Raw genomic sequence first — 70,517 nt, forward strand, 5'->3', positions numbered from 1 at the left:
CAGGAGAATCATTTGAACCCAGGAGGTGGAAGTTTCAGTGAACCGAGATCACGTCACTGTACTCCAGCCTGGGTGACAGCGAGACTCTGTCTCAAAAAAAAAAAAAAAAAAAAAAAAGTTGAAAAAAATTAGCCAGGAGTGTCAGCTCCTAGGGAGGCCAAGGCAGGAGCATTGTTTAAGCCTGAGAGGTTGAGGTTGCTGTGAGCTGTGACTGCACCACTGTACTTTATCCTGGGCAATAGAGAAAGACCCTGTTTCAAAAAGAAAGAAAGAAATGATGGAAATGGGGACAGATGGCAATGTTAAATAGAGTGGTCAGGGTTGGCCTCATAAGTGAAAATTGAGCAAAAGTTTGAAGCAGGTGATGGAGCTGGCCAAGGTGCTGAGGGAAGAGCACTGTAGGCTGAATCAACAGGATAAAGGCATTGGGAGGAAACTCCCTGGTGTGTCTGAGGCTCTGGAAGGAGGCCAGTGGAGCAAACAGATAGAGGGAGAGAAGTAGGGGAGGAGCCAGGGAGTTGCTGGGCTGGGATCAGTACAGATCGTGTAAGCCCTGGGAGGCCATTGCTGGGGCTTTGGCTTTTACTCTGACTAAAATGGGAACTGTGGGGTGATTCTGAGCAGAGAGGCAACATGATCTGTCTCCTGATTTAAAAGCACCCCCTGGCTGCTGAGTTGAGAAAGACTGTGGGAAGATTTGGGTAGAAGCACAGGGGCCAAGCTGTGGCAACATCCAGGTGGGAGATGATAGTGGTCCTGACCAGGGTCATGGTGGTGGTGAGAGATGGTCAGAGCCCGGATACATGTTGAAGTCAGTCAATAGGATTTCCTGACAGACTGGATGTGAACTGCGAGAGAAGGTGGGAGTCAAGCTTGAGTTTGATTCTAATTGAATTATTAATTAAAAAAAACACTACTACCTTTCTCAGTCCTACTAAGTAAAGGATGCAAGATTAAAGAAGTCTCAAGTCAGGCCAGATGCAGTGTCTCACACCTATAGTTCCAACAGCTTGAGAGGCAGAGATGGGAGTACGTTTTAAGGCCGTGAGTTTGAGAGCAGCCTGGGCAACATAGCAAGACCTCCTCTCTACAAAAATAAAAGAAATTTAATAAAATAAAATAAATATAGCTGGGCATGGTGGTGTGCACCTATAGCCTCAGTTACTCAGGAGGCCGAGGTAGGCAGATCTCTTGAAGCTAGGAGTTTGAGGCCAGCTTGGGCAATATAGCAAGACTTCTCTCTTTACAAAAATGAAAAAAATAGTGTGACATGGTGTTACTTGCCTGTATTCCCAGGTACTGGGGCAGCTGAGGCAGGAGCATCTCTGGAGCCCAGTTGGTGAAGGCTGTAGTGAGCTATGATTATACCACTGCACTCCAGCCTGGGTGACAGACTGGGACCCTGTCTCAAAATACAAATACAAATGAAATGAAATCTGAGGTCAGACCAGTCCCTTCTAGGCTATGCAGTCCTTACAACCGCATAGCCGTGTGATCGGGTTTGTGTGGCTGTGGATGAGGAGACCTCTTTCCAGTTGTTGTTGGCTATATAATCAGTTTATTTTTAAATATAGTAATCAAATACGTTTCCTCATACTTGATCATCTCAGATATGTGTGGGTTTTGAAATTCTCCTTGAAAGAAATTGTAACACCTTATTGGCTCCATCATTCCATAATTTTTTTATCTGATCAGTTTTTTAAAAGATCAGAATTGATATTAGACCACCAAATCAGTTTTGATTAATGAGAAAATGAAATTGCATTGTTTGCACTTTATCCAAGATTGGTGTCATATTGGCTAAATCAAATCAAAACACAAAATTAGAACTTTTTTATCATGAAACTATGTCATTCTTGAAGAAGATGCCATTTTTTTTTTTTTTGACAGAGTCTTGCTTTTGTCACCCAGGCTGGAGTGCAATGGCATGATTTTGGCTCACCGCAACCTCCTCCTGCTGGACTCAACCAGTTCTCCTGCCTCAGGCTCCCAAGTAGCTGGGATTACAGCCACGTGTTACCACACCCAGCTAATTTTTGTATTTTTAGTAGAGACACGGTTTCACCATGTTGGCCAGGCTGGTCTCGAACTCTTGACCTCAGGTGAACTGCCTGCCTAGGCCTCCCAAAGTGTAGGGATTACAGGCATGAGCCACCATGCCCGGCCTCCATTTCTTTTTTGTAGTCTTTAGTAAACAGCTGCTATCATTGCAGACTTGCTATTCAGACACTTAGGAATTTTTCACTAGGAGGCATGTAAAGAAAGACCATGAGCATTTGTAATGAATTTAGCATTCATTCTTTGACTGCATGGCTATCCCCAGAGCTGTAACTTTACTAATGAATTTTTTAGAAGCTGATAAGCTAGCAACTGAGCCTAACCAGCCACTCACCCTCATTATTCAGTGCCCTTTTATTCTTGTCTATTTCTCCACCAACTTGGCTACACTCACAAAGTGGTAAAAACTTGCATTTCTTTTCTTTCCTTTTTAGAGACAGAGTCTTGCTCTGTTACCCAGGCTGCAGTACAGTGACATGATCATGGGTCACTGTAGCTTCAAACTCCTGGGCTCAAGCAATCCTCCCATGTCAGTCTCCCGGGTAGCTGGGACTACAGACATGTGCCACCATGCCCAGCTAATTTTTTTATTTTTTTATCATAGAGACGGGATCTTGCTAGGTTGCTCAGACTGGGCTCAAACTTCTGACCTCAAGTGATCCTCCTGTCTCAGCCTCCCAAAGAGCTGGGATTACAGGCAGGCATGACTACCTGTGCCCAGCCCCTTATTATTATTATTTAAAATAATAGCTTTATTAAAATATAATTCACATACCATTCACTTTATTTATTGAAATCTGCAATTCAGTAGGTTTTAGAGTATTCCCAGAGCTGTACATTGATCACCACAGTCACTTTTAGAAACTTTCATTACTCTATAGAGAAATCCGCACCCCTTAGCCACTGCCTCCTACTCCCCCCACCTGCCTTGGCCACCAGCCTTAGGCAACCATTGATCCATTTTTTTGTCACTGTAGATTTGCCTAACCTGGACAAATAGAATTGTATAATGTGTGGTCTTTTGTGGCTTTTTTTTCCCTCTTAGCACAATGTTTTCAAAGTTCCTTTATGTCATAGTGTGTATCAATATTTCATTACTTCTATGGCTGAATAATATTCTGTGGTAGAGACACACTGCATTTTGTTTATCTGTTCATCAGTTGGTGGACATTTGGGTTTTTTCCATATGTTGGCCATTATGAATAATGGTGCTATGAAGATTGCTGTACAAGTTTTTGTGTGGACATATATTTTTATTTCTCTGGGATATATGCCTAGGAGTGAAATTGTTGCCTCATACGACGACTGTACATTTAGCATTTTGAGACACTGCCAGACTGTTTTCTAAAGTGGCTACACCAATTGGGTGCAATGGCTCACAGCTGTAATCCTAGCTACTCAGGAGGCTCAGTTGTGAGGATGGCTTGAGCCCATGAGTTCAAGACAAGCCTGGGCAAGATAGTGAGACCCTGTCTTGATTTTTTAAAAAATCCAGTTAAAATGACAAGAAAAGAAATACCCAAGCAAAGTGGTTACATGATTTTATGTTCCCACCAGTAATGTATGTGGGTTCCAATTCCTCCACATCTTCACTGACATTTTTTTTTTCTAGACAGGGGCTTGCTCTGTCTCTCAGGCTGCAGCACAGTAATGCCATCACAGTTCACTATAGCCTTGACCTCCCAGGCACAAGTGATTCCCTCATGTCAGCCTCCTGAGTAGCTGGGAATTATAGGTGCATGCCACCATGCCTGACTAATTTTTATATTTTTTTGTAGTAATGGGGTTTGACTATGTTGATTAGGCTGGTCTCGTACTCCTGGCCTCAAGTGATCTGCCCACGTCAGCCTCCCAAAGTTCTGGAATTACAGGCTGAGCCACTGTGCCTGGCCTTCACCAACATTTGTTATTATCTTTTTTTTTCTTTATACCTTAAAGCAGTGTAAGAACAAGTATCTTCAATTATTCTAAACAAAAATTATAATCCCAGGGCATTGGGAGGGTGAGATAGGAAGATCTCTTGATGCCGGGGTTTTTTTTTGTTTTGTTTTGTTTGTTTGTTTGTTTGTATTTTTCTTTTTTTGAGACAGAGTCTCACTGTCGCCCAGGGTGGAGTGCGGTGGTGCGACCTCGGCTCACTGCAGCCTCCACCTCCCAGGTTCAAGTGATTCTTCTGCCTCAGCCTCCTAAGTAGCTGAGATTACAGGCACATGCCACTACTGCCCAGCTAATTTTTGTACTTTTAGTACAGATGGAGTTTCACCATGTTGGTCAGGCTGGTTTCTAACTCCTGACCTCAGGTGATCTGCCTGCCTTGGCCTCCCAAAGTGCTGGGATTACAGGCATGAGCCCTCATGCCCAGCCTGATTCCAGGAGTTTTAGACCAGCCTTGGCAACCTAGCAAGATCTCATCTCTGCAGAATATTTAAAAATTAGCCAGATGTGGTGGTGTGGTGGTGCCTGCCTTATAGTCTCTCTCTTTTTTTTTTTTTTTTACTGTTTGAGAAACTGTCTGTTTCTGTCACACAGGCTGGAGTGCAGTGGTGTGGTCATGGCTCACTGCAGTCTGAAACTGCTGGGATCCAGTGATCAGTCCTCCCACCTCATCCTACCAAGTAGTGGGGACCACAGGTGCATGCTACCTGGGTCTCGCTATGTTGCCCAGACTGATCTTGAGCTCCTGGCCTCAAGCGATCCTCTCACCTTGGCCTCCCAAAGTGCAAGGATTACACGTATGAGCCACCATGCCTGACCCCTACCCTGCCTATTGAGAACCAAAAGAAGGATCCAAATTTTCCTTAGCTCAACTCGAGCCATTTCCCGATTGCTTCATCAGCAAGGAGCTGGTTATTGGGCTGTCCAGGCCTCCCAAACTGCACAGAAATGAGGTGAGGGAGTTTTTCTGCTGCTCCACTCTGTGAGGAGTTGGAGGATGATGTTTACTTGTTTGCAGAGAGAGATGCATTGTAGGCACCTTAGGATGGAGGGGACCCTGATTCCAATGTCCTTTTTTTTCTTTGGAAACAGGACCTTGCTGTGTCACTCAGGCTGGAGTTCAGTGGTCCTATCACAGCTCATTGTAGCCTCAAACTCCCAGGCTCAAGCGATCCTACCACTTCAACCTTCCCAGTAGCTGGGACTACAGGTAAGCACCATGGCACACAGTGATTATTATTATTATTTTTTTTTAGTAGAGATGGGGCCTCTCACTATCTTGCCAGGGCTGGCCTTGAACTTCTGCACGCAAGGGAATTTCCTGGCTTGGCCTCCCAAAGTATTGGTATTACAGGGATAAGCCATTGTGCCCACCATCTCTGGTTCTTAACTTTCTGCCTCCCTCTTCCACATTTAAAGAACACTTGTAATTACATGGGCTCTTCTAGATACTCCAGGATAATATTATTTTAAGGTCAGCTGATTAGCAACATTAATTTCATCTGCACTCTTAATTCCCCCTTCCTATGTATTTGTGCAGTGTAACACAGGACATGAGCAATTGGTGGGGTGGGGGGGTCATAACTTTGTCCACCACAGTAACTTTTTTGTGCCAGGTACTCAGCTAAGCCCTGGTGAATTAAGCATGAATAATACATACTCGCTAATCTCCATCCATTCATGGGAGGAGCATTTCACCTCCCATGCTCCTGAGAATCTGGAGAGTCAAGGAAGGCTTCCAGGAGGAGGTGATGCCAAAGCGGACAAGTGACAGGAGCCAAAGCTAGCCAGGAAGAGAGTAGAGGTTTAAGGGGAAGTGTACTCTTTAAGCAGAGGGCATCACCTACTTCAGAGACTCCCAGAGGGGAAAGAGTGTGGATTCAGGATTCAGCTCCTTATGAGAATCTAATTCCTGATTCAGGGGGCAGATGAGACTCAGTTGGACTCCACAGCAGGTAAAATGGAGAGGGGCAAGCAGTGAGGCAGCTTTGCAAGGCAGGGCAGAGCAGGGGCTTTTAAGGAGTTTGGACTTAATCCCCGAGACAAGGAGAAGTGATGTAAATGGGGGAGTAATGTGATGAGATTAATGGATTAGAGACATGGCTCAGGCTGCTGTGTGGAGAAGGCACCACGGGGAGCAGATGGCTCAGTGGGTGTGCAGGAGACCTAAAGCAGGGGACACACTGAGTTTAGGGAGAGGTTTTTAAAATAGAAGAAGTTTGAGTAATTTAGATGATGGTGGGAAGGAGCTAAAAGAGGGGGATAGGTTAAAGATACAGGGAAATGGGAGGAAGAACTGACAAGTGAGGTTCCAGAGAGGGCCGGAGAAGAGGAGATTCCCATAGGGGGATTAGCACTTTCTTTTCTTTTCATTTTCTTTCTAAGACAGGGTCTCTTGTCGTCCAGGCTGGAGTGCAGTGGCAGGATCTTGGCTTACTGTAGCCTAGACTTCCCAGGCTCAAGGGACCCTCCCACCCTAGACTCCCAAGTAGCTGGAACTACAGGTGTGTACCACTACCACACCTGGCTAATTTTTCTCTTTTCTTGGTAGACACAGGGTCTCATTATGTTTGTCAGACTGGTCTCCAACACCTGGCCTCAAGTGATCCTCCTGCCTAGGCTTCCCAAATTGCTGGGATTACAGGCTTGAGTCACCATGCCTGGCCTCTGCTAGTTCTGTATTCTGTAGAGTTGTCTTTAATTTGTGCTAGTGTGTCCCTCATTATGCTGATCCTCTGTTAAAATTAATATTTTTTGTTTTGAGATGGAGTGTAGCTCTTATTGCCCAGGCTGAAGTGCAATGGCACGATCTTGGCTCACCGCAACATCCGCCTGCCGGGTTCAAGCGATTTTCCTGCCTCAGCCTCCCAAGTAGCTGGGATTTACAGGTATGTGCCATCACACCTGGCTAATTTTATATTTTTAGTAGAAACGGGGTTTCTCCATGTTGGTCAGGCTGGTCTCAAACTCCTGACCTCAGGTGATCCACCTGCCTCTACCTCCCAAACTGCTGGGATTACAGACATGAGCCACTGCACCTGGCCAAAATTAATACTTCTTATATTAAATTTACATATATTGTTTTTCTTCTTCTTTTTTTTTTTTTTTTTTAATACCGGGTCTCATGCTATCACCCAGGCTGGAGTGCAGTGGCACAATCTCTGCTCACTGCAACCTCCACCTGCCAGGCTTAAGCAGTTCTCCTGCCTCAGCCTCCTGAGTAGGTGGGATTACAGATATATGCCACCACACCTGGCTAGTTTTTGTGTTTTTTGTAGAGATGGGGTTTCACCATGTTTCCCAGGCTGGTCTCAAACTCCTGAGCTCAAAGCGATCCACCGGCCTTGCCCTCCCAAAATGCTGGGATTATAGGTGTGAGCCACTTTGCTCATTCTAGTTTAAACTTTTGAGTGGTTTGTGTCTCCTGGTTGGACTCCTACAAATACAGAATTGATGATAGGAAGGATTCCAGGAGATAGACGCACACAGATGGGATTTGGGCATAGGTTTGGTTATCCAAGGAGCAGTGCTCAGCTCCTTTCCAATGGGACATGGCATGCTGGTGATTTCCAGGAAGTGACCTCACAATGACTCAAGCTACCACTTACTGTTGATTGTGATGAAATGCCAGCTGAGCCATAGGCCCTGCGAGCTTAGGAGTGCTACACTTGACCACTGTGGCAGTAAATATGACTCTGAAGAAGGGCATGGGATGGATCCTTTCAGATGCACTTTAGCAGGGGTCTCCAACCACAGGGCCACAGAGCCGGAGGTGAACAGTAGGCGAGTGAGGGAAAACTTCATCTGTATTTCTAGCCGTCCCATCACTTGCATGACCACCTAAGCATGATGTCCTGTCACATCAGCAGCAGCATTAGATTCTCCTAGGAGCACGAACCCTGTTATGTGCATGTGAGGGATCTAGGTTTCGTGCTCCTTATGAGAATCTAATGCCTGATGATCTAATGCCTGGGGTGACTGTCTCCCATCACCCCAGATGGACAGTCTAGTTGCAGGAAAACAAGCTCAGCGATCCCACTGATTCTACATTTTAGTGAGTTGTAGAATTATTTCATTATATATTACAATGTAATAATAATAGAAATAAAGTGCGCAATATACGTAATGCACTTGAATCATCCTGAAATCATTTCCTTCACCCCAGGTCTTTGGAAAAATTGTCTTCCACACATTCACTCTGTTATTTTTTGGTAGAGACAGGGCCTTAATATGTTTTCCAGGCTGATATCAAACTGCTGGCCTCGAGTAATATACCTCTCTCAGCCTCCCAAAGTGTTGAGATTACAGGCAGAAGCCACCACGCTCAACCAAGACTGAGTTTTTTAAACCAAATAAAAATTAAATGAGATTACCTGAGCCCAGGTGGTCAAGGCTGCAGTGAGCCCTGATTGCAGCACTGCACTCCAACCTAGGTGACAGAATGAGATTCTGTCTCAAAAAATAAAATAAAATAAAATACAAATTAATCCTTTATGACATTCCCAGTAAGTTTCCCTCCTAAGTGTTCCCCAAAAGGCTATGGATTTAGTTAAAGTTTCACATACCATTTAAAACATTTAAGAACTTATGTCTGTCTGTGTCACCGTTCTATTTCAAAAGAATGTCTTTTTGTCACTTCCAGCTGGATCTACCATGAAAGACTTCAGAGTCCAGGAAGAGAGACTGACTGGGCAACATGTTATTCAGGTACAAAAAGACTTGGAATATAACTCAAAAATGATCAAATAATAGTTCATGCATCAAGTGCAACGGGAAGCTCTTCTGGAGGGTGAGAGAAGCTTCCAGTTAAGGTGACTTTTGAAGCCAAGTCCTGAAAGATGAGGAAGAGTTGTATGAGAATGGGGTGGGAAGGGGGAGGTGGAGGGGAATGGGCTGGGGTGGGATGGAGTGAGCTACCCAGGCAGGGAAACCAGCACTGTAACGACCTGAACAATGAAGATGGCACATTTTTTTTTTCAGGAAGTGGTGAATTAAGTGTGGCAGGAATACTTTGTAGCGACAGTAATTTGCTTGTATGGAATTTTGCCTGAGAGACCTCACTACAGTTTCTAATCTTTTGATGTTATCATCCATCCCTGTCCTTGTCAAATAGTTTGGAATAGGTATGATGATCACAATAACACCAAGCATAATATCTCATTAATTCTCACAAAATGACAGGTAGGTGCCACAGTTATCCTCATTTTATGAATGAAGTGATGAAGACTTAGGGATAACAAATGATTTGCCCAAGCTCACCTGGATATTAAGACTGAGTCAAATGTTGGGTCTGGTCTGACTTTAATGTTTGCTTTGTTCATGAGCACCATGTATTGCCTCTCCTATGCAGTTAAGCAGGTAGACAGGTCAAAGAAAAGCCTGTGTTTGTCTCTGCTCATGCACTTTTGACTGAACGTGTGTGTGGAGTTTGTATACCAAGTTTTCCAGTGTTCTGGATATTAACTGGGTATCCCACAATTTTATTCTGACACTACGTGGAGTTAGCACAGACTCCACAGGTTAGGGGCTTAGTCCCACAAGACTATCCTCACTTCAGATGCCAGTGGCAAGTCCTAGGTTGTCACCTGTACTTTTGTCCAACCTGTTACAAATCAGGGTTTCCAATGACCCTCTCCTTGGGTTTAATGATTTGCTAGAATGGTTTACAGAACTCAGAAAAACAGTTTATTTTCTTTTTTCTGAGAAACAGGTTCTCATTTTGTTGCACAGGCTGGTGCGCAATGGTGCAGTCATAGCTCATTGCAGCATCAACTGCCTGGTCTCCAGTGGTCCTCCCACCTCAGCCTCCGTAGTAGCTGAGACTACATGCTTGCACCACCACATCTGGCTAATTTCTTTTATTTTTTTTTGTAGAGATGGGGTCTTGTTGTGTTGCCCAGGCTGGCCACAAATTCCTGGGCTCAAGTGATCCTCCCACCTCAGCCTCTTAAAGTGCTGGGATTACAGATGTGAGCCACCGTATCTGGCCAGTTCATTTCCTATTACTGGTTCATTGTAAAGGATACATCTCAGAAACAGCCAATGAAAGAGACGTACTTTCTGGATGCGGTGGCTCATGTCTGTAATTCCAGCACTTTGGGAGGCTGAGGTGGGAGGATTACTTAAACTCAGGAGTTTGAGATCAGCCTGGGCAACATGGTGAAAACCCATCTCTACAAAAAAATTAGAAAAATAAAAATAAATAACCGGGTGCAGTGTTGTGCATCTATTATTCCAGCTACTAGGGAAGGTGAGCCGAGAGGATGCCTTGAGCTGGGGACTGGGGAGGCTTAGGTTGCTGTGAGCTGAGATTGTGCCACTGCACTCCAGCCTGGACAAAAGAGCCAGACCCTGTCTCAAAAGAAAAGAAAGATACCCAGGGCAAGGTAAGTTAGGAGGGGCACAGAGCTCCCATGTCCTCTGTTGAACATGCCACCTTGCCAACATCTCCTGTGTTCAGCAACCCCAGAAGCTCTGCAAACCCCATTCAGGGTGTTTATGGAGGCTTTATTATGCAAGCATGATTGGTAAAATCTTTGGCCGTTGGTGATTAAGTCAATCTTCAGCCCCTCTTCCTCCTGGAGTTCAGTGCATGAGGCTGAAAGTTCCAAGCCTCTAATCATGTGATTGCCCCCAAAGTTCTTAGAGGCTCTTGTGTTAGAAACCTGGGACCAAGACTAAATATTAAAAACAAAATATGCTCCTATCATGTCTATCACTGAGGTCTTTGTAAGAGCTTTGGAAGCTCTGTGCCAGGAACCAGGGACAGAGATTAAATATGTATTTATTTTCTTTTTTTGAGACAGAATCTCCCCGTGTCATCCAGACTGGAATGCAGTAATGTGATCATAGCTCACTATAGCTCTGACCTCCTGAGATCAAGCCATTCTCCCTCCTCAGCCTCCCAAGTAGCTGGGACTACACATGCATGTCACCCACACCCAGCTCGTTTTCATAGAGATGAGATTTAGTTATGTCACCCAGGCCGATCTCAAACTCCTGGGCTAAACTGATCATCTCACCTCAGCCTCTCAAGTAGCTGGGACTACAGGTGCACACCACCATGTCCGGCTAATATTTATTTTAATTTTTTTCTAGAGGTGGGATCTCACTATGTTGTTCAGGCTACTTTCAAATTTTGGGCTTCAAGTGTTTCTCCTGCCTTGATCTCCCAGTGTTGGGATTATGGGTGGGAGCCACCATGCCCAGCAATCACAAGGATCTTTATGAAAGAAAGAGGGTAGGACAGTTAGAATTGGAGCAGGAGATGTGGTGATGGAAGCAGAGATCAGAGAGGGAGATTTGAAGATGCTTCACTTCTAGCTTTGAAGACGGAGTCAAGGGCCATGATCCAAGGAATGTCGGTGGCTTCTAGAAGCGGGAAAAGCTAAAGGAACACTTTAGAGTCTCCAGAAGGAATGCAGCCCTGCTGACACCTTGACTTTAGCCTTAATAGACCTATTTTGGGCTTCTGGGCCCCAGAACTGTAAGACGGTAGATTTGTGGTGTTTTAAGCCACTAAATGTAAGAAATTGCAAACTGTTGCAGCAGGAAGAAGAACATGAAGCCAGTCATGGTGGCTAATGCCAGCAATCCCAGCACTTCAGGAATTTAGACAGGAGGATCACATGAGGCCAGGAATTCAAGACCAACCTGGGCAACATGGTGAGACCTTGTCTCTATGAAAAATAAAACAGTTGGCTGGGCACAGTGGCTCATGCCTGAAATTTCAGCACTTTGGGAGGCCGAGGTGGGTGAGTCACCTGAGGTCAGGAGTTCGAGACCAGCCTGGCCAACATTGCAAAACCTTGTCTCTACTAGAAATACAAAAATTAGCCAGGCATGGTGGCAAGCACCTGTAATCCCCACTACTTGGGAGGCTGAGGCAGGAGAATCACTTGAATCCAGGAGGTGGAAGTTGCAGTAAGCTGGGATTGCACCATTGCACTCCAGCCTGGGCAAGAAGAGTAAAACTCCATCTCAAAATTTAAAAAAAAATAAAATAGGTCTGGCAGCCAAGATGGCCGAATACGAACAGCTCCGGTCTACATCTCCCAGCATGAGTGACGCAGAAGACAGGTGATTTCTGCATTTCCATCTGAGGTACCAGGTTCATCTCACTAGGGAATGCCAGACAGTGGGTGCAGGACAGTGGGTGCAGTGCACCGTGCGCGAGCCAAAGCAGGGCAAGGCATTGCCTCACTCAGGAAGCACAAGGGGTCAGGGAGTCCCCTTTCCTAGTCAAAGAAAGGGATGACAGACTGCACCTGGAAAATCAGGTCACTTCCACCCTAATACTGCACTGATGGGCTTAAAAAACGGCGCACCAGGAGATTATATCCCGTACATGGCTTGGAGGGTCCTATGCCCACGGAGTCTCGCTGACTGCTAGCACAGCAGTCTGAGATCAAACTGCAAGGCGGCAGCGAGGCTGGGGGAGGGGCGCCCGCCATTGCCCAGGCTCGCTTAGGTAAACAAAGCAGCTGGGAAACTGGAAGTGGGTGGAGCCCACCACAGCTCAAGGAGGCCTGCCTGCCTCTGTAGGCTCCACCTCTGGGGGCAGGGCACAGACAAACAAAATGACAGCAGTAACCTCTGCAGACTTAAATGTCCCTGTCTGACAGCTTTGAAGAGAGCAGTGCTTCTCCCAGCACGCAGCTGGAGATCTGAGAACAGGCAGACTGCCTCCTCAAGTGGGTCCCTGACCCCTGACCCCCGAGCAGCCTAACTGGGAGGCACCCCCCAGTAGGGGCAGACTGACACCTCACACAGCCGGGTACTCCTCTGAGACAAAACTTCCAGAGGAACGATCAGACAGCAGCATTCGCGGTTCACAAAAATCCACTGTTCTGCAGCCACCGCTGCTGATACCCAGGCAAACAGGGTCTGGAGTGGACCTCTAGCAACCTCCAACAGACCTGCAACTGAGGGTCCTGTCTGTTAGAAGGAAAACTAACAAACAGAAAGGACATCCACACCAAAAACCCATCTGTACATCACCATCATCAAAGACCAAAAGTAGATAAAACCACAAAGATGGGGAAAAAACAGAGCAGAAAAACTGGAAACTCTAAAAAGCAGAGCACATCTCCTCCTCCAAAGGAACGCAGTTCCTCACCAGCAATGGAACAAAGCTGGTTGGAGAATGACTTTGACGAGTTGAGAGAAGAAGGCTTCAGATGATCAAACTACTCTGAGCTACAGAAGGAAATTCAAACCAAAGGCAAAGAAGTTAAAAACTTTGAAAAAAGTTTAGAAGAATGTATAACTAGAATAACCAATACAGAGAAGTGCTTAAAGGAGCTGATGGAGCTGAAAGCCAAGGCTCGAGAACTACGTGAAGAATGCAGAAGCTTTAGGAGCCGATGCGATCAATTGGAAGAAAGGGTATCAGTGATGGAAGATGAAATGAATGAAATGAAGCGAGAAGGGAAGTGTAGAGAAAAAAGAATAAAAAGAAATGAACAAAGCCTCCAAGAAATATAGGACTACGTGAAAAGACCAAATCTACGTCTGATTGGTGTACCTGAAAGTGACGGGGAGAATGGAACCAAGTTGGAAAACACTCTGCAGCATATTATCCAGGAGAACTTCCCCAATCTAGCAAGGCAGGCCAACATTCAGATTCAGGAAATACAGAGAACGCCACAAAGATACTCCTCAAGAAGAGCAACTCCAAGACACATAATTGTCAGATTCACCAAAGTTGAAATGAAGGAAAAAATGTTAATGGCAGCTAGAGAGAAAGGTCGGGTTACCCACAAAGGGAAGCCCATCGACTAACAGTGGATCTCTCGGCAGAAACTCTACAAACCAGAAGAGAGTGGGGGCCAATATTCAACATTCTTAAAGAAAAGAATTTTCAACCCAGAATTTCATATCCAGCCAAACTAAGCTTCATAAGTGAAGGAGAAACAAAATCCTTTACAGACAAGCAAATGCTGAGAGATTTTGTCACCACCAGGCCTGCCCTAAAAGAGCTCCTGAAGGAAGCACTAAACATGGAAAGGAACAACCAGTACCAGCTACTGCAAAATCATGCCAAATTGTAAAGACCATCGAGGCTAGGAAGAAACTGCATCAACTAACGAGCAAAATAACCAGCTAACATCATAATGACAGGATCAAATTCACACATAACAATATTTACTTTAAATGTAAATGGACTAAATGCTCCAATTAAAAGACACAGACTAGCAAATTGCATAGTCAAGACCCATCAGTGAGCTGTATTCAGGAAACCCATTTCACGTGCAGAGACACACATAGGCTCAAAATAAAAGGATGGAGGAAGATCTACCAAGCAAATGGAAAACAAACAAAAAAAAAGGCAGGGTTGCAATCCTAGTCTCTGATAAAACAGACTTTAAACCAACAAAGATCAAAAGAGACAAAGAAGGCCATTACATAATGGTAAAGGGATCAATTCAACGAGAAGAGCTAACTAGCCTAAATGTATATGCACCCGATACAAGAGCACCCAGATTCATAAAGCAAGTCCTGAGAGACCTACAAAGAGACTTAGACTCCCACACAACAATAATGGGAGATTTTAACACCCCACTGTCAACATTAGACAGATCAACGAGACAGAAAGTTAACAAGGATACCCAGGAATTGAACTCAGCTCTGCACCAAGCGGACCTAATAGACATCTACAGAACTCTCCACTCCAAATCAACAGAATATACATTTTTTTCAGCACCACACCACATCTATTCCAAAATTGACCACATAGTTAGAAGTAAAGTTCTCCTCAGCAAATGTAAAAGAACATAAATTATAACAAACTGCCTCTCAGACCACAGTGCAATCAAACTAGAACTCAGGATTAAGAAACTCACTCAAAACCGCTCAACTACATGGAAACTGAACAACCTGCTCCTGAATGACTACTGGGTACATAACAAAATGAAGGCAGAAATAAAGATGTTCTTTGAAACCAACGAGAACAAAGACACAACATACCAGAATCTCTGGGACACATTCAAAGCAGTGTGCAGAGGGAAATTTATAGCACTAAATGCCCACAACAGAAAGCAGGAAAGATCCAAAATTGAAACCCTAACATCACAATTAAAAGAACTAGAAAAGCAAGAGCAAACACATTCAAAAGCCAGCAGAAGGCAATAAATAACTAAAATCAGAGCAGCACTGAAGGAAATAGAGACACAAAAAACCCTTCAAAAAATTAATGAATCCAGGAGGTGGTTTTTTGAAAGGATCAACAAAATTGATAGACTGCTAGCAAGACTAATAAAGAAGAAAAGAGAGAAGAATCAAATAGATGCAATAAAAAATGATAAAGGGGATATCACCACCAATCCCACAGAAATACAAACTACCATCAGAGAATACTACAAACACCTCTATGCAAATAAACTAGAAAATCTAGAAGAAATGGATAAATTCCTCAACACATACACCCTCCCAAGACGAAACCAGGAAGAAGTTGAATCTCTGAATAGACCAATAACAGGCTCTGAAATTGTGGCAATAATCAATAGCTTACCAACCAAAAAGTCCAGGACCAGATGGATTCACAGCTGAATTCTACCAGAGGTACAAGCAGGAACTGGTACCATTCCTTCTGAAACTATTCCAATCAATAGAAAGAGGGAATCCTCCCTAACTCATTTTCTGAGGCCAGCATCATCCTGATACCAAAGCCGGGCAGAGACACAACCAAAAAAGAGAATTTTAGACCAATATCCTTGATGAACATTGATGCAAAAATCCTCAAGAAAATACTGGCAGACTGAATCCGGCAACACATCAAAAAGCTTATCCACCATGATCAAGTGGGCTTCATCCCTGGGATGCAAGGCTGGTTCAGTATACACAAATCAATAAATGTAATCCAGCATATAAACAGAACCAAAGACAAAAACCACATGATTATCTCAATAGATGCAGAAAAGGCCTTTGACAAAATTCAACAACGCTTTATGCTAAAAACTCTCAATAAATTAGATATTGATGGGACGTATCTCAAAATAGTAAGAGCTATCTATGACAAACCCACAGCCAATACCATACTGAATGGGCAAAAACTGGAAGCATTCCCTTTGAAAACTGGCACAAGACAGGGATGCCCTCTCTCACCACTCCTATTCAACATAGTGTTGGAAGTTCTGGCCAGGGCAATTAGGCAGGAGAAGGAAATAAAGGGTATTCAATTAGGAAAAGAGGAAGTCAAATTGTCCCTGTTTACAGGCGACATGATTGTATATCTAGAAAACCCCATTGTTTCAGCCCAAAATCTCCTTAAGCTGATAAGCAACTTCAGCAAAGTCTCAGGATACAAAATCAATGTACAAAAATCACAAGCATTCTTATACACCAATAACAGAGAAACAGAGCCAAATCATGAGTGAACTCCCTTTCACAATTGCTTCAAAGAGGATAAAATACCTAGGAATCCAACTTACAAGGGATGTGAAGGACCTTTCAAGGAGAACTACAAACCACTGCTCAAGGAAATAAAAGAGGATACAAAGAAATGGAAGAACATTCCATGTTCATGGGTAGAAAGAATCAATATCATGAAAATGGCCATACTGCCCAAGGTAATTTATAGATTCAATGCCATCCCCATCAAGCTACCAGTGACTTTCTTCACAGAATTGGAAAAAACTACTTGAAAGTTCATATGGAACCAAAAAAGAGCCCGCATCGCCAAGTCAATCCTAAGCCAAAAGAACAAAGCTGGAGGCATCACACTACCTGACTTCAAACTATACTACAAGGCTACAGTAACCAAAACAGCATGGTACTGGTACCAAAACAGAGAGAGAGATCAATGGAACAGAACAGAGCCCTCAGAAATAACACCACATATCTACAACTATCTGATATTTGACAAACCTGAGAAAAACAAGCAATGGCGAAAGGATTCCCTATTTAATAAATGGTGCTGGGAAAACTGGCTAGCCATATGTAGAAAGCTGAAACTGGATCCCTTCCTTACACCTTATACACAAATTAATTCAAGATGGATTAAAGACTTAAACATTAGACCTAAAACCATAAAAACCCTAGAAGAAAACCTAGGCATTACCATTCAGGACATAGGCATGGGCAAGGACTTCATGTCTAAAACACCAAAAGCAATGGCAACAAAAGACAAAATTGACAAATGGGATCTAATTAAACTAAAGAGCTTCTGCACAGCAAAAGAAACTACCATCAGAGTGAACAGGCAACCTAGAAAATGGGAGAAAATTTTCGTAACCTACTCATCTGACAAAGGGCTAATACCCAGAATCTACAATGAACTCAAATTTACAAGAAAAAAACAACCCCATCAAAAAGTGGGCAAAGGACATGAACAGACACTTCTCAAAAGAAGACATTTATGCAGCCAAAAAAACACATGAAAAAATGCTCACCATCACTGGCCATCAGAGAAATGCAAATCAAAACCACAATGAGATACCATCTCATACCAGTTAGAATGGCAATCATTAAAAAGTCAGGAAACAACAGGTGCTGGAGAGGATGTGGAGAAATACGAACACTTTTACACTGTTGGTGGGACTGTAAACTAGTTCAACCATTGTGGAAGTCAGTGTGATGATTCCTCAGGGATCTAGAACTAGAAATACCATTTGACCCAGCCATCCCATTACTGGGTATATACCCAAAGGACTATAAATCATGCTGCTATAAAGACACATGCACATGTATGTTTATTGCAGCACTATTCACAATAGCAAAGACTTGGAACCAACCCAAATGTCCAACAATGATAGACTGGATTAAGAAAATGTGGCACATATACACCATGGAATACTATGCAGCCATAAAAAATGATGAGTTCATGTCCTTTGTAGGGACGTGGATGAAACTGGAAATCATCATTCTCAGTAAACTATTGCAAGGACAGAAAACCAAACACTGCATATTCTCACTCACAGGTGGGAATTGAACAATGAGAACACATGGACACAGGAAGGGGAACATCACACTCTGGGGACTGTTGTGGGGTGGGGGGAGGGTGGAGGGATAGCATTAGGAGATATACCTAATGCTAAATGACAAGTTAATGGGTGTAGCACACCAGCATGGCACATGTATACATATGTAACTAACGTGCACATTGTGCACATGTACCCTAAAACTGAAAGTATAATAATAAAATAAAATATATAAAAAAAATAAGTAAAATAAAATAAATAATTAAAAAAATGAGCCAGGGATGATAGCATATACCTGTAGTCGCTGCTACTAGGGAGGCTGAAGTGGGAGGACTGCTTGAGCCTGTGAATTTGAGGTTACAGTGAGCTGTGATTGCACCACTGCACTCCAGCCTTGGTGACAGAGTGAGATCTTGTGAAAGAGAGACCGAAAGAGAGAAGAAACAGAAAAAGAAAGAAAAAAGAGAAAAAAGACATGAGCATGGTGGGCATGGGGACAGATGGCAATGTTAAATAGAATGGTCAGGGGTGTCCTCCTAAGTGAAAATGAGCAAAGACTTGAAGGAGGGGAAGGAGTTGGCCAAGGGGCTGAGGGAAGAGGATTATAGGCAGAAAAACAGGATAAAGTGTCTGAGGTGTGTCTGAGGCTCTGGAAGGAGGCCAGTGGAGCAGAAAGATAGAAGGAATTAGGGGAAGGGATCAGTACATATCACATAAGCCCTGGGAGGTTATTGCTGGGGCTTGGGCTTTGGCTTTTACTCTGACTGAGATGGGAACTGTGGGAGGGTTCTGAGCAGAGAGGCGACATGATCTGTCTCCTGATTTGAAAGCATTCTCTGGCTGCTCATTTTAGAAAGGCTGTGGGAAGATTTGGGTAGAAGCATGGGGGCCAAGCTGTGGCAACATCCAGGCAGGAGATGTTAGTGGTCTTGACCAGGGTCGTGGTGGTGAGAGATGGTCAGAGGAGAGAAGTAGGGGAGGAGGCCAGGGAGTTGCTGGGTGGGAGTCCAGTACGTGGTGAAGACAGTCAACAGGATTTCCTGACAGACTGGATGTGGGGTGTGAGAGAAGGCAGGGGTCAAGGTTGAGTTTGATTCTCACTGAATTATTAAGTAATTTTAAAAAAACACTACTGCCTTTCTCAATCCTACCAAGTATGGGATGCTAGATTAAAGAAATCTCTTCATTTTCAGTGCAGTGGCTCATGCCTGTAGTCCCAGCTGTTTGGGAAGCAGAGATGGGAGTATCTTTTAAGGACAGGAGTTCAAGACCAGTGTGGGCAACATAGCAAGACCTCCTCTCTACAAAAATGTTTTTCAAAATTTAATAAAATAAATGTAGGTAGACATGGTGATGTATACTTGTAGTCCCAGCTACTCAGGAGGCTGAGGTGGGCAGATCTCTTGAGGTCAGGAGTTTGAGGCCAGCTTGGGCAATATAGCAAGACCCCTCACTCTACAAAAAATTTAAAAAATAGCCAGGTATGGTGGCACTCAACTGTAGTACCAGCTACTGGGGAGCTGAGACAGAAAGATGGCTTGAGCCCAGGAGATTGTGGCTGCAGTGAGCTCTAAGTACACAACTGCACTCCAGTTTAGGTGACAGAGCACGACCTGTCTCACAGTACAAATAGAAATACAAATAAAATAATCTCAAGTTAGAGCCTTTTGTCTCTGCAGCCCTTGCAACCCCGGAGCTGTGCAGTGGGGTTTGTCTCTGGGAATGAGGAGACCCCTGCCCAGTGTTGTTGCCTGACTAATCAGTGTTTTTAAAAATGTATTAATTGGGGTGGGTGCAGTGGCTCATGCCTGTAATCCCGGCACTTTGGGAGACCCAAGGGGATGGATCACCTGAGGTCAAGAGTTCGAGACCAGCCTGGCCAACATGGTGAAACCCCGTTTCTACTAAAAAAAACACAAAAATTAGCCGGGCATGGTGGTGGGCACCTGCCCAGCTACTTGAGAGGCAGAGGCAGGAGAATCACTTGAGCCTGGGGGCGGAGGTTGCAGTGAGCCGAGATTGCGCCACTTCACTCCAGCCTGGGCGAAAGAGCGAGACTCCATCTCCAAAAAAAAAAAGTATTAACATGTAATGATTTTATTATTAATATGTAATGTATATTAAATATTTTTAAAAACTTGAATTATATCAACATGTAATGGTTTTATTAATATGTGATAATATTTTTAAAACTTAGTCATTTTCTAATTTTAATATATTTATGTAAAAAAAAGTCTTAAGAGATCTTCAATAAAGTTAAAAAATGTAAAAGGATGCTAGACCCCGAAAGATTGAGAACTTCTAGTTTAGAAATATTCCAAGTAAGCCACATACAACTTGCTACTTAATCTATTTTCTTTCTTTCTTTTTTCTTTTAGGAGATGGGGTCTCACCCTGTCACCCAGGCTGGAGTACAGTGGTGCCATCACAGCTCGCTGCAGCTTTGAACTCCTGGGCTAAGGATCCTCCTGCCTCAGCCTCCTGAGTAGCTGGGACTGTAGGTATACATGATGACACCTGGCTAATTTTTAAATTGTTTTGTAGACATGGGGTCTCACTTTATTGGCCAGGCTGTTGTCAAACTCCTGGCCTCAGGTGACCCTTCTACCCCTGCCTCCCATCCTAGAGGTATGAGCCACGACAACAAGCACTTGTTCAATTTTCTAAAAAAATAAAAAATGTCTAAAGGCTGTGGGATGATGGCAGGAAAAGCAGAAAAACAGAAAAGTTCAAATAACTTACTCACACATATTCTTTTGACAGCAAGAAGAACTTTTAGTATATATGTTCCTTACAAAAAAACAAAAGGCAAATAAACTGTTGTATAAGAACTTCAACACACACTGTACAATATTCCCACTTTGCTGACATCAGTTATGGAAATTCTTCGTGGTTTACTTGACTATCGCTATCAGTATTTTGCTTCTCTGATCATTTTTATCAACGTCCTCATCGGTTAACTGCTCTCCAAGGTATATCGTATTGTGACATACTGCTGCTGCACAAACATGGCCAGCGTCTTCTTATTAAACATACACAATGCTTCCCTAATTTCTTTTTTTTACCATCTATCTCTGTGTTTTGCATTTTTCTTACCTTTATTGTCAGAGACTCGAAAAAGTCCGTTGTACTGATTTATCACAATTTGCTTCATTTATTTTTTGCTTATATGGAATTTTACCCAACAGATCTCATTAGAATTTCTAACCTGTTTTTTTCCCCCCCCCCCAAGACAAGGTCTTGCTCGGTTGTCCAGGCTGGAGTGTGGTGGTGCTATCACAGCTGTCTGCAGTCTCAACCTCCCAGGCTCAAGCAATCCTCCCACCTCAACCTCCCAAGTTGCTGAGACTATAGGTGCTTGCCTCTATGCCCAACTCATATTTGGACTTTTTCTATATGTGGGTTCCAGAGGGATGACTGCGAAACGTGAGTATGCATGGATTTTGGTATATGCAGAGATAGGTGGCTGGAACTAATTATCTCTGTATACCAAGGGACAACTGTATGTGGTTTTACAATTATGCTGTGGGACACATATTGTTCCATAGCCTTTAAAATAATAATTTGTAATGACAAATAATTTTTAATAGAGTGGAATAATAATATTGATAAAAGTAGCAACTGGCCAAGTGTGGTGGCTCACACCATTAATCACAATACTTTGGGAGGCTGAGGCAGGAGGATGGCTTGAGGTCAAGAGTTTGAGACAGGTCTCGGAAAGAAAGGGAGTCACCATCTCTACAGAAAAATACATGAATTAGCCTAGTGTGGTGATGTGTTCCTGTAGTCCCAGCTACTTGGGAGGCTGAGGTGGGAAGATCACTTGAGCCCAGGGAAGCTGAGACTGCAGTGAGTCATGATCAGGCCTCTGCACTCCAGTCTGGGTGACAGAGTGACACCCTGTCTCAAAAAAGTAGCAGCTAACATGAAGTGACCTTTTACCAGGTGCCTATAAATATTATAGTTTAATTTCTTATAACTGTTTATTCCATTTAACTACTCTGTCTTCAATTACTCCTAGATTTTCACTGTGTTTCTATGGTTGACCTTTTGTTTAGATTGAAATGTCTCCCCAAGGTATTTCCAGAAGTAAGATTACTGTGAGTAATGGTGAATGGACATTCTCATTGCCCTTGATGTAAACTGACAAGGTTTTGGGTGCCTCCCAGCTATAATCCCAGCCCTTTGGAGGCTAAGGACGATTGCTTGAGGCCAAGAGTTGGAGGAGGCAGTAAGGTGAGACCCTGTCTCTATTATTTTTAAAAATTGCCAAGCTTTACCCTGGAAGGCTATGTACTACTTAAACACCCCTCATAGTATAAGAAAGTGTCCATTTCACTGCACCTCTGCCAGCACAGGGTATTATAATTTAATAAGTTTTTTTCATTATTTTAAATAGATAAAAGACCTCATGTTACTTTGTCACATTTTAACATCTTTCCTTAGCTTATTAGCTCTATTTCTTTTTTGTCTGTAAATGGTTGTTGTTGTTTTGTTCTTTGAGACAGGGTCTTGCTCTGTCACCCAGGCTTGATGACTGTAATGGCATAATCATGACTCACTGCAGCCTTGACCTCCCATGCTCAAACTACCCTCCCATGTCAGCTTCCCAAGTAGCTGGGACTGCAAGTGTGCACCAGCACTCCCAGCTAATTTTTTTCTTTTTTTGGTTAGAGACAGGGTCTTGCTGTGCTGTCCAGGCCGGTCTCTAGCTCCTGGCCTCAAGCAATCCTCCTGCGTTGGCTTCTGAAATCGCTAGAATTTCAGGCATGAGCCATGATGTCTGGCCTGTGCTAGTCTTTTATTTTCCAGAGTTCTCTTTACTTTGTGCTAGCCAATCTCTCATTATGCTGTTCCCCTGTTATAATGAATAATTCTCTGTGTTAAATTTTACCACTTTAAACCTTTGAGTGGTTTATGTCTCCTGATTGGACTCTGACTAATATGCTAGGAAGGGTCCCAGGAGATAAACCCACACAGATGGGATTTGGGCATAGGTTTGGTTATCCAAGGGGCAGTGCTGAGCTCCTTGCCAATGGGAAATGGAATGCTGGTGATTTCCAGGAAGTGACCTCACAATGACTCAAGCTACCACTTACTGTTGATTGTGATGAAATGCCAGCTGAGGCACATGCCTTGGGAGTTAAGTGGTTGCTGCACTTGACCACTATGAAGACTGCTGTGGGAAGGGTCCTTTTGGATGCACTTGAGCAGGGGTCCCCAACCCCTGAGCCATGGAGCTGTAAGGAGCCACACAGCAGGAGGTGAGTGGTGTTGAGTGAGGGAAGCTTCATCTGTATGTACAGCCACTCCCCTTTGCTCACATTCCTGCCTGAGCTCCTCCTCCTCTCAGATCAGCAGCAGCATTAGATTCTCATAGGAGCTCACACCCTATTTGTGAACCGTGCATGTGAGGGATCTAGGTTGCTCTGTCCCTATGAGAATCTAATGCCTGATGATCTGTCACTTTCTCCCATCACACTGAGAGGATGGGACCATCTAGTCACAGGAAAACAGGCTTAACACGGCCACTGATTCTACATTATGGTGAATTCTATAATTTCATTATATCTTACAACATAATAGGGGAAATAAAGTACCTAATAAATGTAATGTGCTTGACTCTTTTGGCCCAGCTCCTGCCTCCCAGCAGCCTCTTCAGGCCCAGAACTTTCTCCACTCAGCCTCTACAGACCAAGCTCATGACTCACAATGGCCTATTTAGGCCCATACCATACCTCACGACAGAGGAGACAGTAGTCTCCGCAGATGAGGCTACTGCCTCACAACAGCCTCCACAGGCGCAGCTCCATTGTTACAATGGCCTCTTTAGACCCAGCTCCTGCCTCCCAGCCTTCTCTCCAGGCCCTGAACTTTCTCAAGTCGACCTCACCAGGCCCAGCTCCTGCCACTCATTGGCCTCCCAAGGGCCAGCTTTTGCCTCACGGCCACCTTCCAAGACCCAGCTCCTGTTTTACAGTGGCCTCTTGAGGCCCATCTTCTGACTCCTGGCAGCCTGTACAGGCCCAGCTCCTGCCTTACAATGGCCTCTTTAGTCCCAGCTCCTGCCTCTTTGCAGGAGGCCCAAATGTCCGCAAGTCAAGGCCACAAAATCCAGGGCCAAAATGTCCACAAGTCAGCCTCTCAAGGCCCAGCTCCTGCCTTTCGTTGGCATCTCTAGACCCAGCTGCTGCCCCCAGGTGGCCTCTACAGGCTGTGCTCTTTCTTCTGACTGTGTCTGGAGGTCCAACTCCTGCCTCAGAACAACCTCTTTTGGCTCAGCTCCTGCCCAGCTCCTACTGGCCTTTGTAGGCCCCAAACTGCCTCAAGTCAAGCTTTCCAGGCCCACCTTCTGCCTCCCAATGGCCTGAACAGGCCCAGCTCCTGCATGACAATGGCCTCTCCAGGCCCAGCTTTTGCCTCACAGAGGCCTTCCCCAAACAAGGTCCTACCTGCCTCCCAGCAGCCTCAACAGGCCCAGATCCTGCCTCACACTAATCTCATTAGGCCCAGCTCATGCCTCACGGTGGCCTCTCCAGGCCCAGCTCCTGCCCCCCGACAGGCTGTCCGTGCCAGAAACTTCCTCAAGTCGGCCTCTCCAGGCACAGCTCCTGCCTAACATTGGCCTCTTTAGGCACTGCTCATGCCTTGGTGGCCTCTCCAGGCCCAGCTCCTGCATCCCAGCAGCTTCTCTAGACCGAGAACTTTCTCAAGTCTGCCATTCCAGGCCCAACTTGTGCCTTCCGTCAGCCTCTACAGGCTCAACGTCTGCCTCACAGCAGATTTTCCCAGCCCAGCATGTGCCTCACTGCAGCCCCCTAGGCCAAGCTCCTGCCTTTCAGCAGCCTCTACAGGCCCCACTCCTGCCTCAATGGCCTCTCTAGGGCAAGCTTATGCCTCACAGTGGCCATTCTGGCCCAGCTTTTGCCTTTTGGCAGCATCTCCAGACCCAGAACTTCCTCAAGTGGGCCTCTCCAGGCCCAGCTCTTCCTCCCGGCTGCATCTCCAGGCCCACCTCCTACCTCACAGCAACCTCTTTCGGCTCAGCTCCTGCCCAGCTCCTGGCAGCCTTTATAGGCCCAAAACTTTCTCACATCAAGTTTTCCAGCACAACCTTCTGCCTCCCGGCAGCTTGAATAGGCCCAGCTCCTGAAAGACAGTGGCCTCTCCAGGCTCAGCTCTTGCCTCACAGAGGTCATCCCTGGCCAAGTTCCTGCCTGCCTCCCAGCAGGCTCAACAGGCCCAGCTCCTGCCCCTGACAGTCTCTCCAGGCCAAAATCTTCCTCAAGTAGGCCTCTCTACAGGCTGATCTCTTGCCTCACACTGGCCTGTTTAGGCCCAGCTCATGCTTCTTGGCAGCCTCTCCAGGCCCAGCTCCTGCATCTTTGCCTCTCCAGGCCCAGCCTCTGCCTACCGTCGGCCTCTACAGTCACAACATCTGCCTCACAGCAGATTCTTCAGGCCCAGTATCTGCCTCACTGTGGACCCCCCAAGCCAAGCTCCCAACCGTTCAGCAGCTTCTACACACCCAGCTCCTGCCACCCAGTGGCCTCTTTAGGCCAAGCTGATGCCTCACAAGGGCCTTTCCAGGCCCAACTTTTGTCTCATGGCAACCTTCCCTGGCCAGATTCCTGCCTGTCTCCCAGCAGCCTAGACAGGCCCAGGTCTTGCCTCACACTGGCCTCTCTACATCCAGCTCATGCCTCACGGTGGCCTCTCCAGGCCCAGCTCCTGTCCCAGGACGTCATTTCCAGGCCCAAAACTTCCTCAAGTCAGCCTCTCTAGTCCCAACTGCTGCCTCCTGGTGGCCTATGAAGGCCCAAAATCCCCTCAAGTTGACCTCTCCAGGCCCAGCTCCTGCTTTCTGTCAGCGTCTACAGGCCCAACCTCTGTCTCATGGCGGCTTCTCCAGGCCCAGCTCTTCCTCTTGGCTGAGTCTACAGGCACAACTGCTGCCTCACAACAGCTGCCTCACAACAGCCTTTTTTGGCCCAGTTCCCGTCCAGCTCACGGCGGCCAATGTAGGCCCAAAACTTCCTCAAGTAAAACTCTCCAGGCCCACCTTCTGCTTCCCGGTGGCATGAACAGGCCCAGCTTTGACTTGAGAACAGCCTCTGCAGGCCCTGCTCTTACCTCTCAGGGGCTTCTCCAGGCCCAGCTCTTGTCTCATGGCAGCTGCCCCAGGCCAAGTTTCTGCCTGCCTGCCAGCAGCCTCAACAGGCACAGCTCCTCCCTCACAGTGGCCCATTTAGGCCCAACTCATGACTGTCGGGCCATTTCCAGGCCTAGTGCCTGCCTCCTGGCTGACTCTTGAAGCCCAAAACTTCCTGAAATTAGCCTTTTGCCCAACTTCTGTCTACTGTCGGACTCTACAGGCCAGCCTCTGCCTCACAGTGGACCCTCCAGACCCAGATGGTGTCTCACTGTGGCATCCTCAGGCGAAGCTCCTGCCTTTCGGCAGCCTCTACGGGCCCAGCTCCTGCCTTGCAATGGCCTCTTTAGGCCAAGCTCATGCCCCACGGTGACTTTTCCAGGCACAGCTTTTGCCTTTTGCAGCCTGTCCAGGCCCAGAATGTGCTTAACTCGGCATCGCCAGGACAAGCTCATCCTCCTGGTGCGTCTACAGGCCCGTCTCCTGCCTCACAACAGCCTCCTTTGGCCCAACTCCTGCTGAGCTGCTGGCAGCCTCTGTAGGCCACAGACTTCTTAAAGTAAAGCTTTCCAGGCCCACCTTCGGCCACCCAGCAGCCTCAGCAATCAAACTATTCCCTCACTGCGGCCACCGAAAGCCAAGTTTCTCCCTGCCTCACGGCATCCTCCGAAAACTGAGCATTTGCCTCACGGTGGCCTCCCCAGGCCACGAATCTGCCTGCCTCCCAGGCAGCTGCTGCCTCACAATGGTCTCTTTAGGCCCAGCTCATGCTAGAAGATGGACTCTCCAGGCACAGCTCTTGCCTCCTGGCAGCCTCTGCAGGCCCAAATTCTCCAAAAGTTGGCCTCTCCTAACTCAGCTCCTGCCTCATGTCGGCCTACACAGGCCCAGACTCTTAGCACACAGTAGACCCTCCAGGCCCACCACTTGCCTGAGCATAGCCTCCTAAGGCCAAGCTCCTGCCTTTCAGCAGCTTCTACAGGCCCAGCTCCTGCCTCGCAATTGCCTTTGTAGGCCAAGATCGTGCCACGAAGTGGCCTTTCCTAGCCTAACTTTTGCTTTTTGACGCATACTCCAGTCCCAAAACTTCCTCCAGTCAGCCGGTCCAGGCCAAGCTCTTCTTCCCAAAGGCTTCTGCAGGCCAAAATCGTCCTGAAGTCACCCTCTGCAGGCCCAGCTCCTGCCTCCAGGTGCTGTGTAGGCCAAGCTAATGCCTCACAGCACACTTTCCAGGCTGAGCATTTCCTTTTGTGCATACTCTCCAAGCCCTGAACTTACTCTAGTTGGCCTCTCCAGGCCAAGCTCTCCCTCACAGTGGCCTCTACAGGCCAAAATTGTTCTCAAATCAGCCTCTCCAGGGCCAACTCCTAGCTACCGGTGGCTTCTGCACGCCAAAATCGACCTCAAGTCAGCCTCTCCACACCCAGCTCTTGCCTCTAAGTGGCCTCTGCAGGAGCAAAACTTCAAGTCGGCCTCTCCAGGCCCAGCCTCCTGCTTCCCGAGGGCATGTACAGGCCCAGCCTCTGCCTCACAGCACACTCTCCACGCCCAGCTCTTCCCTGTCTGTGGCCTCTCCAGTCCAAAGCTGTTCCTGCCTTTCGGCAGCTTGTACAGGCCCAGCTCCTCCCTCACGGTGGTCTCTTTCGGCCCAACTCATGCCTCTTGCAACCTGCCCAACTGTCAGCTCCTGCCTCACACTGGCCTGTTGAGGCCCAGCTCATGCCTCTTGTGGCCTCAACTGGCACAGCCCCTGCCTGATGGTGGCCTCTACAGGCCCGGACTCTACCTCACAGTGGGCTCTCCAGGCCCATCTCTTCCTAACTGTGGCCTCCTGGGGCAATGCTCCTCCCTCTCGGGAGCCTCTGCGGGCCCAGCTCCTGCCTCCCAGTGGCCTCTGTAGGTGAAGCCCGTGCCTCAGGGCAGCCTTTCCAGGCCTAGCGTTTGCTGCTTTGCATCCTCTCCAGGCCCTGGACTTCCTCCAGTCGGCCTCTCCAGGCCGAGCTCTTCCTCCCGTCGGCCTCTGCAGGCCCAGACTGTCAAGTCGGCCTGTCCAGAGCCAACTCCTGCCTCCTGGCAGCCTCTGCAGGCCCAAATCATCCTCAAGTCGGCCTCCCTAGGCCTAGCTCCGGCCTCTCGGCGGCCTCTCCAGTTGCAAAAGTTCCTCGAGTCAGCCTCTCCAGGCCCAGCTCCTCCTGTCTCCCAGTGGCCTCTTTCGACCCAGCCCAGCTCATGCCTCCCGGCGGCCTTCCCAGGCCCCGCTTTTGACTTTCGGCGGCCTCTGCAGGCCCCAAACTTGACGTCCAGTCAGCCTCTCCAGGCTCGGCCTCCTGCCTCCCAAAGGCTTGCACAGGCCCAGCCTCTGCCTCACAGCAGACTCTCCATGAACAGCTAGCTCTCGCCTCACTGCGGCCTCCTGAGTCCAAAGCTCCTGCCTCTCGGCCGCTTCGGCAGGCCCAGCTCCCGCCTGCCAGTGGTCTCTTCAGGCCCATAGGGATCATTCCTCACAACGGCCTTTCCAGGCCCAGTTTTTCCCTTTCAGCGGCCTCTCTGGGCCCAGAAGCTCCTCAAGTCAGCCTCTCCAGACCCACTTGCAGCCTCCCGGCGTCCTCTCCGGGCCCAGCTCTTCCTCCCGGCAGCCTCTGCAGGACCAGACTGTCGTCAAGTAGGCCAGTCCAGGGACAGCTCCTGCCTCCCGGTGGCCTCTGTAGGCTCAAGTCGTCCTCAAGTCGGCTTCCCCAGGCCCAGCTCCGGCCTCTTGGTGGCCTCTCCAAGTGCAAAAGTTCCTCGAGTCCGTCTCTCCAGGCCCAGCTCCTCCTGTCTCCCAGTGGCCTCTTTCAGCCCAGCCCAGCTCATGCCTCCCGGCTGCCTTCCCAGGCCCCACTTTTGACTGTCCGCGGCCTCTGCAGGTCCCGAACTTGACCTCCAGTCGGCCTCTCCAGGCCCAGCCTCTGCCTCACAGCGGACTCTCCACACCCAGCTCGCTCTCGCCTCACTGCGGCCTCCCGAGTCCAAAGCTCCTGCCTCTCTGCCGCTTCGGCAGGCCCAACTGCCGCCTGCCAGTGGCCTCTTCAGGCCCATGGGGCTCATTCCTCACAACGGCCTTTCCAGGCCCAGTTTTTCCCTTCCAGCGGCCTCTCCGGGCCCAGAAGCTCCTCAAGTCGGCCTCTCCAGACCCACTTGCAGCCTCCCGGCGTCCTCTCCGGGCCCAGCTCTTCCTCCCGGCTGCGTCTGCAGGCCCGACTCCTGCCTCCCAACAACCTCTTTGGACTCAGTGCCTGTCCAGCTCCCGGTGGCCTTGGTCGGCCCACAGCTTCCTCAAGCCAAGCTCCCCAGGCCCAGCTCAGGCCTCACGGTGGCCTCTCCAGGCTCAGCTCCTGCCCTCCGACGGCGTCTCCAGGCCCCAAACAGCCTCCGGTCGGTGGGCTCCTCCAGGCCCAGCTTGGGCCTCCCGGCGGCCTCTGCAGGCCCAAGTGGTCCTGAAGTCAGCCTCTCCAGGCCCAGCTCCGGCCTCCCAGCAAGCAAGCTCTTTTGGCTCAGCTCCTGCCCAGCTCCCGCCGGCTTTTGTAGACCCTGAACTTTCTCCAGCGAAGCTCCTCAGGCCCACCTCCTGCCTCCCGGTGGCCTGTACAGGCCCAGCTCTGGCTGGAGAACAGCCTCTGCAGGCCCCGCTCTTGACTCCCAGGGGCGTTTCCAGGCCCAGCTCTCGCCTCACGGCGGTCTCCCGGGACCAAGTCCCTGCCTGCCTCCCGGCAGCCTGTGTGCGGCCCAGCTCCTCCCTCACGGTGGCCTGTTGAGGCCCAACTCATGCCTCTGGCACCCTTTCCAGAGGCGTGAGCCCCTGCCTCACACTGGCCTCTCTCACGCTGAGAGAAGTCCTCCCTCACACTGGCCTGTTGAGGCCCAGCTCCTGCCTCTGTTGGCTTCTCCAGGCCCAGCCCCTGCCTGTTGGTGGCCTCTAGAGGCCCAGCCTCTACCTCAACAGTGGGCCCTCCACGCCCACCTCTTGCCTCGCCGTGGCCTCCTCGGGCCAGGCTCCCACCTTGGGGCGGCCCCCGTAGGCCCAGCTCCTGCCTCACGGCCCTCCGGAGGCCAAGCTCATGCGTCAGGGCGGCCTCTCCCGGCCTGGTGTTTGCTCCTTTGCATGGGCTCCAGGCCCCTCACTTCCTCCAGTCGGCCTCTCCAGGCCCAGCTCTTCCTCCCGGCAGCCTCTGCAGGACCAGACTGTCATCAAGTAGGCCTGTCCAAGGACAGCTCCTGCCTCCCGGCAGCCTCTGCAGGCCCAAGTCGTCCTCAAGTCAGCCTCCCCAGGCCCAGCTCCGGCCTCTCGGCGGCCTCACCAGGTGCAAAAGTTCCTCGAGTCCGTCTCTCCAGGTCCAGCTCCTCCTGTCTCCCAGTGGCCTCTTTCGGCCCAGCCCAGCTCATGCCTCCCGGCGGCCTTCCCAGGCCCCGCTTTTGACTTTCCGCGGCCTCTGCAGGCCCCGAACTTGACCTCCAGTTGGCCTCTGCAGGCCTGGCCTCCTGCCTCCCGAAAGCTTGCACAGGTCCAGCCTCTGCCTCACAGCGGACTCTCCACGCCCAGCTCGCTCTCGCCTGCGGCCTCCCGAGTCCAAAGCTCCTGCCTCTTGGCCGCTTCGGCAGGCCCAGCTCCCGCCTGCCAGTGGCCTCTTCAGGCTCATGGGGCTCATTCCTCACAACGGCCTTTCCAGGCCCAGTTTTTTCCTTCCGGCAGCCTCTCCGGGCCCAGAAGCTCCTCAAGTCGGCCTCTCCACACCCACTTGCAGCCTCCCGGCGTCCTCTCCGGGCCCAGCTCTTCCTCCTGGCTGCATCTGCAGGCCCGACTCCTGCCTCCCAACAACCTCTTTGGACTCAGTGCCTGCCCAGCTCCCGGTGGCCTTGGTTGGCCCACAGCTTCCTCAAGCCAAGCTCCCCAGGCCCAGCTCAGGCCTCACGGTGGCCTCTCCAGGCTCAGCTCCTGCCCTCCGATGGCGTCTCCAGGCCCCAAACAGCCTCCGGTCGGTGGGCTCCTCCAGGCCCAGCTTGGGCCTCCCGGCGGCCTCTGCAGGCCCAAGTGGTCCTGAAATCAGCCTCTCCAGGCCCAGCTCCGGCCTCCCAGCAAGCAAGCTCTTTTGGCTCAGCTCTTGCCCAGCTCCCGCCGGCCTTTGTAGACCCTGAACTTTCTCCAGCGAAGCTCCTCAGGCCCACCTCCTGCCTCCCGGTGGCCTGTACAGGCCCAGCTCTGGCTGGAGAACAGCCTCTGCAGGCCCCGCTCTTGACTCCCAGGGGCGTCTCCAGGCCCAGCTCTCACCTCACGGTGGCCTCCCGGGACCAAGTCCCTGCCTACCTCCCGGCAGCCCGCGTGCAGCCCAGCTCCTCCGTCACGGTGGCCTGTTGAGGCCCAACTCATGCCTCTGGCACCCTTTCCAGAGGCGTGAGCCCCTGCCTCACACTGGCCTCTCTCACGCTGAGAGAAGTCCTCCCTCACGCTGGCCTGTTGAGGCCCAGCTCATGCCTCTGTTGGCCTCTCCAGGCCCAGCCCCTGCCTGTTGGCGGCCTCTAGAGGCCCAGCCTCTACCTCAACAGTGGGCCTTCCACGCCCACCTCTTGCCTCGCTGTGGCCTCCTCGGGCCAGGCTCCCGCCTTGGGGCGGCCCCCGCAGGCCCAGCTCCTGCCTCACGGCCCTCCAGAGGCCAAGCTCATGCGTCAGGGCGGCCTCTCCCGGCCTGGCGTTTGCTCCTTTGCATGGGCTCCAGGCCCCGCACTTCCTCCAGTCGGCCTCTCCAGGCCCAGCTCTTCCTCCCGGCAGCCTCTGCAGGACCAGACTGTTGTCAAGTAGGCCTGTCCAGGGACAGCTCCTGCCTCCCGGTGGCCTCTGTAGGCCCAAGTCGTCCTCAAGTCGGCCTCCCCAGGCCCAGCTCCGGCCTCTCAGCGGCCTCTCCAAGTGCAAAAGTTCCTCAAGTCCGTCTCTCCAGGCCCAGCTCCTCCTGTCTCCCAGTGGCCTCTTTCAGCCCAGCCCAGCTCATGCCTCCCGGCGGCCTTCCCAGGCCCCGCTTTTGACTTTCTGTGGCCTCTGCAGGCCCCGAACTTGACCTCCAGTCGGCCTCTCCAGGCCCGGCCTCCTGCCTGTTGGCAGCCACTAGAGGCCCAGCCTCTACCTCAACAGTGTGCCCTCCAGGCCCACCTCTTGCCTCGCGGTGGCCTCCTCGGGCCAGGCTCCCGCCTCAGGGCGGCCTCCGCAGGCCCAGCTCCTGCCTCACGGAGGCCCTCTGGAGGCCAAGCTCATGCGTCGAGGCGGCCTCTCCCGGCCTGGCGTTTGCTCCTTTGCATGGGCTCCAGGCCCTGCACTTCCTCCAGTCGGCCTCTCCAGGCCCAGCTCTTCCTCCCGGCAGCCTCTGCAGGACCAGACTGTCGTCAAGTAGGCCTGTCCAGGGACAGCTCCTGCCTCTCGATGGCCTCTGCAGGCCCAAATCGTCCTCCCCAGGCCCAGCTCCGGCCTCTCGGCGGCCTCTCCAGGTGCAAAAGTTCCTCGAGTCAGTCTCTCCAGGCCCAGCTCCTCCTGTCTCCCAGTGGCCTCTTTCGGCCCAGCCCAGTTCATGCCTCCTGGCGGCCTTCCCAGGCCCCACTTTTGACTTTCCGCGGCCTCTGCAGATTCCGAACTTGACCTCCAGTCGGCCTCTCCAGGCCCGGCCTCCTGCCTTCCAAAGGCCTGCACAGGCCCAGTCTCTGCCTCACAGCAGACTCTCCACGCCCAGCTAGCTCTCGCCTCACTGCAGCTTCCCGAGTCCAAAGCTTCTGCCTCTCGGCCGCTTCGGCAGGCCCAGCTCCCACCTGCCAGTGGCCTCTTCAGGCCCATGGGGTTCATTCCTCACAACGGCCTTTCCAGGCCCATTTTTTCCCTTCCGACTGCCTCTCTGGACCCAGAACCTCTGGGCCCACTTGAGGAGATGCAGCCAGGAGGAACAGCTGGGCTTGCAGAGGCTGCCATGCGGGAGGCAGAGGCTGGGCCTCCTGAAGTCGGCCTCTCCAGACCCACTTGCAGCCTCCCGGCGGCCTCTCCAGGCGCAACGCGTCGTCAACGAGGGCCCCTCTGGGGCCAGCTCCTGCCTCTCGTTGGCCTCTAGAGGCCCAGCCTCTGCCTCCTGCATGGCGGCCTCTGCAGGCCCAGACTGCCCTTGAGTCAGGCTCTCCAGGGCCAGCTCCAGCCTCCCGGCAGACTCTGCAGGCCCAAGTCATCCTCAAGTCGGCCTGGAAGTGGGCCTGGAAGAGCTGCACGTTGGCCTCCCTGGGCCCAGCTCCGTCCTCTCGGTGGCCTCTCCAGGTGCAAAACTTCCTCGAGTCAGCCTCTCCAGGTCCAGCTCCTCCTGCCTCCCAGTGGCCTCTTTCAGCCCAGCCCAGCTCATGGCTGTAGGCAGCCTTCCCAGGCCCTGCTTTTGACTTTTGGCAGCCTCTTCAGGCCCAGAACTTGATCTCCAGTCAGCTTTTGCAGGCCCGGCATCCTGCCTCCCGAAGGCCTGCACGGGCCTGGCCTCGGCCTCACAGCGGACTCTCCACGCCCAGCTAGCTCTCGCCTCACTGTGGCCTCCCCAGTCCAAAGCTCCTGCCTTTCGGCCGCTTCGGCAGGCCCAGCTACCGCCTGCCAGTGGCCTCTTTAGGCCCAGCTCATTCCTCACAATGGCCTTTCCAGGCCCCGTTTTTCCCTTCCGGCAGCCTCTTGGCCTCTAATTTTTTTTATCTTTTGTGTATAAATCCCAAAATATGGAATTTTGGAATATTTCCACCATTATATAAATATTTTGGTAGGTAATTTATTTGGAGTGAGTTTCTGCACCAAGCCCGAATTTTTTATTTTATTTTCCTTATTATTTGGTGTTTACAGGTTTACAGGTTTACAGGTTAACAGGTTTAATGACAGTCATGGCAACTTTTTGGCACAATAGAAAATATCGCCCATGATCAACGTGTTCTGTTCTGGGGAAGGGGGCAAAGGCAGGGTGAATCATTTTCTTAAAAAGTACAACTCAAGTTGGGAGTGCAGAGGGAATTGGGAGAAAACCCTCCCGCTGCCTGTGTCGAAGTGCAGGAGCCCCCACACCCATACTCACCTGAGTCCAGCCCCTCTGGAGAAAGAAGGGGTGCATGAACTCCCCCTATTCCACAGGCACCTCCCTGTGGCCCAAGGCCCTCTTCACACTCCATCTTGTAGCCCCAGCAGGAGCTATTTTCCGAAAAGTGAAAAGCTCTGAAGGTCCCACACTTCATGGTATGTACAGGGGCTCAGAGGAGGGAAACTGCCCAGCTTTCCCCTGGCACAGCTGCAGGGATAGGGGGTATATATAAGAGGAGCAGGCCTTGGCCAGGCGTGGTGGCTCACACCTGTAATCGCAGCACTTTGGGAGGTGGAGGCCGGTGGATCACGATTTCAGGAGATCAAAATCAGCCTGGCCAAGATGGTGAAGCCCCGTCTGTACTAAAAATACAAAAATTAGCCGGACGTGGTAGCATGCACCTGTAATCCCAGCTACCCAGAAGGCTGAGGCAGGAGAATGGCGTGAAGCCGGCAGTAAGAGGTTGCAGTGAGCCAAGATCTCACCACTGCACTCCAGCCTGGGTGACAGAGCAAGACTCCATCTCAAAAGGAAAAAAAAAAAAAAAAAGCAGGCCTTATTCCTTCCCAAACTGAAAGGATTAAATGGCTTTACCCTGGAGAAGATAACCATCCTGCCCTCCATTGCTACCCCCACATAGTGTCCATGTTCTCAGGGGGTACTGTGAGTCCTGGGATCTTCTTTGGGGTCGCCCACCTGCCTGTGGTAGTTATGGAGGGACCCAGGTGTTGAGGCAGGGCTGGGGTGTCCCCTTCCAGCCAGGCTGTCGAGGCCCCAGCTCTGGGGCAGAGGCAGTGGCAGGGCAGCCAGGGTTGCGCCAGAGCCTGAGCAGGGTGAGGTGGGGTCAGGCAGGGCTGGGAGTCAGGGCAGGGGCAGCAGCAGTGGACCCACTATGCACACATCTTCTTCTCCAAGGTTTGTGTGCAGAGCATCCTGCCCATGCTGCCCCAGCAGCTTCAGTTGGCACCTGCCCCAGTCCAGCCTCTGGGACCCATGCAGCAGCTCCCAGCGGCCCTGCACCCACCACCAGCATCCGTTTCACCTGCAGTTGAAGATCCGTGAGGTGCCCAGAAGATCATGCAGTCATCAGTCCCACAGAGCAGCCCGCGAGGCTGAGGCTCCTCCCACTGGACCGCCCCCCAACTGGCACCACTGCTGCCCCTGCCCCTACTCTCAGCCTCACGTGACTCTTGGGCAGAGGCAGTGGTGGGGCAGCCAGGGCAGCGTCAGAGTCTGAGCCAGGTGAGGTGGGGACAGGACCCCCGCAGGGCTGGGAGTCAGGGCAGGGGCAGAACAAACCTTGGAGGGGAAGATGTGTGCATAGTGGGCCTGGAGAGCGGCTGTGGCCTAGTGGACAGGAAGAAGCAGTGGGCCTGGAAGAGCTGCACGATCAGGGCCGGCACTGGTCCAGGGCGCGTGCAGTGAAGAGGACAGCGCCTTCTCAATCTCCGGTTCCCTGAGCCCATCCTTGGCTTCTCCACCTGTACAGGCAAAGGGGAAGCTGTCCCCATCACACATGGCACACTTGGGGGAGTTGGGCTTTGGGCTGCAGATGGAGCATCTTCTCATCTTGCATTTGGGCGTGGTGGGGTCGTCCAGTGCGGGATCCATGTCCGTGGGGTTCCCTCTGCCCCAACCCCCAAAGCCCAGTCAGTTTCTCCTCTTCAGGCTCTGCCCCCTGGGTGGCTCAGCCCAGCTCCTGCCTAGGAAAGCCTTAGTGTTGGGAGGGACCGCGATGACTGAGGGGCCTGGTAGCTCCAGGTCGCCCGCACTTTCAGGTCTCTTGCACCAGAAGGTGGAAGGATCCATTGGGAGGAAACAGGTCGCCTTGGAAGGTGTCCCTGGGCCCCCATCCCCAGGGGTAGGGGCCATAGAGGGCCCACTCTGCTGCCCTGACCAGACACCTGGGCTTTGAAGGCTCCTGGGCCCAGTAAGAAGGAGGTGGGTGCCAAGGTTGAGGAGGAAGCATCCGAGTATGTGTAGGAGGAGGAGGGGGTGGGACCATGGACTTTGCCAAAAGCTGCAGATGGATCGGGGGACCCTGGGGGCTCAGGATCCAGCAAGGGGCGGCAGGAGTAAAGGAGGAAGGAATGACAGGTGCAAATACCTTCCCACCAAAGCCCTTGTTGCCCTCTGGCTCCTCCCCCGAGCTGTCACCACTCTCAGTCGGTCACCCACTCCTTGAACTTGAGATCAGTGTCAGTGGTGCTAAAGCCATCATCAGCAATGACATCGTCACCCCCTCCTCCCCATGGATGACCACGTGCTCCTCATCACTCACTATGTCATCACTGGCCATGTGCTGGGAATGAGCAGCTCAGGTGGGCAGCAGCAGGGCTGCCCACTGGTCACCTCCCTCACCAGGGGCTGCAAAGTGGCCTGGAGCTCCATACTGAGTAGAAGGCTTTGGGCCAGAGTATGATGTAGTGCCAGACACCACTTGTGTCAGTTCCTGTAGTGCCTGACGGTCTATTTCCCTGCCGTCCAGGCTGTGTACACCCCTGTGGGAGAAGGCTTGGGCCAGGCTGAGCCAGGTTCCCTGACTGTGTGCAGCCGTTCTGCCCCACAGAAGCTGCTCCTTGGTATCCGAGCTCTGGAGTGTCTGGGCTGCAACTGACAGGAGTTCAGAGGACACCCCAGGGGCAGTGGCAGTGCTCATCTCTGATATACTCCGCTCCCACGAGCCCTTGTACACTCGTGCTAGCCCCTGGCTTGTGGGCTTGGCCTCTGAGCTGGACTTCTTTCGGTCCTTGTTGCAAGTGGGCCACCTTCACCTGGAAGGCCAGGTCGTGGTACTTCTGCATCTCATTGGGCCCCAGGGTGTACCACCGCTCGCTCAGGATCTGGCTGATGGTCCGGTTGTCCTGGTTGGGGTGACCCTGGTGCACCATGCCAGGGCCTGGTGCCGCTTGCTGAAGATCATGACCGCCACTCATGGGCCACCGGATGTGGTCCTTGTCCCATTTGTTGGGGCTGCGTCCATCCTTCTCAGAAGATGAGTCCTGTTCCTTGCGCAGGGCACTGAGGGACTGGGCCTGACATCATCTGAGTGGTAGAGGCAACTGGGTGTCAGGAGACATGACGGAGAGGAAAGCATCATCGTGGTCATTCTCTGTCTCATTGTCCAGCAGGGACTCCCCTGAGGGGCCCAGGGCTCCTCCTCCATGGTGGGAGGTGGGCCCTTACCAGGTTCCACCACCCCCAAAGTGTGTGGGGTTCTGGGCCCTGGGCTTTCAGGGCAGGTGGCTCCAGGGGGCCACCCAGGGTCAACATTCCCTGTCCCACCTGGTGGATGCTCATGAGCAACAGCTGCCAACTTGGCAGGTTGTTTGCTCTGGTTGGAGGCCACTGAGTGACTGGCAGGTTGCTGGGCCTCGTGTGGCTCCAGGGAGGGGTCAGGAAGGGGACGGAGTACCAGGGGAACACGGCCACAGAGTGAGGTTCCACATTCCTCCACACGAACACGCTGACGCCACGGGAGGCCTCGCTGGACGCAGGCCTGTGGGCCGAGTACTTGGTCCGGGCAGGGGGTTCCTGGCAGGGGCTCACACGTCCTCAGCCCCCTCCTCAGCCAAGGTGTCTTGGGCCCAGAGAAGGGGGTTTGGAGAGGAGCAGAAGGCCAGGCCTCAAGTTTTGTTTTTTGTTTTTGAAATGTAGTTTGACTCTTGTCACCCAGGTTGGAGTGCAGTGGCACAATCTCAGTGGCCTTCATACCTGGCTAATTTTTTGTATTTTTATTAGAGGTGGAGTTTCACCATGTTGGCCAGGATGGTCTTGACCTCCTGACCTCAGGTGATCCACCCACCTCAGCCTCCCAAAATGGGATTACAGGCATGAGCCACCGCTCCCAACTTCATTCATTTTTACTTGAAAAACTCCCTTAAGCATTTTTTTAAGGTAGACCTAGTGGTCCTGGTGGCCGCCGTGACGCATGAGCTTGGCCTCCGGAGGGCCTCCGCGAGGCACGAGCTGGGTGTGTGGAGGCAGCCCCGAGGCAGGATCCTGGCCCGAGGAGGCCATGGCGAGGCAAGAGGTGGGCCTGGAGGGCCCACTGTTGAGGTAGAGGCTGGGCATCTAGAGGCCGCCAACAGGCAGGGGCTGGACCTGGAGAGGCCACCAGAGGCATGAGCTGGGCCTCAACAGGCCAGCGTGAGGGAGGACCTCTCTCAGCATGAGAGAGGCCAGTGTGAGGCAGGGTGTCACAGGGTGCCAGAGACACGAGTTGGGCCTAAACAGGCCACCGTGAGGGAGGAGCTGGGCCGCTCGTGGGCTGCCGGGAGGCAGGCAGGGACTTGGCCCCAGGAGGCCACCGTGGGGTGAGAGCTGGGCCTGGAGAGGCCCCTGGGAGGCAAGAGCGGGGCCTGCAGAGGCTGTTCTCCAGCCAGAGCTGGGCCCGTACAGGCCACCGGGAGGCAGGAGGTAGGCCTGAAGAGCTTGGCTGGAGAAAGTTTGGGGCCACCAAAGGCCAGCGGGAGCTGGCCAGGAGCTGAGCCAAAACAGGTTGCTTGCTGGGAGGCAGGAGCTGGGCCAGGAGACGCAGCCAGGAGGAACAGCTGGGCCTGGAGAGGCCGCCAGGTGGGAGGCAGAGGCTGGGCCTCTAGAGGCCGATGGGAGGCAGGAGCTGGCCCTGGAGGGGCCCTCGTTGAGGACGCGTTGCACCTGGAGAGGCCACCGGGAGGCCGGAGCTGGGACTGGAGAGGCCGACTTCAGGACGACTTGGGTCTGCAGAGGCTGCTGGGAGGCCCAAGCTGGGCCTGGAGGAGCCCACTGACCGGAGGCCGTTTGGGGCCTGGAGACGCCATCGGAGGGCAGGAGCTGAGCCTGGAGAGGCTACCGTGAGGCCTGAGCTGGGCCTGGGGAGCTTGGCTTGAGGAAGCTGTGGGCCTACCAAGGCCTCCAGGAGCTGGGCAGGAGCTGAGTCCAAAGAGGTTGTTGGGAGGCAGCAGTCGGGTCTGGAGACGCAGCTGGGAGGAACAGCTGGGCCCGGAGAAGCTGAATGGAGTAAATTCAGGGCCTGGAGAGGATGGGGCCCCACTCTGACTGTGGCAGCGGAGCCTCTGCCTCCCTCCTGTCTGCCTCTCCAGGCCCAACTCTTCCTCCCGGCTATGTCTCCAGGCCCAAATCCTGCCTCACAACCAACGACCTCTTTTGGCTCAGCTCCTTCCAGCCTTTGTAGGGCCAAAACTTTCTCCAGTCAAGCTCTTTAGGCCCACCTCCTGCCTCGCGGTAGCCTGCACAGACCCAGCTCTGGCTTGAGAAGAGCCGCTGCAGGCCCCACTCCTGCCTCCCAGGGGACTGTCCAGGCCCAGCTCTCACCTCACGGCGCCTTCCCAGGGCCCAGTTCCTGCCTGCCTCCCAGCAGCCCCGACAGGCCAAGCTCCTCCCTCACGGTGGCCTCTTTAGGTCCAACTCATGCTTCTTGCATCCCACCCTGGTGTCAGCTCATGCCTCACACTGGCCTCTCTAGGCCGAGGTCCTCCCTTACGCTGGCCTGTTGAGGCCCAGATCATGCCTCTGCAGGCCCAGCTCCTGCCTATCGGCGGCCTCTACAGGCCCGGCCTCTACCTCATGGTGGGCACCTCCAGGCCCAGCTCCTGCCCAGCTCCTGGCGGCCTTTGTAGGCCAAAAACTTCAAGCAAAGCTCTCGAGGCCCAGCTCGGGCCTCACTGTGGCCTCTCCAGGCTCGGCTCCTGCCCTCTGGTGGCATCTCCAGGCCCCAGACTTTCTCCAGTTAGCTTCTCGAGGCCCAGCTTGGGACTCCCGGCGGCCTCTGCAGGCTCAAATCGTCCTGAAGTCCTCTCCATTTCCAGCTCCGGCCTCCCCACGGCCTCTCCAGGCACAGCACATCCTCCAAGTGGCCCCTTCAGGGCCATCTCCTGCCTCCCATTGGTCTCTACAGGCCCAGCCTCTGCCTCCCTCATGGCTGCCTCTCCAGGCCCAGCTCTTCCTCCCAGGTCCATCTACAGGCCCAACTCCCGCCTCACAACACACCTCTTTTGACTCAGCTCCTGTCCAGCTGTCCTAAGCCTTTGTAGGCCCAAAACTTTCTCCCGCCAAGCTATTTAGGCCCACCTTCTGCCTCACGGTGGCCTGTACAGACCCAGCTGTGGCTTGAGAACAGCCTCTGCAGGCCCTGCTCTTGCCTCTAAGGGGCCTCTCCAGCTCCAGCTCTCACCTCACTGTGGCTTCCCGGGACCTAGTTCCTGCCTGCCTCCCGGCAGCCTCGACAGGCCCAGCTCCTCCCTCAGAGTGGCCTGTTCAGGCCCAACTTATGCCTCTGGCCACCTTCCCAGAGGTGTGAGCTCCTGCCTCACACTGGCCTCTGTAGGCCGAGGTCCTCCCTTATGCTGGCCTGTCGAGGCCCAGCTCATGCCTCTCCTGGCCTCTCCAGGGCCAGCCCCTGCCTGTTGGTGGCATCTAGAGGCCCAGCCTCTACCTCGCAGTGGGCCCTCCTGGCCCACCTCCTTCCTCACCGTGGCCTACTCAGGGCAAGCCTCCTACCTTTTGGCGCCTCTGCAGACCCAGCTCCTGCCTCCCAGTGGCCTCCATACGCCAAGCTCATGCCTCACAGCAGCCTTTCCAGGCCTAGCGTTTGCTCCTTTGCATCCTCTCCAGGTCCTGAACTTCCTCTAGTCGGCATCTCCAGGCCCAGCTTTTCCTTCCAGCAGCCCCTGCAGGCACAAGTCGTCCTCAAGTCGCCCACCCCGGGCCCAGCTCTTGCCTCTTGGCGGCCGCTCCAGGTGCACAACTTCATCAAGTCGGCCTCTCCAAGCTCAGCTTCTCCTGCCTCCCAATGGCCTCTTTAGGCCTAGCCCAGCTCATGCCTCTCGGCAGCCTTCCCAGGCCCAGTTTTTGACTTTTGTCTGCCTCTTCACGCCCAGAACTGGACTTCCTGTCGGCCTCTCCTGGCCCAGCCTCCTGCATCCTGAAGGCCCGTACAGACCCTGCCTTCGCCTCACAGCTGACTCTCCACACTGAGCTCTTGCCTCACTGTGACCTTCCCAGTCCAAATTCTTGCGTTTCAGCAAGTTCGACAGGACCAGCTCCTGCCTTCAAATGGCATCTTTAGGCTTACCTCATTCCTCTCAACAGCCTCTCGAGGTCGAGTTTTTTCATTTTTGCAGCTTCTGTAGGCCCAGAACTTTCTCAAGTCTGCCTCTCCAGGTCCAGTTGCTGTCTCCAGGCATCCACTTCTTCCCCTTTTCTTCCTACATTTTGTGTCTAAAGGTTCAGCTTTTGCCTCACAACATCCTCTTTGGATTAGCTCCTGTGCAGCTCCTTGCCTTTGTAGACTCAAATCTTTCTCAAGTTGAGTCCTCCGGTTTCACTGCCTTCCTGGTGGCTCCCTGAACAGGCCCAGCTTTTGCCTGACAATTGCTTCTCCAGGCTGCCTCAACAGACCCAGCTCTTGCCTCACACTGGCCTCTCTAAGCCCAGCTGCTGCCTCTCACTGTCCTCACCTGGCTCATCTCTTTCCTCACATCTGCCTCCCAAGTCCCAGCTCCTGTCTCACAGTTGTCTCAGTTATACCAGCTCCTTTCTCATGATGGCCTCTTCTGGCCCATCTTCGGCCTCATAGTGGCCAGTCGAACCCATGATGGCCTCTTCTGGCCCATCTTTGGCCTCATAGTGGCCACTGGAACCCATCATCTGCCTCATCATGGCCTCTTCTGGCTTTGCTTTTGCTTCGCAGTCACCTTTTCCAGATCCCGCTTTTTAGTTTTTAATGGTCAACAGCATCAAGGAGCCTAAAGCTTCCCTGGACTCTTATTTGTTGGTAACTTCACTGCACAGCAGAGTGCCTTAGCAAAACACCTGTCTCTTCTTTTAACCTTGACAGTGGATTTCTGACAAATTTATAATAAATTCTGCCTGCGTGGTTTCATAGTGATGTTTGTTTTATTTAGTGTCTCATAGTTTTTCTTGTCTTCTTTGGGTGGGAGTCAGAATGAGCCTCTGCTTGGGCCCTTTTTCTTTGCTCTGGACATGGTAGCTTCTCACTTCATGTTTGCTATATTTATATTTTTTTACAGTTATCTTTTTTTGTTTTGTTAGGGTCTTGCTCTGTCACCCAGGCTGGAGTGTAGTCGTGTGATCATGGCTCACTGCAGCCTTGGCCGTTTGGCCTGAAGTGATTCTCCCAACTCAGCCTCTTGAGTAGCTGATGCTACAGGCACATGCCACAATGCCCGGCTAATTTCTAATTTTTTCTGAGAAGTTGGTTCTCACTTTGTTGCCCAGGCTGTTCCCAGACTTTCGGACACAAGCAATCGTTTTGCCTGAGCCTCCCAAAGTGCTGTGATCACAAGCATGAGCCACCATGCCTGGCCTGCTATTTGCTTGTCATGAACTATTAAGATTTACTTTTTCATTAATATACTATTTCTATATAGATTTATGTATATATAGATATTTTACATTTTTCATGGATACCAATTTTTTCCCTTTTTTTGAGGCAAGGTATGACTTTGTCATTAAGGATGGAGTGCGGTGGTATGACCCCGGCTCACTGCAACATCTTCTTTCTTGGCTTAAGTGATCCTCCCATCTCAGCCTCCTGAGTAACTTTGACCCCAGGTACAAGCCGCCATGCCCAGGTAATTTTTATATTTCTTGTAGAGAGGGGGTCTCACCATGTTTCCAAGGCTGGTTTCAAACTCCAAGTCTCAAGTGATCCTTCCCCCTCAGCCTCTTGCAGTGGTGGGATTACAGGTGGGAGCCACCACACCTGGCCTACCATTTTCTTTTCGTGGATCATTAAGAATTTACTTTATGCCAGCACGGTGACTCATGCCTGTAATCCCAGCACTTTAGGAGGATGAGGTGGGTGGATTACGAGGTCAGGAGTTCAAGACCAGCCTGGCCAAGATGGTGAAACCCCATGTCTACCAAAAATACGAAAATTAGCCTGGTGTGGTGGCAGGCGCCTGTAGTCCTAGCTACTCCAGAGGGTGAGGCAGGAGAATTGCTTGAACATGGGAGGCAGAGGTGGCAGTGAGCTGAGATCATGCCACTGTACTCCAGCCTGGGTGACAGAGTGAGACTCTATCTCAAAAGAAAAAAAAAAAGAATTTACTTTTTTATTAGTATAATGTAAATACATAAATGTGTGTATATATTCATATGTGAATATATGTGTGTATGTATCTTCACAGCATACACACACACATATACATTGTGAAAGAGATATTTGAATAACTAGAAATTGATAAGCTTCTTCCAGGTTTTGAAACCACCCTTAGCACAAACACGAAAGAAGTACAAACTATCATTATTAATGACCATGGACCAAGATGACCACGAGTCAATAGTACTTTGTACCTCAACCACCTTCCAGCAGAGCATCTCAAAGGGCTGGATATATCTGAACATCACACGCTTTCACACAGACTAGGATGGTTTGTAATTATTACTTCTATTAAAAACTCAGTGTGATCCTTGTCAGGGTGAAATCAAACTATTTCTCAAATCATAGAGATACTGAATAACAGCTTTGGTCAGGAAATAGGTATTGCATTTGGTTTGTCATGACGAGCTCCTGGCCTAGGCAGATGGAATATAGCAGAAATGTGTGTGTGTGTGAACATTCTTGCGCACAGATGTGGGGGTGGAAGTGGGGGAATTGAATTTGATAAAACCAGCAGGGAGCAGGCTGCTGGAAAGGGGGAAATTGTTTTGGCAGCAGCTGTGTATCTCTAGAACCAGGAAATGCTTGTAATCCACATTTCGGTCTCCTCGAAAATTATAAGGGCCAGGCGCGGTGGCGCATGCCTGTAATCCTAGCACTTTGGGAGGCCGAGGCAGGTGGATCACGAGATCAGGAGATCGAGACTATCCTGGCTAACATGGTGAAACCCAGTCTCTATTAAAAATACAAAAATTGGCCAGGCACGGTGGCTCACGCCTGTAATCCCGGCACTTTGGGAGGCAGAGGCGGGTGGATCACGAGGTCAGGAGATCGAGACCATCTTGGCTAACACGGTGAAACCCCGTTTCTACTAAACATACAAAAAATTAGCCGGGCGTGGTGGTGGGTGCCTTTAGTCCCAGCTACTCGGGAGGCTGAGGCAGGAGAGTGGCGTGAACCTGGGAGGCAGAGCTTGCAGTGAGCCAAGATTGCACCACTGCACTCCAGCCTGGGCGATGGAGCGAGACTGTGTCTCAAAAAAAAAAAAAAAAAAAAAAAATTAGCCGGGCTTGGTGGCAGGTGCCTGTAGTCCCAGCTACTCAGGAGGCTGAGGCAGGAGAATGGCCTGAACCCGGGAGGCGGAGGTTGCAGTGAGCCGAGATCGCGCCACTGCACTCCAGCCTGGGTGACAGAGCGAGACTCCATCTCAAAAATAAAACAAAATAAAAAAATAAATAAAGATTATAATTCCTGCCTTGATATGTGGACTAGGTGATCTGCTATATGCAAAATATCTAGTATATAATAGGTGCTGAATTAATACTACTTTCTGTACCTCATTCTTAATCATTGCTTAATTTTAAAAAGTTTAGAGTGACTACTGCTTTTGTAAAAAATATTTTCAATTATTATATAAAATCTAAGTCCTGTAGAAAAGTACAAAGCAGGCCGTGTGCTATAGCTCACACCTGTAATCCCAGCACTTTGGGAAGGCAGGGTAGAAGGATTGCTCAAGGCCAGGAGTATGAGACCAGCATGAGGAACATAGCAAGATCCCATCTCTATAAACAATTAAAAACCAGTTATAGTAATGTACACCTATAGTCCCAGCTACTTGGGAGGCTGAGGCAGGTGGCTCACTAGAACCCAGGGGTTTGAGACCACAACCTGGGTAACAGAGTGAGACCCTGTCAGAGAGGGAGAGCAAGAGAGAGAAGAGAAAGAAAAAGAAGAAAAGTACAAAGAAGCAAGTAATAAATCATGAAATTTTCAACCACCAAAAAATAACTCTTAACATTACGTGATATGACCAGGCCTGATAACTCGTGCCTGGCTGAGGCACGAGAATCGCTTAAGTCTCGGAGGCAGAGATTGCAGTGAGCCAAGATTACACCATTCCACTCCAGCCTGGGCAACAGAGAGAGACTCTGTGTCGAAAAAAAAAAAAGTGATAATTCACACCTCTTTTTGTGCAAATAGGTAGTTAAGTAAGTAGATGTATTAATGGATTAAAAATAACTTTGCCTGGTGCAGTGGCTCACGCCTGTAATCCCAGCACTTTCAGACGCTGAATTGGGCAGATCACGAGGTCAGGAGATCGAGACAATCCTGGCCAACATGATGAAACCCTGTTTCTACTAAAAATAGAAAAATTAGCTGGGCATGGTGGCGGGTGCCTGTAATCCCGGCTACTTGAGAGGGTGAGGCAGGAGAATCACTTGCACCTGGGAGGCGTAGGTTGCAGTGAGCCAAAATCGCACCACTGCACTCCAGCCTGGCAACAGAGAGACACTGTCTCAAAAAAAAAAAAACACTTTACATATTTTATATGTGTTTTAGTTCAAATATATATAATATTTATTTTGCTTGATACAACAGAAGCTGAAGAAACTAAAGTAAGGTGGGAGAATTTCTGAACTTCAGATAAAAGTCTACGTGAAGATCATATCTTTTTATTCAACATTCATTAAAATTACGAAAAAAGATACAAAAGTATCATGATTCTTTTTAACCTGCAGTTTCTATTTTCACCCACAGCTGCTGTATTTTTGGAATTGATGCATGTTTGAGAGTTTCTGTTTAATGCGTTTATACTTGAATAACTATTCTATTATTATTATTATTATTATTATTATTATTATTAGTTGAGACAGAGTCTTGCTCTGTCACACAGGCTGGAGTGCAGTGGTGCTCACTGCAACTTCTGCCTCCTGGGTTCAAGTGATTCTCCTGCCTCAGCCTCCTGAGTAGCTGGGATTATAGGTGCACGCTACTATGCCCAGCTGATTTTTGTATTTTTAGCAGAGACAGAATTTCACCATTTTGGCCAGGCTGGTCTCGAACTCCTGACCTCAAGTGATCCGCCCTCCTTGGCCTCCCAAAGCGCTGGGATTACAGGCGTGAGCCACCACACCTGGCCTGGGAGAATATTCTTGATTCATTTTCCTTTTCTTTGTTCTTCCTTTAAGTTCTGACTTTATTGTCATCTAGCTCTAGCTGGGGTTATGGGAAGCTCTGGGGCTGGCTGGAGGTTCTTCTCACATGTACTTATGTTTTCCTGCCCAAAGGCCAGTGGAGTACTTTCTTTATCATTGAAGTTTAGTAGCTTAGCCAGGGTTGGCTCGAGGCCAGTCATTCCTTACTAGATTTTCCAGACCTCAGCTCACACATCACCTTGGCAGAGAAATCCTCCCTCTTCCTGTGGAGAGGGAGGATTCATTGCCTCATTCTGCCTGGTTCTCTCAAAGCAGATATCACACTCAAAAATCAGCTTGCTATTTATTGAATTGCTCGCCTACATATCCCCCTCCCAAACTCACACCAAATCAGAACAGAGGCTCCCTGCATCAGGAGTCCCATCTTAGTCATTCTCAGAACCTAATATAGTACTTGGCACATAGTAGGCACACACTAAATGTCATTAGAATGAATAAGTATCAAGGGCCCGGGTGCAGTGGCTCATGCCTGTAATCCCAGCACATTGGGAGGCCGAGGCAGGTGGATCACCTTGGGTTAGGAGTTCGAGACCAGACTGGCCAACATGGTGAAACCTCGACTCTGCTAAAAATACACAAATTACCTGGGCATGGTTGTACACACCTGTAATCCCAGCTACACAGGAGCTTGAGGCAGGAGAACCACTTGAATCTGGGAGGCAGAGGTTGCAGTGAGCCAAGATTGTGCCACCACACTCCAGCCTGGGTGACAGAGTGAGACTGCATCTCAAAAAATAAATAAAAAGAACAAAAAAAGAATAAGTATCAAGGAAGGGAGATTTTGTGATTTGCCACCTTTACATGGAAATCCTGCTTAACATTGACATTTTCTATTTGATGGTATTTGTATAATAAGAAACTGAAACTGAGCTAATTAAAAGAGAATGAGGCTGGGCACGGTGATTCATGCCTCTAATCCCAGCACTTTGGGAGGCTGAAGGGGGAAGATCATTTGAGAGTAACATTTTGAGACCAGCCTGGGCAACATACAGAGATCCCTGTCTCTGCAAAAATAACATTTAAAAAATGAACCAGGTGTGCCAGGTGCAGGGCTCATGCCTGTAATCTCAGCACTTTGGGAGGTTAAGTCAGGTGGATCACCTGAAGTCAGGAGTTCAAGACCAGTCTGGCCAACATGGTGAAACCCTGTCCCTACTAAAAATACAAAAATTAGCCAGTGTGGTGGCGAATGCCAGTAGTCCCAGCTACTTGGGAGGCTGAGACAGGAGAATTGCTTGAACCTGGGAGGCAGATTTGTAGTGAGCTGAGATCAGGTCATTACACTCCAGCCTGGGTAGCAAGAGTAAAACTTCATCAGATGTGGTGGCATGTGCCTGTAGTCCTAGCTCCTCAGGAGGCTGAGGGGAGAGAATCTCTTGAGCCTAGGAGTTAGAGGCTGCAATGAGCCATGATTGAACCACTGCACTCCAGCTTGAGGGTCAGAGCTAGACCTTATAGCTAAAAACAAAACAAACCGGGCACGGTGGCTCATGCCTGTAATTCCAGGACTTTGGGAGGCCGAGGCGGGTGGATCACCTGAGGTCAGGAGTTCAAGTCCAGCTTGGCCAACATGATGAAACACTGTCTCTACTAAAAAATACAAAAATTAGCCAGGCATGGTGGCAGGTGCCTGTAATCCCAGCTAATCAGGAGGCTGAGGCACAAGAATTGCTTGAACCCGGGAGGTGGAGGTTACAGTGAGCAGAGATCACGCCACTGCACTCCATCCTGGGTGACAGAGCGAGACTCAAAGAAAACAAAGCAAAACAAAACAAAAACACTAAAAAGAACATTCCAGCTGCTTGTCAAGAGACTGGACAAAGATGGGCAATAAAGGGAGCAGGACATCTGGTGAGGAGCTGCCACATGAACATCTTTTGATTACTCCAGGCCACATTTTGAGCGGGGCCTCTGCTAGAATGTGGCCCAGCTTCACATGCCTCAATTCTGACACTCAGTGCCAGTAGAGGCCCTGTGATGTCACACTGTGGAGGCTTCTTGGGAAAGTGTTGGCTCTTCAAAATCAATATCTTGGTTCATTCCTTTGATGCTGGAGACAATGACTTGTCTCTCCTCATATGTCTGATCAAGACAGTTAAAAACACAGTGGAGTGTCTCTTTGTCCAGGAGCTTGGGCTGCTCTGGAGTTTGCACAAACACAAATAACCATCACAGGCTGTCAGGCCATGTGTCTTGGTTATGACCATTTGGCAGTGGATGTCTACGTAGTGGAATATCCCAAACACCTCTTTAAAAAAAAAAAGAGAGACAGAGACAGGGTCTCACTATGTTGCCCAGGGTGGTCTCGAACTCCTGGCCTCAAGAGATCCTCCTGCCTCAGCCTCCCCAAGTGCTGGGATTACAGGTGTGAGCCACTGAGCCTGGCCCTTTGTTGTTGTTTTTAGACAGGGTCTTGCTTTGTCATGCAGGCTGGAGTGCAGTGGCATGATTACAGCTCACTGCAGCTTCAAATTCCTGGGCTCAAGTGATCCTCCTGCCTCAGCCTCCTGAGAAGCTGGGACCACAGGCATGCACCACCAACCACATCTAGCTAAGTAAAAAAAAATTTTTTTTTCTACAGACAAGGTCTCGCTATATTGACCAGGCTGGTCTTGAACTCCTGATCTAAAGCCATCCTCCTGCCTCCATCTCCCTCCCAACTTGAACACCTCTTTTCCCAGGTTTGAAAATAAAATCTACTCTTTGAGAAGGAGAAAGAAATGAGTAAGACAGAAAACCAAGAAGCCAACCAGGCTTGCCTGGATAAACACTACATCCCTTAAATTGGTTTTCCTTCAATGATACAGTGATTAAGAGTTGTTTTTTTTTAAGTTCCTACTTGGCATGTGAATAGTTTCTTCCTCAGTAAATTTGAATCTCAAGTGTCTATTCTGTGATTGAATGAAGCAAATCTTTTACACATGGGAAACCATTATTAAATGATTTTGTTATAGAAAGGGGTGGATGGGGGCTGAGCATGGTGGCTCACACCTGTAATCCTAGCACTTTGGGAGGCTGAGGCGGGTGGATCACCTGAGGTCAGGGGTTCAAAACCAGCCTGGCCAACACGGTGAAACCCCATCTCTACTAAAAATACAAAATTAGCCGGGTGTGGTGGTGCATGCCTGTAATCCCAGCTACTTGGGAAGCTGAGACAGGAGAATTGCTTGCACCTGGGAGGCAGAGGTTGCAGTGAGCTGAGATTGTGCCATTGCACTCCAGCGTGGGTAACAGGAGTGAAACTCCATCTCAAAAAAAAAAAAAAAAAAGGGTGGATGGGATGGGGGCAAGGCAGGAGCGGATGTCACTGTGTCTCTGTCCCTGTGCTCCCCACCCACCTTCTCTGTCCCTGCTCCCATGATGCCTGTCAAGGGGCACAGTGTGCTGAAGGAGGGATTACCAGGTGGCATATCCAGAAGGCATAATACTCGGCTTCATGGAGTCCACTTACTTTGATCTAATTTGTTTACTCATAAAGTTCATTAAACGTTCACATCAACAGCTTCTGAATATCTAAGCCAATTAAACTTGGCGGTGTTACTTGATTCTTAAAACAAGCTGGAGACTGGGCGCAGTGGCTCACACCTGTAATCCTAACAATTTGGGAGGCTGAGGCAGGTGGATCACCTGAGGTCAGGAGTTCAAGACCAGCCTGGCCAACATGGTGAAACCCCTGCCTTTACTAAAAAAAATACAAAAAAATTAGCCGGGCATGGTGGTCGGCACCTGTAATCCCAGCTACTTGGGAGGCTGAGGCAGGAGAATGGCAGGAACCCTGGAGTCGGAGGTTGCAGTGAGCCAAGATTGCACCACCGCACTCCAGCCTGGGCAATAGAGCAAGACTCCATCTCAGAAAATAACAAAACAGAAACAAAATAAGCTGGAGAAGGGTTTGTTTTAGCTTCATTTTGGAAATGTGAAGACAGGGAGTGAGAGGGAGTGAGTTGTCCAAATTCAGGCAGCAAGCTAAAGACCATGTGGTCCCTGGCCCTTTGCAGCCAGAGTGTGTGGGCCAACTGTGTGGTGGTATGCACTCCCCCTCCATCTGCCAGCACTACCATGTGCCATATCTGGCCTTGTCACCTGGAGACCTGGAAGTCTTTGGTTTTCCCTGACCTTTGCCACCAGATCTGCTTACTTGCAAGTCCTGTTGGTTGTAACCTTCCAGCCTTTCCCCATCTTCCTCCTTTTTATCTTGTTTCGTTGTTTTGTTTTCATTGTTTCAACCCAGCTATAATCATATCTGGCCAAGATTCCTCCAATAGTTCCTAGTTGGAGTCCTCCAAACTCTCTTTTTTAAACAAAGATGACTGAACAGGTAGCTCATGTCTGTAATCCAAGCACTTTGGGAGGCTGAGGCAGGAGGATCACTTGAGGCCAAGAGTTCAAGACCAGCCTGGGCAACAGAATGAGACCTCATCTCTACAAAAAAAATTTAAAATTAGGTGGGTGAAGGAAATAATGTATACAGTGGTCCATTTCCAAGACAAAGTGGCTTAAATCAGGTTAGGTCAGCAAACTACAAAAGAAACAATATATACTAGGTATCTGCTTGGACACTCAATGCCTGCTTATCACCACCCCCACCTTTTTAGTTGCCCCCACCTGAACCAAAGAAGTTTAGTCTAAGATGAAAGTTTACTAGCCTGCAAAATAGCTGGTTTTGTCTGTTCTTATCAGCCTGCCTAGCTACTTGGGTCATAAGTCAAATACTTGAAGAGGCTCTGAGCTAACTAGGATTGCAATGCATTGTGGGCTGCAACAAAATGCAGCAGGACAACTGTAGGAAGTAGAAAAGTTCCTCTTCAAAGCTCATCTTGGTTTAAACATAAAATAATAGACACTAGGAATAATAGGAATAATAGCGCCTTACTCTAAAGCCTCCTATCAACTATTAGTTCTTACACTTTAGCCCGTTGAGTTGCTTGGCTTACTCAGGCATGTCTGGACAGGCCCAGGCAAGTCTTAGCTCATAGTTTATGTCCCTTCCTTATTTGGAAATGTTATTGCTTCCTTAAGCCTTTCATAAGCAACTTCCTCTCTTTCTTTGTTCTTCCCTGCACTTACCTATTTAGGGAAGTTTTAGGCTATTAGCAAATCGGGTATCAGTTTAAGATTGTGAGGTTCAACTCCAGCCAGTGGATGCAGGACACAGCAGTAAGGACGACCCAAATGCATAAGGGTAAATAGATCTGCTTTTCCTTTGCTAAGGTGTGCTCTTGCCATTGTTCCATCTGTGATTGAGCACCCTTTCCACAGAAAGTAAAGATTGCCTTGCTGAGAGATCTTTTGTCTTCATGCTGACTTTTCTTCATGGCACTAATTATCTATTTCTAACAATTTTGGTATTTCTAACAACCCTAAAGAAAACACCTACAGCCCCTACCCAACAACCAATAGGCAACATCCGGGAAGATTGTGACCCCATAGTACTCAGCCTATGAGGAACCAGGGGAGGTACCTGCAGACGAAGGGATACATTGCTTGTTGAAACTGTGCTATGTGTGCCTGGTGCCAGACACCCGATCCTGCAAGACCATCATTAAAAGTCTCACTTTCTCTGTGCTCTGGGTCTCTGAGTCCCTTCTTTGGGTTTGGATGGGTGCATTTGTTTCTCACACTGGGTGTGGTGGTGCATGCGTGTAATCTCAGCTACTCAGGAGGCTGAGGCAGGCAGATGGCTGGAGCCCAGGAATCTGAGGCAGCAGTGAGCTATGATCGTGCTGTGGTGTGATCTCTGCTCACTGCAACGTCCGCCTCTCAGGCTCAAGCGATACTCCTGCCTCAGCCTCACGAGTAGCTGGGATTACAAGCACCCACCGCCATACCCTGCTAATTTTTGTATTTTTAGTAGAAACCGGATTTAACTATGTTGGTTAGGCTGGTTTCAAGCTCCTGACCTCAAATAATCTGCCTGTCTCAGCATCCCCAAGTACTGGGATTACAGGCATGAGCCACTGTGCCTGGCCTCAAAAAATATTTTTTAATTAAAAAAAAAATAGTCTCAGCCAGGTGTGGTGGCTCACACCTTTAATCCCAGCACTTTGGGAGGCCGGATCACCTGAGGTCAGGAGTTCGAGACCAGCCTGGGCAACATGGTAAAACCCTGTCTCTACTAAATATACAAAAATTAGCCAGGCATGGTGGCAGGCATCTGTAATCCCAGCTACTCAGGAGGCTGAGGCAGGAGAATCACTTGAACCCAGGAGACAGAGGTTGCAGTGAGCCGAAATCATGCCACTGCACTCCAGCCTGGGTGACAGAGCAGGACTCTGTCTCAAAAAAAGAAATAAAAAATTAAAATAAATAAAATGTTTAAATTATTTTAGACAAAGAACTAAGAATAGGATGGCAGGGGTGTGAGAAGTCATGGGCTTCAGGGTTCCTGAATGTACCTGAGCTCTGAGACTAAGTTTAGGTTGGCAGCCAGGGTCTTGTTTATGCCTGTCTTAAATTATTTTCAGGGTGCCAGCACTGAGGTTCACAGAGCTTGGAGGGAGAGGACCCCAGTCGAGACACATCACAGGGGCCTTGGGATGGCAGTGTGCAGCGGAGTCTCTGCACACTGTAGGATTTAAGCCTAGGTCTAGCCTGCTACAGAGCACAGGGGAGCCCCCTCTGTTTCACCTTGAGGCAAGAAGAAGGGAACACCCTAGCCCTTGATTACACTGATAAAACAGAGGAAGTGGGTTGGGAAATATTCCATTCATTATATTCTGGGAAAGAACAGAGCCTCCACATCAAATTGAGTGGTGATTTATTAAAGGGAAGCCAAGGCCAGGCACGGTGGCTCATGCCTGTAATCCCAGGACTTTGGGAGGCCGAGGTGGGTGGATCATCTGAGGTCAGGAGTTCAAGACCAGTCTGGTCAACATGGTGAAACCCCATCTCTACTAAAAATACAAAAAATGGGCCAGCGCGGTGGCTAGCGCCTGTAATCCCAGCACTTTTGGGAGGCTGAGGTGGGTGGATTGTCTGAGGTCAGGAGTTCGAGACCAGCCTGGCTAACATGGTGAAACCCTGTCTTTACTGAAAATGCAAAAATTAGCTGGGTGTGGTGGCGGGTGCCTGTAATCCCAGCTACTCGGCAGGCTGAGGTAGAAGAATTGCTTGAAAGCAGGAGATGGATGTTGCAGTGAGCCAATATTGGACCACTGCACTCTAGTCTGGGCAACAGAGCAAGACTCCATCTCAAAAAAAAAAAAAAAAATTAGCTGGACATGGTCAGGCACCTGTAATCCCAGCTACTCGGGTGCCTAAGGCAGGAGAATCGCTTGAACCCAGGACATGGAGGTTGCGGTGAGCCACAGCACCATTGCACTTGAGTCTGGACAACAAGAGTGAAACTCCACCTAAAAAAAAAAAAAAAAAAAAAAAATTAAGTACCAGGAAGCCACGTGGATGGGTGGAGAGGGAATACTAGCATCAGATGGGCTTTGGTGCTAATTGAAGCTCTACCTTTTACAGTAATTGGGCAAGTCACTCAACCCTCTCAGATTGACTTTTCTATGTAAAGTAGCTATTCCTGTGGATGGCTTAAGGGGAGTGGAAGCAAAGGTCATCAGAGTTGATGTATGACTCAACTCAGAGTTGAGGATGAAAAGTGGGGATAATAACACCTGCCTATACCCTGGTACAGATCATAAGATGTTTATTTATTTGTGGAGACAGGGTCTCACTCTGTTGCCCAGGCTGGAGTGCAGTGGCACAATCATGGCTCACTGCAGCCTTGAACTCCTGGCCTCAAGCAATCCTCCCGCCTTGACCTACAGGGATTTACAGGCATGAGTTACTGTGCCTGGCCAGATCTCATGAAGTTTAAATATGACATAGCATCTGGCAGGTAGACTTGCTCAGTGGAGGCCTCTTTTTTGCCTGGTGGGTCAGCAGGTCCTGTCTGTACAAATGATGTTTACTGGTCCACTCCTCCAGGTTTATAAAAATGAGCATTTTCTCTATACTGATAATAATGAAATAAGGAAACTGAGGCTTGGAGAGGCAATATAGCCCAGCCCGAAATCACATGGGTAATAAGTCAGAGAACTAGAATTCAAACTCCAAGTCTACCTCCTGGACCCAAGCTCTTAATTTCTGTGCTATGAACTAATACCACATGGAGAATTTTGATTATTTTCTTAGCATTTACCACCATATAACTTAATATGTATTATACTTATTTATCTTGGGATGTCACTTCTGGGATTAGGTTTCAAAAAGGACTGTGATCTCACTGTCTCTCATTTTCTTTTTCTGTCTCTTCCTCTTTCCCCTCCCTAGCCCTGGGGTAAGCCAGCTGCTTCTTATGAAGAGGTGCAAGTGGACAAGAACTGATGTCTCCAGCCCACAGCCAGAGAGGACCTGAGGCCTGCCAGCAGCCGTCAAAGTGAGTTTCAAAGAGGATTCTGAAGCCTTGAGAGAGCTGCAGCCCTGGCTGACACCCTGATTGTATCCTCGTGAGAGCCTGAGCCACAGGACACAGCTAACCTCACCCAGATTCCTAGCCCATGGAAACTGTGAGGAAAAAAAAGTTTATTGTTTATAAAGCTGCTGAATTTGGGGCGATTTTTACCCAACAATAGATAATGAATACAAGGATGTTGCTTATTACTCAACATCACTATATAAAGCCCCTGAAAAAATGGAAGCTGCAACCAGGGAAACACTGAAAATCTCCAAGAACACTGTGTTTCTTCTTAAAGACAGTGAGAAAAGCACATACATCTCTTTTCCTTTTAGTTTTGGCCACCAGGAAGCTCAGAGCCAAATTTATGACGCAATTTTCATAATTGTGTAAGTCCCTATGGCCTGCTTATCTGTGTTCTTATTCCTGGCCTTTCATTTTATTCTGACTTCATTTTCTTCGTCCTGATTATATTAGCTCATCTTTATATTTTTCTGTATTCTACGATTTACGACAAGCCACCTCAAATTCAGCTTACAGAGAAGCAAGGCATTCATAAAATTTTTTTTTTTTTGAGACTGTCACTCTATTGCCCAGGCTGGAGTACAGTGGCACGATCTCAGCTCACTGCAACCTCCACCTCCCGGGTTCCAGCAGTTCTCATGCCTCAGTCTCCCGAGTAGCTGGGATTACAGGCGCCCACCACTACACCCGGCTAGTATTTTTTTTTCGTATTTTTATTAGAGATGAGGTTTCACTATGTAGACTTAGGCTGGTCTCAAACACCTGACCTCAAGTGATCCACCTGCCTCGGCCTCCCAAAGCGTTGGGATTACAGGCGTGACCCACTGCACCCGGCCCATAAATCATTTTTTAAAAACAGTTTTGAAATTTAAAACATAGTTTTGAACATTAAAAAAAAAAGTTTTGCACAGGTTGAACACAGAGTGCCCTCAGGTGGTAGTGGTAAGATCAAGTCATAGGAGTGTGGCTCTAAAGCTCCAAGCATTGGCCAGGGTTGATTTGGATTGGGTCAGAAATATCAAGTGATAACGACGAAAAAGGGAAAAAGGATAGCAATTGAGTGCCACGTCCAGAGGGAGGGGCCGCGGCCTCGCCCAGTCACCCACAGTGGCATCCTTGCACCGCTCCCCAAAGTCCCTCCCCGCGCTGGCCCGCCTGGCCCCGTCCCTCCCGGCCCCGCCCCTCTCTCCCCGGGCCCCAAGCCTCGCGGGCGCCGTGGCGCGCTGCCTCAGTTTCCGCCGCCGATCGGGCCTCCAGGGTAGTTGCGCTCTCTGTCCACTCCCTCGGCGCCCGCGCGCGCCTTCCCCGCCCCGCCCGCCTCACTCCTGTCGGGGCGGTTGGGCCGCGCGCCTGTCGGGGCAGGGCCCGGAGCAGGCGACCGAGCCAATGGGGCGGCGGCGGCGGCGGCGGCGGCGGCGGCGGCGGCGGCGGCGGCGGCAGACAGGCGGGGGCGGCGGGGGCGGCGGGGGCGGCGGGGGCGGCGGGGGCGGCGGCGGCAGACAGACGGCGGTGCACGTCCTGCTGAGTGTCGGTGCCGCGGTGGGAGAAGGTGACCTGATACGCAGTGTGCGCTGCCGCCGGGATCCTGCTCTCCATCTACGCCTACCACGTGGAGCTGGAGAAGGAGCGGGACGCCCAGCACCGGGCCCTCTGCGACCTGGGACCCTGGGTGAAGCGCTCCGCTGCGCTTGGCTCCAGATAGCCGGCGTGGGGGTGTGGGCCAGGAGCTGCCAATTGGGGCGAGGGCAGAGGCTGGGGCTGGGGAGTGCGCGGTGGGAGCTCGGGCCTGGAGGCGGAGGGGACCGGGCCGCGGGGGAACTGACTGGATCGGGGCTGGGCGGGAGGTGGCGGTCGGGCGCTCCTGCCCGGGGGCGACCCGAGCCCAGGTCGCGGGGAGGAGGTGGCGGGGCCGCGAGGTCGCCGGGGAAGAATGAGGTGGCCGAGTGCAGCCCGGAGGCTGGGGCAGATGGGGAGCGGTCGGGCGCGCTGGGGCTGGGCTGGGCAGGAGCGCGAGGGGGCTGCGGAGTGTGGGTCCCGGCCGGCTTGACAGGTTTCCTCGTTCTCGGGAGGCGGGCCGGGGGTGTGGGACCCTGTCCGCAGCACCCGCGAGACCAGCGGCCGCCTCTTGTCCCCACCATCGCTGCTGCTGAGTCTTTGGGGCGGGCTCGGACCCAGGGAGGGTTATATTTCCCACTGTCTTCCTGGTGCTAGGACAGGTGTTTCCGTGGGCAGGCCTCTTTGTACTCCAGCGCTAGTGAGAATTTGCAGACTTACTAGGACGGTGACATTTGCGGGCAAACACGAATTTGACCCTACTTTGGAAGAAGATACCGGCACTTAACATATCTGATTTCTTGGATTCCCCCTCGTATATTTCGGTGTGCCAGGAGGGGGAAATGGTCTGAGTTCGAGTCTAGTTTAAGCTTCATTGGAGTAAAGGACAAGTATGTTATGTAGATGGCGGTGTTATAGGCATTGGGATGACTTTTAGACATTGTTGCTTATTAGCATAATACGATACCCACAACAGATTAAAAACACACGCTTTGCTAAACTGGAGTGATTGGTTTGTGTTACTGATCATTTTAGGTTTTTTTTAATGTTGTAATTGATTTGTCTGTTACGTTTTATTTTAATGCATTGACTTTCCCTAGGCAAGTTATTTTGAGAAAGGGAGAATTTACATTTTAGAAGTGGATGCGTGTTTTCTTTCTTTCTTTAATGGGGGGATTAAAAGCATAACAAAAGTCGAAGGAATGATTTCAAAATTGATAGGTTACGATTTTGATAGAGACTATATCTGATATTTAGATGTTTGTTAACAGTAGTCACATTTGAGCGATTTCTTCCTCTCCTGTTGATTGGTAAATTTGTATGTATCAGAAATATATAGCTCACTAGTTTATTTCAACTCACATATTGTTGATTATATGAACAAGTAGCGTTGGAGTTTGTGTTGTTATTGGTTACAAACTTTAGGGAGCTGATCTTTCCACTTAGCCTTTTTCGTGGACCAGATACTCTATCTCATTTGCTCTTAAACAAAAATCCTGTAGCTTTTTACAGGAGAAATAATTATCATAGGGCCAAATGGAACATTTTAAAAATGCATTTAAAATGTAGGTATCAGTTTACAGGGGAAAATACATAGATGTGACAAAAAGCTCACATTTGTTGTTGGTTATTCAGAACAAAGTTAATAGGCTGATTAGACTCTCAGATACACTTTGAGAACCATTGAGTGTCTTTTATGCAAACATTTTTATGTTATTTCCACTTTTGGAAAGGACTTTTAAACTTGCAAGTACCTTCCACCCAAAGTTAGTTGAATGAATAAATATATAAGGAAAACATGTAGCAGCACTTTTCAAGTATTTAAGAAACAAGAAGAACTAAAAATAACTTTTGATCCTAGTTTAATATGGAATTTAAGCAGAATTATTACCAGTTTTAGATTTTTATTTGAAACAAGTAGTCTATAATAGATGGACCTTTTAACATTGGGGCATGGAAAGAGTACTTTACTATATGCTTAAGTTGTTTTATTTTTTGAGATGGAGTCTTGCTTTTGTCACCCAGGCTGGAGTGCAATGGCGCAATCTTGGCTCGCTGCAACCTCTGCCTTCAGGATTCAAGTGATTCTCCTGCCTCAGCCTCCGGAGTAGCTGGGATTACAGACTCCCACCATCAAGCCCGACTAATTTTTGTATTTTTAGTAGAGACGGGGTTTCTGCATGTTGGCCAGGCTGGTCTCAAACTCCTGACCTCGGTTGATCTGCCTGCCTCGGCCTCCCAAAGTGCTGGGATTACATCCGTGAACCACTGAGCCCGGCCTGCTTAAGTTCTTAAAATGGACTTTTCTTGGCCGGGCGCGGTGTCTCACGCCGCAATCCCAGCACTTTGGGAGGCCAGCACTTTGGGAGGCTGAGGCGGGCAGATCAACCGAGGTCAGGAGTTCGAGACCAGCCTTGCCAACATGGTGAAACCCATCTCTACTAAAAATACAAAAATTAGCCGGGCGTGGTGGCGCATGCCTGTAGCCCCAGCTACTCGGGAGGCTGAGGCAGGAGAATTGCTTGAACCCAGGAGGCAGAGGTTGCAGTGAGCCGAGATTGCACCATTGCACTCCAGCCTAGGCGACAAGAGTGAGACTCCATCTCAAAAAATAAAAATAAATGGACTTTTCTTTTAAAAAGAGAGTTTTGAACCATTTAATAAGCACACACTCTAAATATTTTCATAGTTATGCATCCTGCAAGAGCTGCGTGTTTTTGCACCATAAAACATCAAGTAGTATATTAAAAATATATATAAGTACATGTAAGACTAAAGGTAACTGGATCTCTTTATAGTTTTAAATGTGAATTTAATATGTTGTGACTGAAAGTGATGTTTCATTGTGTAGCTGTGGACATAAAATAGTTTAACTTAGAAGCTTGCAAAAGGAGGGTGGGTAAAAATAAGATATGCCAATAAGAGTAAATAATTTATTTGCTATCTATACAGTGAAATTAAGAAATTTGTTCAGTTTGATCAGCCTGTTTATAAACTACTTGCAAAAATCAAGTAGTTTATAAACTACTCATTTAATAAATGAATTTACAAATCAGCTTGTTTTGCAAGTAGTTTATAAACAGGCTGATCAAAATCACATATGTACGTATACATATATAATCACATATATATGTATGGATATAGACTAATTTTCTTTTGGAAGTGGTAGACACAACATCATTGAAAGTTTTTATTTTGTCAAGCTGAAAGAAACTTTAAATGAAAGCTGATTATTGGATGCCTCAAGTTAGTTTATTTTGATAGTGATTGCCATGTAGCAGTAATACTCAAAGATGTGACTGTTTTAGGAAAAGAAAGTTTGAGCCCAGAGGAAAGTTAACACATGACAAAGATTCTGAAGAAAGCAATCTTCGAGGACCCAGAGTCAGCATGTGGTTTTGGATTGCTTAAATTCACTTTATTCTCATTTCACAATCCCTAAATGTCTTAATCCAAACAGAATAAGGTAGAGATTAATGAGAGAATCTTGAGGGGCGTGTGTAATCTGTGTGTAAAGTCCTCTATTATTCTGGGGAGGCATAATGATGGAAAGTTCCAGACTTTTAGATTTCTAAAGAAATATCTCCCCCCAGTTAGGAGGCTACAATAGAAATGCTGATTTTTTACTTCTACCAGGTACAGCCAATAAAAACAGTAACACACCACTATCTCCTATCACCATCATTTCATTTAACAAAAGGATATTTCCATTCAAACAATTTGAAAGAACAGAGTCTCTCAGAATAAAAGATCTTTAAATGGAATCAATTAGCTATATGGAAAAGTTTACTTTCAGACCAGCCTGGCCAACATGCTGAAACCCTGTCTCTAGTAAAAATACAAAATTAGCTGGGTGTGGTGGCATACACCTGTAATCCCAGCTACTCTGGAGGCTGAGGCAGGAGAATCGCTTGAACCCGGGAGGCGGAGGTTGCATTAAGCTCGCACCATTGCATGCCAGCCTGGGTAACAGAGCGAGACTCCGTCTCAAAAAAAAAAAAAAAAAAAAGTTTACTTTCATGTTCTTACTATTCCCCATTTTCCCATAAATCAGTGAAAACTCTGCTACAAACCTGCACCAGCCTGCCAGCTAACATTAAGTTAGCACTCCCTGTCCCCTTGGTTTGGTACACTGAACTCAAATCTAAGGAATCTGTGTGGGCTTCCAGCCCTCTGAGTTCTTAGCTTGTGGCCTTATCTTCATGATGCCTTAGTTTCTTATGTTAAATAGAGATTTTAACACCTACTTAGAGCCTGGTGCAGTGGCTCACACCTGTAATCTCAGCACTTTGGGAGTCTGACACCTGGCAGATCTCTTGAGCTTAGGTTTCAGACTAGCCTGGGCAACAGGGCAAAACCCTGTCTCTACATAAAATACAAAAGTTAACTGGGCATGCTGGTGCCTGCCTGTATTTCCAGGTTCTTGGGAGGCTGAGGTGTGAGGATCACTTAAGCCTGGGAGGCTGAGGTCCACAGTGAGCCATGATGGTGCCACTGCCCTCCAGCCTGGGTGGTAGAGAGAGACCCTGTCTCAAAAAACAAACAAATAAACCAAAAAACCCTACTTTGCTAGATGAGTGTTAAGATGAAAAGTGATACATGTATGTTCCAGAAATAAAGTCTGTCCTCAGTTATAGCTGTTACCATTGATTGGAGATGTTCTTATTTTTTTCAGTGTTTGATAACAAGTGCCTTTAAGTATAAGTTTCTTGTATATACTTGTGTATATATTTGAATATTGTTTTAATGTAGTTTATTGCTGACCTAAAGACGTGTTCATTTAAAACAATTTTGAAGTTGTGCAAGATAAACTAATATGCAGAATTTTTTTTTTTTTTTTGAGATGGAGTCTTGCCCTGTCACCCAGGGTAGAGTGCAGTGGCACGATCACAGCTCACTGCAACCTCCGCCTCCTGGGTTCAAGCGATTCTCCTACCTCAACCTCCTGAATAGCTGGGATTACAGGCGCACGCCACCATGCCTGGTTAACTTTTGTATTTTTAGTAGAGACAGGGTCTCGCCATGTTGGCCAGGCTGGTCTTAAACTCCTGACCTCAGGTGATTTCGCCCGCCTCAGCCTCCCAAAGTGCTGAGATTATAGGCGTCAGCCACCGTGCCCAGCCCTAACATGCAGAATATTCTATGTAAGTATTTCCTATATATTAGACCCCCTCTAAGAAGGGTTTCTATGTAAGAATAGTACAAATGATCTGGAAAGGCTAATAGGCTTGACAAATCTATGTTTCTTAAAACTGTAAAAATAGTCTGGTTGTCTTATGGTATATGTATAGGACATATGTATAGGACATATACCATAGGGGATTTGTTCCAGGACCCCTATTTCTACCAAAATCCTGGCATAGTCAAGTCCCCACTGTGGGCCCTGCAGAACCTGGATATATGAAAAGTTGGGCCTCCATATATGCCGGTTTCGGTCTGCATTTGGTTGAAAAAGATCCACATATAAGTGGGCCCACGCAGCTTAAACCTGTGTTGTTCAAGGGTCCACTGCATTTGAAAATCAAGTCCACGGTCGGGCACGGTGGCTCACACCTGCAATCCCAGCACTTTGGGAGTCCGAGGCGGGCGGATTACCTGAGGTCAGGAGATCGAGACTATCCTGGCTAACATGGCAAAACCCCATCTCTACTAAAAAAAAAGAAATACAAAAATATTAGCCAGGCGTGGTGGCAGGTGCCTGTAGTCCCAGCTACTAGGGAGGCTGAGGCAGGAGAATGGCGTGAAACCAGGAGACGAAGCTTGCAGTGAGCTGGGATCGCACCACTGCACTCTAGCCTGGGCGACAGAGTGAGACTCCGTCTCAAAAAAAAAAAAAGAAGAAAATCAAGTCCACAAAAAAGTTGCCGTGTTTTACAAAATGTTGGATTACTACCTCCCCCATATCAAAATGTTGGATTACTACCTCCCCCATATCTTAAAAAAAAGTACAATCTATTTACTACCCCTCTGAGATAATGAAACTTTTAGAATTAGAATAGAACCTAGGGCCGGACATGGTGGTTCACGCCTGTAATCCCAGCACTTTGGGAGGCTGAGGTGGGTGGATCACTTAAGTTCAGGAGTTCCAGACCAGCCTGGCCAACATGGTGAAACCCCCTCGCTACTAAAAATGCAAAAAATTAGCTGGGTGTGGTGGTGAGTGCCTGTAATCCCAGCTACTCGGGAGGCTGAAGCAGGAGAATCGCTTGAACCCAGGACACAGAGGTTGCAGTGAGCTGAGATCACGCCGCTACACTCTAGCCTGGGCAACAAGAGCAAAACTCTGTCTTCCAAAAAAAATAAAAATAAAATTGCCGGGTATGGTGGCAGGCACCTGTAATCCCAGCTACTCAGGAAGCTGAGGCAGGAAGATCACTTGAACACGGGAGGCAGAGGCAGCAGTTAGCCGAGATTGCGCCATTGGGCTCCAGCCTGGACAACAAGAGAAAACTCGTCTCCAAAAAAAAAAAAAAGAACCTAGAAGTATTTATTGCTCCTTGCTTTGTCTGAGATTCAGAGGTTAAGTGACTTGTCCAAGATAACACAGCTAGTAGTAAACTGAGACTTGACACCTGGCTTCCAGAGTACTTATTTAGAGTCCCTTTTTGCAGCCCCATTTTAAAAATTAAATTCTTGGCTGGACGCGGTGGCTCACGCCTGTAATCTCAGCACTTTGGGAGGCCAAGGCCGGCAGATCATGAGGTCGGGAGATCAAGACCATCCTGGCTAACATGGTGAAACACCTCTACTAAAAATACAAAAAAAAGTTAGCTGGGTGTGGTGGCACATGCCTGTAGTCCCAGCTACTCAGGAGGTTGAGGCAGGGGAATCGCTTGAACCCGGGAGGCAGAGGTTGCTGTGAGCCAAGATCGCGCAACTGCACTCTAGCCTGGGTGACAGACTGAGACTCCATCTCAAAAAAAAAAAAAAAAAAAAAAAATTTAAATTCTTGTCTAGATAACACGTTTGCTGCTTCAGATTTGAAAGATAACAAAGCATGTACAGTGAAGTTTCCTTCATATCCCTTCCACCAGACAGTTCTCCGTCTCAGTAGACCGCTTTGAAACTTTTCAGAGCCATTTGACGCATAGACAAACATCCATGTGACCATATGATTTCTCCCTTTTTTTTAACATGGGAGTATCACATATGCATCCTGATTGATAGCCTGCTTTTTGCTTGGCATTTGTTCCATTACTACCATACTTTAAATGCTTGTATTCATGTTTAGTGAAATGTTAATAACTGCTAGTACGTAAAAGAGAGTTTCTTCTAGTAATTTTGACTAACCAAGATGAATTTCAGAAATAAAATTCTTAACATTATCATTGTTTCTTGGTATGGAAATTTCAGAAGCAGGTTGAACTGAAAAAAGTCCAAGAGGAATAGAGAAATATCACAAGGAAGTGAATCTGGACTGTAGTAGAGATAAATGTTAATACTACAGATAATGCTTACTATGTGCTAGGCAGTGTTCTAAATGTTTTACATATATTATTGAAGTCTCACAACAGTCCCATGAGGCAGGTAGCTTTTATCACCATTTTACACATGAGAAAACTGAGCAACGCAGACTAACACTTGATCCAGGTAGTACAGTGGCAGAGGCCTGATTCTAACCCAGGCAGTCTGGCTCAAGAGTCCAAGCTCTTTACCACCACTCTTTCTGTCTTCCTTTCTTCTCTTCTTTTTTCTTTCTTTCCCTCCCTCCCTCCTTTCTTTCTTCCCTTCCTTTCTTTTCCTTCCCTCCCTCCCTCCTTTCTTTTTTTCTTTTCTTTCTCCTTCCTTTCCTTTTCTTTCTTTCATTTTTTTGAGACATTGTCTCACTCTGTCTCCCCAGGCTGAGTGCAGTGGTGCAATCATGGTTCACTGCAGCCTCAACCTCCCTGGGTCAAGTGATCCTCTCACCTCAGCTTCCTGAGTAGCTGGGTCTACAGGTGCACACCACCATGCCTGGCTAATTTTTTCTATTTTTCATAGTGACAAGGTCTCACTTTGTTGTCTGGGCTGGTCTCAAACTCCTGACCTCAAGCAATCCTCCCACCTTCACCTCCCAAAGTGCTGAGATTATAGGTGTGAGCCACCACACCCAGCCTTTTACCACTACTTTAAATTCCATTTAGATCTAATATTGATAGAATGATAACCATATCAACCAGATTTTTAAAATATGCAAACGATGGTGCCATTTTTGTATCTGTACGACAAAAATATATAGAGTTTGTATTATAGCTTTTATCTGTTTAGAGCACTCTTGGGAAAGGCAGGGAAATTACTGTGAAGGTATTGTGGTATTTGAGAAGTAAGTTCCTGGAGTGTTTGCCTTCTAAGCCTGAAGGTGTGAGGATGTGGTTTGTCACACCCAGTTAACAAACGGATAGGCAGTGGAGTGAGCTATCCAGAGACTTAGCAGATTAGCCTAGGGAGAAAGAAGAAAGGGGATCTGGGCACCTGAAGGGAGTGGGAGGGAAAGGAGTTTGTTTGAATCTGTCCCAGGTTAGGGTAGCTCTTTCTGAGGGAGGCCTTTTCATGTGGACCTGCTGCATATAGAGACAGGAGAATTGGGCCTGAGGTGTGGTGCTAGCTAATGCACCACACAGATATGGGAATTTAAGTGGAGTTTATTTCCTCAATCATTAGAAAGAACTTGAAAGGGTAGCAAACTGTGGTCATTTGAGAAGAATAGCAAGTGGTCTATTTGAATGTAACGTACTCAACTGGGTTGGGAAAGAACCAGAATCTAGAGGTTGGCCATAAAAAGTGCAAAACCAGGTGTTCCTGTAAACCATGTAGTCTTGTAAACACTGATAAGACACAGCACTGAGTCCTGGGCTTTTCTTCTGTAAAGTACTTGTACAGGCTGAGGATCTGAAAATGCAAAATCTGAAATGCCCCAGTGAGCATTTCTATTGAGTGTCATATTGGCACTCAAAGTTTTGGATTTTGGAACATTTTGGATTTTGGACTTTCAGATTTGGGATGCTCAACTGGTATATAAAGCACATATTCCCAAATCTGAAAAATCCCAAATCCAAAGTATTTCTGCTTCAGAGCATTTCAGATAAAGAATACTCAACCTGTACTACATTGTACTAGACTTGCATTAGATTACCAGTTTTCAAAATTTGTACCTCAGAATCCTTGTTCTGTGTCAATGAAACAGGGATATCATACACCTTTGATTCACATTTTAATGTTTTAAACTTTAAAATATTATAAATGTTTATACACACTCAAATGCATCTCATGCTACTTTTTAATGTATTAGACGCAACTGGTTTGTACTACCCAGTTATCTCAAGAGAGTTATACTGAGTGAAAACCAGTGAGAACCCTAAAAGGTTACATACTGTTTGATTGCATTCACGTAACATTATTGAAATAACAAACCTGCAGAGATGGAGAACAGATTTAGTGGTTGCTAGGAGTTAGGAATGGGAGGTGAGGGGTGGTTTGGTTATAAAGTGGTAGTATGAGGGAGCTGTGTAGGGATGGAACAGTTCTGTATCTCAGGTGTGATTATATAAAGCTGCAAATGTGATGAAATTTCATACAACCACACACACACATACTGTATACAAATCCTAGCATACTCAAGTCCCCCTTTGCTTACAAAACTGGTGAAACCTGAATAAACTCGGGATTGTACCAAGGTCAGTTTCCTGATGGTGACCATGTACTAGAGTTACGTCAATAACATTGGAGGAATTTGGGCGAGGGTACTTGGGACCTCCCTGTGTACTTTTTTGCAAATTCCTATGATTTATAATTGCAGTAATTTTAAAATAAAAAGTTGGCCAGGTACAGTGGCTCACACCTGTAATCCCAGCACTTTGGGAGGCCAAGGTGGATGGATGACCTGAGATTAGGAGTTCAAGGCCAGCCTGGCAACATGGTGAACCACCATCTCTACTAAAAATACAAAACTTAGCCAGGCGTGGTGGTGGGTGCCTGTAGTCTTAACTACCTGGGAAGCTGAGGCATGAGAATCGCTTGAACCTGGGAGGCAGAGGTTGCAGTAAGCTGAGATCACGCCACTGCACTCCAGCCTGGGCGACAGAGCAAAATTCCATCAAAAAAAAAAAAATAGCAATGCATTTAGAATATTTGAGAGAAAAGAGAAAATAAGCGAAAGGAAGAAAATGTAAATTATCTGTAATGCCCATACCCAGGACAACAATCCTTGGAACAGTGTCTCACTTTGTGTATAGACTTGAAACTTTTAAAATACTATTTTATTTTTTAATTAAAAATTTCTCTTTTCTTCTTTTTCCCTCCTCAGAGTTAGAAAGGATAAAAATGTTATTGATCAGTGAGACTGTAGCTTTATGTTGATATTTTGAAATTTTAGGCTAGTGCTTGTTTTTTCATGTAACATTATGTAAGCACAGTCAGTACTATTAGAACTAATTGCATTAGGCAATAATGTGACTGCCTTATGCATATATCAAGACTAGTACATATTGTAAAGTTGTTATTTTTTACCAAAAAGTTTATGACTACCAAGTATTCATTCCTTAACACTATTACAGAATTAATTTAGAAATGTTCTACTTTTAAAACTTCTGGACAGATGTAATTAAATCCTTAGATAGTGTTAATGTACTATTTAAAAAAACACACAAAACATTATCATTTGTAAAATATGCTTTATCATCTATTCATGTTTGTGAATCAGGTTTTTCTTGATACCATGCAATCAAAACAAAACAAATTTAACATAAGACTGCCCAATCATCCATAATTTAAAGTTTGTGTTCATCAGAATAATTTTATTGTTCTCATTATACATGTTGTACATTTGAGTTTTTTTTTTTTTTTTTTTAAGATAGAGTCTCACTCTGTCACCCAGGCTAGAATGCAGTGGTGCAATCTCAGCTCACTGCAACCTCCATCTCCCAGCTTCAAGCGATTCTCCTGTCTCAGCCTCCCAAGTAGCTGGAACTACAGGCATGTGCCACCATTCCCGGCTAATTTTTGTGTTTGTGTGTATTTTTACTAGAGATGGGGTTTCACCATGTTGGTCAGGCTGGTCTTGAACTCCTGACCTCAAATGATCCACCCACCTTGGCCTCCCAAAGTGCTGAGATTACAGGGGTGACCCACTGCACCTGGCCACATTTGAGCTTCAAAATACATTGATATAATACTGCTTTAATCTGTTTCTTTTTGAGGCTGAGTTTCACTCTTTCACCCAGGCTGGAGTGCGGTGGCCGGATCTCGGCTCACTGCAACCTCTGCCTTCCGGTTTCAAGCGATTCTCCTGCCTCAGTCTCCCAAGTAGCTGGGATTACAGGCGCACACCACCATGACCGGCTAATTTTTGTATTTTTAGTAGAGATGGGGTTTCACCATGTTGGCCAAGCTGGTCTCGAACTCCTGACCTCGTGCTCTGCCCGCCTCGGCCTCCCAAAGTGCTGGGATTACAGGCGTGAGCCACCACACCCTTATCTGTTTCTTATGTTATAGATCCACATAAAATTTCATTGAGAAAAATGTTCCTGTGCTAAAATATTTAAAGCAATTGGATTATGATTTATAAGTTTTATTTTGTAGTTAGCATCTCTAGGAAAATTTCAGGGACACTGTTGCTGTCTTGTGATTATTGATCCTTTTAAAAATTGATTGTATTTGAGAAGTAAAGTAGTAGAAAATCTATGACAAAATAGGGAATTAAAGTAGACAGTATACTCAACTCCACTGTGTTTAAAGAGTTTGATTAATTCCTGTACATTGTGTTAGTGGTTAAGGTCTGAAACTCTAGAATCAACCTGAGTTGAAATCTTGGCTCCATCACTTGATCTCTTGTTGTCTCAGTTTCTTCCTCCATAAAATGAGGGTAATAATAATGTTAACTCATAGGATTATTGTGAATATGAAGTGGGCCAGTACATGTAAACAGACCTGGTGCCTGGTATAAAGGTGCTCATAAAACATAGTTATTATTGTTTTAGAACATGGATGAGATCTTAATGTATGTTTAATATGTCTTTTCCTCACTTAACATATCACAGCTGAGCGCGGTGGCCATAATCCCCGCACTTTGGGAGGCTGAGGCAGGTGGATCATCTGAGGTCAGGAGTTTGAGACCAGCTTGGCCAACATGATGAAACCTTGTCTCTACTCAAAATACAAAAATTAGCCAGGTGTGATGATGCACACCCATAGTCCCAGCTACTTGGGAGGCTGAGGCAGGAGAATTGCTTGAGCTGGGGAGGTGGAGGTTGCAGTGAGCCAAGATCATGCCATTGTGCTCCAGCCTGGGTGACAGAGTGAGAATCTGTCTCAAAAAAACCAAAAACCAAAAACCAAAAACATATCACAACTGTTTTCTCATGTTATTAAAAATTCCACCAGTAATGGAAGAGAATATTGGGTTCCCTGTGCCCTTGCCAATATTGGGCATTCTCATTTTTTAGATATTTGCCAATATGATATATGAAAACTGTCCTGTTATTGTTTTGATTTGCATTTTTCCCAAGCATCAGCAAGATTTAATGGTTTTCACATTTAAAAATTCATTTTTTAATTTATAATCACCTTGTTTGATAATGAGGTTTTCATGTTTTTATTAACTGCGTTTCTTTTCCTGCCTGGATAAATCTTAGAATATTTCACATTGGTTTAGACAAATGCTAGTACCAAGGTTTTTTTTTAAGTCTGTGACAATTTTAATGATTTTTCTTGGTAATTTTTTCTGTAGATTCAAGTTCAGATGGGCATTTCCCGTTCTGATATCGTGTAAATATGTGCAATTTGTTAGTTTTGAAAAACATGACTTCTTTAATTCCCTAGAATGTAGTATACTAGGTGTTACATGAGTCTACAATATAATTTTTGTACAGGCAAAAATTTTGCATTTCTTCTGGATATTGCCTGTTTATACCTTTGCCCATTTTTTCCCCTTCTGGGTTGTTTACCTTTTCTTCTTCTTGCTTTATAGGAGCTTTTTTAGATATCACAATGGTTAATCTTTTGTTATATGTGTTACACATATTTTTCTCCTCATTTGTTACTTGTCTTTTAATTTTGTTTATAGTGTCTTTATATAGAGGTTTTAACTTACGTGGTCAGATCTTTCACATAAAAAAATTCTTCATCCCAAGATTATCTTTTAAAAATTTTCATGTATTTTATGTGAAAATTTTTTTTCACACTGAGCTCTGTAGGTTTGTTTGGAATTTCCTTTTGTGTCTAGTGTAAGGGTAGGGATCTAAATTTTTCCTAAATGCATAGACTTTTGCCTCTCTCAGTTCACTCACTTGTTCATATTTCAAATGCCACAAGGCTTTCCTGCATACATAAGGCCTTTTCTTGTATTCTCTGTTCTGTTCCAGTGACAGGTCTGTCTGTGTTTATTCTATTACCTCCTCTCCCCCATGGCTTTTTATAGATGTTTGATATCTGGTAGGGCAAATATGCTCATTTTCAAATTTTTCTTAGCTATTCTCATGAATTTACTGTTTCTGGTGAATTTTAGAATTATTCTAATGAGTTCTAAGACACATCCCATTGAGATTTTGATTACAACTGTGCTAAATTTATAGATGAATATGAGAAAGTCAGTTCTCACTAGCAGGTCTTTCCATCAAGGAGCATATTGTATCTGCTTATTCTGGAGTTGCCTCTCTGATAAACAGTTTTAACCTCGATGCTCATTTTGGCATTGTTTTGTTCTAAACACATGTGTTACAAAGATAGTGTTAGAGTAAATTAGTTGAGGGAAAAGCTTCCTATCATCTATGTCTGTTTTTATTTCTCTTTTCATCTTTAATTTTGGCCTAAGGAGACTTTATCATGGTATATGGTATATGTATACTCAGGCTCTTGTAATAATTGGCAGTATGTTATCTCTTTTTCTTATAGTCATTAATTTAATAATTAAGGACCATTTAATCAAGCTGATAACTGTAATTAACTCTTATTGTTAGATATGAAGGATGTTTCCAGTTTCTGAGAGTACACATTAAGATAGTGCTTTTACTCTTGTTTTATTTGAAAAATGTGGCTAGGCACAGTGCCTCATGCCTGTAATCCCAGCACTTTGGGTGGCCAAGGCAGGCAGATCATGAGGTCAGGAGATTGAGACCATCCTGGCTAACATGGTGAAACCTTGTCTCTACTAAAAATACAAAAAATTAGCTGGGTGTGGTGGCGGGCGCCTGTAGTCCCAGCTACTCAGGAGGCTGAGGCAGGAGAATGGCGTGAACCTGGGAGGTGGAACTTGCAGTGAGCCAAAATCACGCCAC

General features: G+C 48.3%; 3 protein-coding genes and 3 pseudogenes across 3 annotated transcripts; 5 read left to right on the plus strand and 1 right to left on the minus strand.

Moving 5' to 3' along the window:
- The first annotated feature begins 27,783 nt into the window (after positions 1–27,783).
- Positions 27,784–28,329, plus strand: LOC134730795 (putative uncharacterized protein FLJ44672; annotated as a pseudogene).
- An 811-nt stretch (positions 28,330–29,140) lies between these two features.
- Positions 29,141–30,520, plus strand: LOC117981242 (putative uncharacterized protein FLJ44672). Its single transcript, XM_055115288.3, has 2 exons — positions 29,141–29,627; positions 29,718–30,520. The coding sequence occupies exons 1-2, from the start codon at positions 29,141–29,143 to the stop codon at positions 30,518–30,520; spliced, it is 1,290 nt and encodes a 429-aa protein (XP_054971263.3).
- Positions 30,521–30,738: 218 nt separating this feature from the next.
- LOC117981241 (putative uncharacterized protein FLJ92257) lies at positions 30,739–31,236 on the plus strand. The gene has a single exon (XM_055114458.2). The coding sequence runs from the start codon at positions 30,739–30,741 to the stop codon at positions 31,234–31,236; it is 498 nt and encodes a 165-aa protein (XP_054970433.1).
- Positions 31,237–31,569: 333 nt separating this feature from the next.
- Positions 31,570–32,118, plus strand: LOC134730796 (putative uncharacterized protein FLJ44672). Its single transcript, XM_063606263.1, has one exon. It carries the CDS (start codon positions 31,570–31,572, stop codon positions 32,116–32,118), a length of 549 nt encoding a protein of 182 aa, XP_063462333.1.
- Positions 32,119–32,185: 67 nt separating this feature from the next.
- On the plus strand, positions 32,186–32,690 carry LOC134730797 (putative uncharacterized protein FLJ44672; annotated as a pseudogene).
- A 5,550-nt stretch (positions 32,691–38,240) lies between these two features.
- Positions 38,241–40,039, minus strand: LOC117981230 (putative uncharacterized protein FLJ46235; annotated as a pseudogene).
- Between the last annotated feature and the right edge of the window lie 30,478 nt (positions 40,040–70,517).

Source organism: Pan paniscus, chromosome 6 (assembly GCF_029289425.2).
Source record: "Pan paniscus chromosome 6, NHGRI_mPanPan1-v2.0_pri, whole genome shotgun sequence".
NCBI classification, from domain to species: Eukaryota; Metazoa; Chordata; class Mammalia; order Primates; family Hominidae; genus Pan; species Pan paniscus.

What these genes read in the sequence shown, in the direction of transcription:
- LOC134730796 (XM_063606263.1), top strand. Translation starts at nt 31,570, where the DNA reads ATGCCTCTGTTGGCCTCTCCAGGCCCAGCCCCTGCCTGTTGGCGGCCT.
- LOC117981241 (XM_055114458.2), top strand. Translation starts at nt 30,739, where the DNA reads ATGGGGCTCATTCCTCACAACGGCCTTTCCAGGCCCAGTTTTTTCCTT.
- LOC117981242 (XM_055115288.3), top strand. Translation starts at nt 29,141, where the DNA reads ATGGGGCTCATTCCTCACAACGGCCTTTCCAGGCCCAGTTTTTCCCTT. An exon ending in CCCAGCTCCCGCCGGCTTTT is followed by an intron (nt 29,628 to 29,717) that starts GTAGACCCTGAA and finishes GCTGGAGAACAG; the next exon opens with CCTCTGCAGGCCCCGCTCTT.